The sequence below is a fragment of the Ambystoma mexicanum genome, chromosome 2q (genome assembly GCF_040938575.1).
Source record: "Ambystoma mexicanum isolate Mex_15411 chromosome 2q, UKY_AmexF1_1, whole genome shotgun sequence".
Classification (NCBI taxonomy): Eukaryota; Metazoa; Chordata; class Amphibia; order Caudata; family Ambystomatidae; genus Ambystoma; species Ambystoma mexicanum.
Genome location: NC_090924.1, coordinates 377,986,304 through 378,058,392, shown reverse-complemented (window position 1 = coordinate 378,058,392; position 72,089 = coordinate 377,986,304).

The window sequence follows — 72,089 nt, the reverse complement described above, 5'->3', positions numbered from 1 at the left end:
CTGATTAGGGGATAGCGCGTAGAACTTGCAATTTTCTGCAAGCTGTGGTTTGATGAAGGCACAGTTGTTGAGATACAGGGTGTAAATTGAATATTCCTGAAAGCTGTTGTTTGATGAAGGAACAGTTGCTAAGATGCAGGGTGGAATTTGAGATTTCATGGAAGCTGTGGTTTAATAAGGCACAATTGCTGGGATGCAGGGTGAGAGATGAAATGTCCTGAAAGCAGTTGTTTGATGAAGGCACAATTGCTGAGATACACGGTAGAACCTGCAATTTCCTGCAAGCTGTGGTTTGATGAAGGCACATTTGCTGAGATGCAGGGCAGAACCTTCAATTTTGTGTATGCTGCAGTTTGATGAAGGCACAGTAGCTGAGGCACAGGGGGAAATCTAAGATTCTCATAAGATTACGAAAAGTATAATTTGATCCAGGAACCAATGCTAGTATTTCACGTAGCATGAACTCAATAACTCAGAGTAATTTCATAAGCCTACACAAAATTACTCAGGCAATCCATTCCTTCATAACTATCCCATTTTAGTTGTGTCAGGTTTGATTACTTTATGAACATTTAGCAAGAGTGTCTTTGATAGATCTGTAAATTATGTATGCCTGTGGTTGCCTTGCATAGCACTTCCATTTAGCACTGATGGTAGGATGTTTCCTAATGATGAAGGGGAGCATGTGAAAGAGAAGCGTAGGTGAAAGGAAGGGGGCAAATAAGAGAGAGGGATGGAGGAGATGTGGTTGATTCAGAGATAAACAGGTGACAAAGCAAATAAAGAAGTCTGACGGTGAAGTCGAACATATCCATGGAGCACATTCAGAATGGGATTAAGATAAAGCTGTCCCAGGTAAGCATTGCTTCTGGTTTCCCCAAATACAGGTGCTCTTTTTATTATCCTTGGCTCTCCCACAGATGGTTACAATGATGGGACCCGAGAGCCATCATCAGAGAGAGGGAGATAGAGCCGGGGGCGCTGCAAGATACACACCATTGCATGTTCTATGGCAGCTGTTCTTCTCAGAGTACATAGACATCTGGACTCAACTGAGGCCATACTCACTTCACGGAAGTGTTAAAGGACAAGTTGTGACACCCTCCCAGTGCACAGTGTTTACATCTTAAGCTCAAAATGTGTAGGATTGACCCGAGGTAGCTTGCATGATATACTCAAGGAACTCCACTTGGCAGGGCTGTGGTCATGTATGTGATACATAGAGATGTGTGGAGGGTGAATGGTGCAGTATTTTGCTGGTTTAATTTCAGTATTGTGCCAAGGTCATGCAAGGTGGGTGCAAGGAAAGAGAGCTACAGTGAGCCTGGCACTTGGGAATGGAGGGTGCCAATCACACAGTATGTGGTTGGAAATGAGGGGGGGTTCTGGCTTTGAAATACATACAAGGATTCTCACTACATGCATGTACATAAAGTGAAAATACAGTGAAGGGTCTGACTAACCTTTTACTGTGCATTTATGTATGTATGGGATTTATAAAGTACAAAGTTAGCAGGGAAACAAAGGGGCACTGCACATGGGGGCACACCCAGGGGTTGAAGGTAGGGTGTAGGGTAACTAAAGGTAGCATAGGTAACTAAAATAGCCTGGGACAAAAGGGGAGGACTGAGATCAGAAGTAGAGAAGCAAGGTTGAATGAAGCAATCGGTGATTGGTGGGGTGTTCTTTGAAGAATAGAGTGTTTGGGTCCTTCCTGAACTGTAAGCTGGAGGACACCCATCTTATCTGCAAGTGTAACCTGTTCCAGAGATAAGTTGCATTGCAGAAAAAGGCCTACTTCCTGTTTTTCCCTGTTACCAGTCTGGCAATGTCATGCCTTCACTTGGAGTGTTACCAACTGGAGATTGTGTGTTTCTCATCCAGAAAGAGTGGCATTTTAGTTGTGACTGCTTTGTGAGTGATGTAGGTTGCCTTGAACATGATGCTTGCTTGACGGGGTAGACAGTCCAGCCCCTGTTGGATGGATGACGCGGTCACATTTTCTAAGTCCTAATGTGAGGGGAGTTGCAATGTGCTTTTAGAGGGTCCAATAAGGGATGTGGGACTTATTAATAATTTTTGTTTCCGGATTTCGGTGAACTCCAAAAATATCTGATATCTGACCGCTGTGACTTTTTTAATATTTTCCGGGGGACTCCGATAAACACTGGCATTTTATATAATTATGGCGGGAGCAGGATTCGAAAAACACACTGCCGATAGATAAACTATTCTCCCAGTCCTGGCTGTACTACGCTATTGGAACTGACATTACATTAACCGCTATTGCCACCTTGTGGCAGAAGGTTGAATTACCCATATTAATCCCACACGCCTATCTGAACAGCTGTTTAACTGTTAATTTACTAAGTAATTTCCCCTCTGCTGGCATACACTGTTGGAATTATGCTAACGAATATCAATGCAAAGTCACATTTACACTAAACTTCTAAGCAATTGTCACCACTCCTTAAACTTTACCTTTACTCCAAGGGGTGTTCTTGTACCAAAACAAAATTCCTAAACTGTCCCCACTCCCTAGACCTGGCCTTTAAACAGAGGGGTGCTGAATATAACTGATTCCTGGGTTTTGGTGAAGTGTGCTGCAAAAGTGAAACCCAGTGTAATTCTCCATTGAAAAATATACACTCTTCCCTGACAGTGAGTAACGAACCCTGGTAGCAGAATGATTTTGAGGTGAATTAAGAAAAGTTCTAGCCATCAAAAGGTATCCTCACAGGTCTGAGTGACTGCAAACTGCTAGCATGTTCAAGTGTGCAGGGAAACTCCATGTATCAAACACTGCATGTGTAATTATTATTTTTATTTTTGTGAACAACAAAACTGTGCTTGGTTTTCAATCTACATTTTATCAAGTAATATGTATCTGGTTAGTACAAAAAGGAAGAAGTGCATTTTGTATTGAAGCTTTGTTTTGTGCCACAGAGAAGGTGGTGTGTGTAACACTTAAAGGTGATTATTAATTGAACATATAATTTGAATAAATATATATTCTCTCTATATCCCGGCCTGGTTCTTGGCTCATTGTTGTCACAGGGGGTGTGATCTCCATGTTCTATATGAGTCATTTATAGGGCTTGCTGAATTCAACAATCAATTCTGTCTTGTGGGCTCTCTAAATTGCGGGGACTGCCAATACATTGTTACACTCCCTACCCCAATGCAATCTACAGTCTAAAGCCTTGTAATTGGGGAATAAAAATGGACCAGATTCTCTTTAAATGCCAGTGGACACCCATTACTAACTTGAAAAGTTAATGACTATAAGTACATCTGATAAACACATCATACCTGCCCTTTCGCCTGTACATTCGAAGGACATCACATAGCACTAATTTCCCTTCTATAAAAGAAAAGTTTACAACAGTGAATCCTATACAATATTCCTCCAAACTGATGCCCGTCAATGGAGGGATATATCATGCTGCAGCTGTGGCACCTGCACACTTTAGAGACACATATGCTAAGTATCATTGAATCTCTAAAAGTCTAAGAGTGACTGTGCTCTAACATACCAACATAACAGATACCCTAACACTGTAAACAATATTTGGTGCATGAATTTAAATAATGTCGTATTCCCTAAATTTTGCAATACTAGTTATTTACATACATGAGCTCATCATGTAACACGCATCATTTGCTCCATTGTCATTTAGGGTTTTTAAATAGACACAAAGAATTCAATAAAAGTATGGTGAAAAACAGTACGGTACATATGTGTCCATGAGGCTCAGGCATTTGCCCCTTATGTCATCATTTGGAGGAAACCACGGCCCACGTTATGTTTTTGTGTCCCACCCTTAGGGCCCTAGGAGCAGCAGGGGTACACACTATAGCAGAAGCATTGGTCTTTTGTAAAAACTCTAACAATGTCCCCACTGTGCTAGTTGTGGAGAAGTATATACATCAGGTATGGCTCGCAAGATTGAATTTGCTAACAGGCCATGTGAGCTGCTATGGGTTGTCGATGACATGCAATTTTGTTATACTCACCCTCTTTTATAGTATGCGTTTTAGCTGTGTCTAAGATGGAACTTATAAAACTGCCACAGTTAATGATTTTAAATAGGGGATGCGAGACATCTCTCCCCTTGCGTGTTCAGAACTATTTATATTGTCATCCTCCAAGCCATTTTATATCTGCTTTTTAAACATGCATTTTATCTGGTAAGTCATATTCTTCTTCTGGTTTGATGAACCAGTAATGAATGTGTACGTATTTTATGCTTATTTTTGACTTTATGGCTAATGCTGAGTAAAGTATGATGATAATGATAAATAATGCTAATCTTTACTGTCCATATTCTCTATGAGCACTGAGGTATTTGCATCATATGTGTTAACATACTATATAAAGCAAATGCAGTAGTACTAGGAGTTTGAATAATACTAGAAATCACATGCGTTACCCCATAAGTGTACCTCCATGCAAAAGCTAGCGGTACATTCCACCCCACTATCAGAGCTACGTTTTGTCTGGCACGACAAAGAATTGCTTTGCATCCCTAAAACAGGGATGGAAATCCAAATATTAACGATTTTCTATACCCAGAAATTGAGTATTTCAGGAACCTTGTTTATGGTGATATGTTTACAACATGAATGACATTTGTGTTGTCATCTTTGATGTCCTGGGTGTTAATCTTAGCAGTGCACGGTGGTGGCGCGAGTTATGGTTGCTTAGCTTACCATAACTGGCAAATTTCAGGGGGTTTTCGGTTTTACTTGGAACCATAACGTCCCTTTAACAACGTTTTTTTCACTGAATTTCTAACCATAGCGTCCCTTTAACAAAAGTTTTTTTTACTGAATTTCAAAGGTTTTTGGTAGCTAAACCTAACCATAATACCCCTTTAACAAAGTTTTCTCACTGAATATAGATATAGGTAATATAAATTTGATAAATGTTTACTAGGATTCCCTTAGCTTACATACATATAACATAGAAAATACTGAACCCCCTACCTGTGCTAGTGGTTCTGATGTTCGCGGACTATGCGCATGTCTGCGGACGAACGCGGTCACCATCAAAACTATCCAAAAACTCAGGGGGTATCTTACATCATTGTATCATACAATAAAAACACAAACCATGTTTAAAAAGCACCACATAAATACATTAAATTTAATAATAAATAAGAAGTGGAAACTGTATATGTAAGACACCAACCGCCACTGAAATAGCATTTGCAATATAATGGAATATACCAAAACAAAATAAATATGCCTCCAACAGAATTACCTCACAGAAACTACACAGCAAAAAGCAAGAACATACCTACACAGCAGTAACACCACAAGGTTGTAAGAAACTAGTAGGTACACTACATTTATTTCATATATTTGTAAACTTTCTGTATTAGGTACACTAAAACTTACATATTTTTCACACAGAAATGTCCAGTACTTTAGAATGGCTGGAAGAAAATTTTCCATGAGATGAAATGAGTGAAGACAGTGATACTAATGGTAGACACAACATTTCTCTATATAAGCCAATTAATAACCACTACATTATGTGTATTCAATACATTTCTTTTTAACAGACCATACAGAAACTACAAATAATATACCAAGAGAGACATTAGAAAATCCTCTACAGCGAACGAAACTAAAAATGGATATGTTAATGAAAAATGTCATTATTTTAAGACACTTTGTAGAGGACCACATAAAAGAAAAAAATAAATATCACTGTCCCACATGTGCCTGTTCCCCCTCTCCATGTCCCAGCCAACTATCCCCAAACCCTCCACAGCAAGACAAACGTTACAATGAGACTTCAATTCCTTCCTCCCCTCCCATACATCATGTCCAAACCCCTAATTCCCCTGTATTTGTTTCAGTTTCTGCTTCCCCCTCTCTTTTGTAATTTTTATACTGTTATACACTAATACAATTGTAAGTGTGTTCTTACTCTATGCCTGTGTCTTATTTTTTTTAAAAAGGCGCGGATGTCTGGGATGTCTGCAATTAACCAAAATGGGGGTGTCCTAAAGACACTATAGCTGTTTGTACTGTTTGTAATTAAAATGGTGATGTTCTTAGAACACACAAGATGTTCGCCTGTCCTCAATGAACCAAAATGGGGGTGTCCTAAGGACACTATAGCTGTTCATACTGTTCGTAATTAAAATGGTGTCCTTAGAACACACAAGATGTCTGCCTGTCGGTAATTAACCAAAATGGGGGTGTCCCAAAGACACTATACCTGCTCGCACTGTTGTCCGCAGTTAAAATGAGGGTGTCCGCAGGACACCAAATCCGTCTGCATGTCTGCATGTCCATAACTATTCAACACTCCCCTGTTTGTAATGTCCACAACCAGAATTGATATATCCATAGACAACATATCCCGTCCGCCTGTCCGCAACATTTTGACGCACCACACCCTTGGGTCCTACGAACATTGCGCCTGTCTTTAACTGTCCACCACATGTGTGTTGCGCTTTTAATTAGTTTGGGGACCCGAACACTGTCTGTAGAACATACACGCGCATGTGCACAACCGACCCTGTGCATTTGGTGCCCTGCGGACAGCCGTCCCATTTGCAAATGCTTCCTTATTTGTGGACACTGTCTGGGCACCCACACATTTGATAAGTGATCTTTTTTAGCAATCCAAGGTATTTTCCAGTAAATGTTCACTATTGCACATGTCCCAGACAAAGTCCCTGGCAATCTACATACTTTTTGGAACTTTTTGAGCCCTTTCTTGGTGTTCGCTCTGTCCGCGGCAGTGCGGGTGTCCATGAAGCACGCACCTGCACCCCTATAAAAGGGCACACCCAGAGCTGCTCCTCATCCTGTTTTTGGACTTCCAGGAGAGACACTACTGCTGGATTGCTCTTTTGTGTTCCTCAAGTCCTGAGTTCTTGCTGGTTCCTAAGAACTTTGAAGATGGAATCAATGGCTGTTCCTGCTGCAGTTGCTTCTGCCTCAGCACCACCCCCACCCCCTCCACCACCACCACCTCCCCAAGGGCCTGCAGAGGGGAACAGGCGTGAGAATGCAGAGGAGGATGAAGAGGATGAAGGGGATGAGGTAGTGGAAGTCCCTACTACTATCACTCATCGTGATTCTTGGGTGTGGTGGTTATTTACCACTCTTGATGGAAAGCCAAAAGCTTGTGCGAACAAGGTGGTGCTGAGTCGTGGCAAGCCTGGTTCATAAAGCTATGTTACTACATCAGTGAAGCAACACCTAAAGTTGTTCCACCGTGGGGCTATTCGTAAGGTTGTATCTTACTGTAAACGTAGTAGGTTTAGTTCCTCTGCAGCATCCTCCGTTTCCGCTCCTGTCACCGCAAGAGACACTCCTGTAGGACAGTGCATCCCTCCAGCTGCCTCGCAGGCCAATCATGATGATGTTGACCCTTACCTTTTGAGGGTCACAATATTGTGCATGTACTGCAACTCAGTACTCTCCAGGGGGGAGAACCTTCAGAGTGCTTTTGAGACTGCGGTCAAGGAGCACTAGAAGGACTGGCCACTACCTAATTGAGGTCCACCCTACATCTTCCTCTCTCCACCTGCCCTTTCTTATCCCCGTGGTTGGTGTCCCTTCCTTACCCTCCTTTTACCTCCTTTCCTTTAGTGTCATGTTTAAAAACCAAAAAAAACATAAAACAACAAAAACCAAAAAAAAGGCTCTTTTCAGGGCCGCATTTCACAGTTCAAAAATAGAAGTGACAAATAAATAGTGCAGGGACTGTGCATTTTTAAAAGTCTGTGAACAGTCTGCGGACATTTAAATTTTTTGGTGGTACTGCCCTATCAGAACCATTGCACTTTTCAATGGGAGGAAATGGTGGCTCTGAAAAGAACCTTTTTGTGGTGTTTTTTTGTGTTTCAAAAACTTCAAATGCTCAACACCTACTGCAAAATGGATTGCTGTAATTCCAAAAAAGGTTGCAATGCATTTTGCATATTTAGCGGAAATCTAATTGCTGGCATAAGTAAGATGTACTCCATCTCTGTGAAAAATGTGTTTATTGCAAAACATAATGTTTTCATTCTGAAAAGAGGATATACCAACATCTCTCAAAAAGGCACAAACAGCCTTGTTAACATTGCGCCATGCTTTCTCCATTTGTGGACCAAATGAAAAAGAACGCAGCCACATTTGTCTCTCCGCAGTACCGGAATAAATTACTCTGGAGTTTGGATACATGTCCATGACTTTCCAAAGTCCTTCTTTCATTGCAAATTGCAAAGAGATTCCAGACACATGTTCTTAACTGTTCCTTCCACAATGAAAAATAATAAAGTCTGGATGACGCTGTGTCACCAAAGTAGCACCGAGAGGTACCAAATACAGCCATTTCATTCCACGCACTCAATGCCAGTGCACTTCCACATGAGGGAATCCAAGATGTGCAACCACTCCACAGCGATCTGCATGCACCTTCAACCACTTTATCCACAAATCTCCCAAAATCCAAACAATCTGCTTTCTGAAACACCCAGCCATATCTATCTGCTCTCCTCTCAGGAAAAAGACTTTCTGACAAACTCTCTCCTTACACAACACACCAAGTAAACGTTATTGACCAATCCCTTGCTCTGCTCAGTCTCATTTGCATGCCTCTCAGACTCAAATTCCCCATATGTAATATGCGCTGTCCGCGGACAACCAGGATGTCCGCAGACAAATCGTAAAATCTGAGAGTGGGGAATTAAAATTTAAATAGTGTGCCCCATTTACCCTTTGAGGTTGGCTCTGAAAAGAACATTTTTTGGTTTTTTTTGAAGATGCTTCAGAAACACCTATTTTGTACTTTTTTTCTTATTTTCCTCCAAAAATCCTCACATTAGCTTCTCCAAAGCAATCCTTATGTTTCAAAAGAGCATTTCATTTCCCATAAAAGATAAAGGCATGCCAGAATCAATGTTTTCATTATTACAAAAGAACATGCCGGCTCTAAGCATGAAAGCAAACATGCCTCGGTTGATTGCACACCTAGCAATATTGCCGAGGACAAAAAACAGAACTATTATCCCATACTGCCCTAGGTACTAAACCAGAAAAAATAACCTTGATATTTGGAAGTATTTTCATTTCTGCCAGATCCAAGTGTTCCAGATCTTCCAACAAAGTAGGGGCACTGACATAGCCCAAATGCAAAGCATCACAGTGCAAAACAACTACATGTGGACTGTTCACCCTGCGCATATCTCCACAAACTTGTACAATTCCCTGCACATTGAAACCAGGCACAGTGCTCCACACCACCTTCACTCCTTTAACAATAAAATTGTTTGCCACATTCCTGCATTTAGCATACTGCTCCAAACCATGCACAAACATATTTCCAACCACCAACACCCTGACTTTCTCCACCTTTGCCATCTTCACTACACACAGCCTCTTTCAACACAAACCACAACCTCAACATCTGATTGGCTGATCCCTACAGTCCTATTTTCATGCCAGATATGTTGAGAAGTCCTGTATGTGGCACACCCTGTCCGCGGACAGCCGCGGTGTCCAGGGAGCGTATCACACTGGGGCAGCGCTTATACTCTTTGCACTTCACTCTTTGCACCATGTCCTCATTGGCTACTGTTAAGCAGTCACACAATCATCCACCAATCACATACAAGAACTCTACATCTAACTCCACCATCACAGATCAGCACTTTAGATGTACTATTGATCACTCTCAGTACAATTGGGCTGTGACTGCAAAGGACCTGCAGCAACAACTACTATAAAACTCGCAAGATTTCTACTTGCAGATTCATGCACATCCACATGCACGAACACAGACTACAGGTATGAATATTTTCTACACAGTATATGTACAGCTCTTCTAGGAATACATATAAAGAGAGTAACTGCCGCTTACCCTGTATAAACTGTAAAATGAACTTACTGTAATTTCTCCCATCTGCTATGATGAAGTGTCACTTGCAAACCTGTCTGCTCTCCTAATTTTTGTTTACACACACACACAGCTTTCATATTTTTTTTATTACGAATATATAATCACCGAAGTGATTTTTACAAGAGGATGAAAAGAAGAACTTCAATTTTCAATTTCTTAAAAGTCTTTTCAGAGTGTTTATAAGAAATCCAAAGTCAAGAGAAGCTGTAGCTGAAGGAAGAATGAGCAAATTCAAAGTAAAGTCAAAAAGTCACAAGGCAAAGACACAACCAGCCCTCCTGGTGACTGGTCCATCCAACGCCCAACCACGCATTTCACCCCTTGTGCTTGTACTTAAGTGGGTCCGCACTGTCGAGACTCCGAATCTGCATCTGAAAAGATTTGATCCAAGATTTTGGTGGCTGCAATTGTCCAAGAGGGTCTCAAGCCTCCTATTAGGCGACCCCACCAGAGTGCTTCGTTGACCAAGTAAGCTTGCTTTAAATGATGAAGCAGGTACGGCGATCTATATTTGTCTGTTCCTGGACACAATAGAAGAAGATGCCGTAATGTTTCGATTTGTTGGGTGTCTTACAAAAGCGGCAGACATTGGTCGAAGAGAGACCTCTTATGTGCAAGATTTTGTTCGTAGGGAGCAAATCCAGCCTAGCACAGAGGAGAGTATTCCGAGTTTTTCTGCTTGGATGTTTTATCAGAAATGGTTGGATTGTATTTAATTTTCTACATGTTGGAGGTAGGTTACTAGTCAGCTTGTACTCAGAGGCTTTGTCCAATGTGTCTATCCAATCTATTTCTTCTATGCGGGTTTTGGTTTTTGTTGGATTACCCAAAAGTTCTTCCATAGAGCTGCCGCAGATTTATTTCATATTAAAAGATGGGAGACATAATAGTATAATTATGAAAAAGGCTCTCTAGTGTGTTACACACAGCCAGGATGAGTACATGCATCTTCATTCATGCACACAGACAGACAATATCATTAGAAAGGCTCCCAGCTGAAACAACAACACTACCTCTATATCAAATCCTTCTGCTTTATTTCCCACACCTTCACAAATGCATACATTGCATGCTTTTCTGTACAATCTCTGCCATTTACCCTGTAAAAATGGCAAAAAATGCATATAATTATTTCTTCTATCTCTTAAGATGCAATAACATAGCCTTAAAAAAACAAGTTTGCTCTATATGTTTACTATTATACTCATTCGTAAAACATATTCAACTAAAAGATTCTAAGTAAAATACACAGGTTGCACATAGGCAAAGGAAAGTGCATGTGCAGACTATGCTCAATTATAAGGAAAAACTATTATTACAAAAACAAAAAAATCAATGTCTACATTAAGAAATTGCTATAAACACACATATTCACTAACTTCTTTCTTTTACAATTGATATGATATGATATGATATGATATTTTATTTGTATCGCGCTCGTACACAGGTGTTTCAGAGCGCGACTAGGCAAGGGAGGGGAACATGGGAGAACAACAAAAACGATTTTACCTGGCCCAGTGACATTGAGAACGCGCAGGTGCATGGTAAAGGGAAAAGGGGGTAGGGGGAGAGTGGAAAGTGCAGAGCAGAGGAGAGCAGATAAATAATAAATATACATTAAAAGGAAAATGGAGGCAATAAACAGTGGTAGTGCAGCCAAGCAAGAGGCAAGTGCTGTGTTTAAGACAGCAGACTGAGTAAGTCTGATAAGTGCAGAAAAAGGAGAAAATGGGGCTGGGGGCTGTATGGGTACAGATACAGCCCCCAGTGCAAGGGTTGGCCAGGAGGCAGTAAAGGAGGGTGGCAGGGTGAGCAGATACCTGGACCCCGGGGACAGAGGGTGGTCAGGTGCACAGTGCCAAGAGAGAGCAGATCAGCAGGGGAGAGGGGAGTGAAGGCAGAAGACAAGAGGAAGGTCTTGAGGTGCTTCTGGAACCGGAGATGGGTCTCCTCAAGTTTTAGAGTGGCACGGAGGCTGTTCCAGAGGGAGGGCCCAGCCGAAGATAGAGATCTACCCCCAGATTGTTTCTTTTAAAAACGATTGACCCGGAGGGAGTTAGAGGTAGAGGAGCAAAGAGCTCGAGAGGGGAGGTATTTGCGGAGGGATAGCTGAAGGTATTTTGGATCCAGGCCCCAGAAATCCTTGTGAATAATACATAGGGTTTTGAATTTAATCCTTGCATCCACAGGGAGCCAATGGAGAGATTTCAGAGCCGGAGAGATACGATCCCAAGGCTTGAGGCCAAGGACAAGTCTCACAGTCCTGTTCTAGATAAGTTGCAGAGGTCGGAGAGTAGAGGCAGGTAGATTTAGAAAGAGGTCCAACTTAGAGAGAACCAGAGCTTGGGAGACAGTGAGCTTCTGAGGGAAGGAGAGGAAAGGAAGAGTACCTCTGAGGAGGTGCAGTAGGAAGTTTGACTTTTTAGAGACTTCAGAGATATGGGCGGAGAAGGAAAGTGTGGAATCAAAGATGACCCCAAGGTTTTTAGCCTCGCAGGTAGGGGTGGGAGGAGGGCCAAGGGAGGCTGGCCAGAGAGTAAGGGGAAAGGATGGAGATGGTGTACCGATTAGGAGGAGCTCGGTCTTGCTGGCAAACAGACAAAGATCATTGGCGGCACACCAATCTTGAATGGCAGTTAGGTAGTCAGAGATGAGAGAGGGAGAGGAGGTGGTCGAGGGCAGCTGGAAAATGAGTTGAGTGTCATCCGTGTAGCACTGGAAATTTGAGCAGAAAATGGCAATTCAGTGGGCGAGAGTTGCCAGGTATTGGTTGAAGGCCCAGGGTGAGAGGTTAGACCCCTGGGGAACCCCACAGGTGGAGAGGAAGATAGATGATAGGAAGGACCCCAGTTGGACCTGGGAGGGTCGATCATAGAGGAAAGAGGTCAGCCAGGCCAGAGCCTGATCAGTGATACCCAGGTTATCACGGAGACGGTTGAGCAGGATGGTGAGGTTGACCGTGTCGAAGGCGGAAGAGAGATCAAGAAGGATGAGGACAGAGGGAATGTTAGAGTTCAGGTTGGAGAGCAGATCTTCACAGATGTTCAGGAGAGCAGTTTCCGTGCTTCAAGCGCTCTGAAGCCAGACTGGTGGTCATGGAGACAGCCAACGGAATCTGAATGAAGGGTAAGCTGAGAGATCGCCAGCTTTTCAAAGAGATTGCCCAGAAAGGGGGTAATGGAAATTGGGCGATAGTTAGACGGACAGGAAGGGTCAGCTGTGGGTTTCTTGAGAAGAGGATGCACAAGGGAGTGCTTCAGAGGGCAGGGGAAGGATCCAGAGGCAAATGAGTGGTTGTAAAAATCGGCCAGGCCGGAGTGAGGGTGTCAATGTGGTCCTTGATGGTTTTAGAGGAGCAGGGATGAACCTGTTTTGACAAGGCTTTCATAGATCAGACTTGTCTAGTAACCTTGTCAGAGGAGAAAATAGGAAAGGAAGAGAAGGACGGTGGGGGTGGTTAAATGGGGGTCTACAAGCACAGACTGAGAGGGAATAGTGGGGGCAGGGGAAGAGAGGGTGGACAGGATGTCCTGGGTTTTTGAGATACAGTGCAAGGCAAGGGCATTGCAGAGAGCCTGGGAGTCAAGAGGAGGGTTGGAGACTGCTGCAGGGTTGGCAGGCTCCTTGCAGATCTTAAAGAGTTCAGCAGAGTTGTTAGATGCCGCAGAGACGCGGGCTTGAATGTGGGCTCTCTTTTTAGTGCAGACAGAGAGTCGGTTTTGCCTTTGGAGCAGACGACAGGCCAGTTTGTCAGAGGATGAGCAGCAAGCTCTCCATTTCCTCTCAGCCACCCTACACTTACGTTTAAGTGTAGCTAGGTCAGAGTCATACCAGGAATTGCACTTGGCTTTGAACGTCAAGCGGATCCTCATGACAGGGGCAAGAGCATCAAGAGTGTCAGAGATAGAAGAGTAGAAATGGGACAGGGTTGTGTCGGGATGTGAGTCAGCCAGAGGAGGAGGAGGAGAGAAGGTGGCAGTAAAAGCCTCAGCAGACACACACTTCATAGGTCGGATATCCGAGAAAGTAAGTGGCAGTGTTGAGGTGGGGTTGGCTTGGAGGGAAGAGAGTGAGAGATGGCATGAGAGAAGGCAGTGGTCACTCCAGGAGAGAGGAGTGGTCAGAGAGATAGAGAGCGGGAGGTCAGGGGAGATCAAGACATCAAGTGTGTGACCTGCAGAGTGCGTTGGGCCAGAGGGGAGGATAGAGAGGGAGAGGGGATCACAGAGGTTGCGAAAGAGCAGGGATGGGGGACACGGAGAATCGAGGTGGATGTTGAGGTCACCAAGGAGGAGGAGTTGAGTGGTTGAGGCCAGGAGGGAGGCAGAGAGGTCAGCCCACTCAGAGAGAAAAGAGGTGATATTACCAGGGGGCCGGTAGAGAGTAGCAACAGTAAGAGAGTGGCAAGAAGAGATTAAGAGCCTGCAGACAAGGCTTTCAAAGGAGGAGTAAAGCTGAGTGGGAATGATAGTGGCAGGAATCCATTCAGGAAAGATCAGGGCTACATCCCCTCCAGGTCAAGAGGATCTGGGTGCAGAGAGGATGTTGTAGCCATCAGGGAGTATAGTGTCAGAGCTTGTGACAGAGCTGGCCGTGAACCATGTCTCTGTAAGACCGAGGACATCAAGGTCTAGTTCTTCAAGGAGATGGCAGATGTCAGAGAAGTGTTTAACAGCAGACCGAGAGTTGAGAGTGGCAAGATGAAGAAGGTTGCCAGCCTTAAAGATCTTCCGGGGAGGGGTACAAATCAGAGGTACGCCCTGTGGAGTGGCAGAGGTAGCCTGAAGAGTGACAGAGGAGGAGGAAGAAGTGGTCAAGGTAGCCAAGGATTGAGGGGAGGGGACAGCTGGAGATGTGAGGAAGTTGATGAGGTGAGGGAAACGCCTATCAAAGAGGCGGAGATTGGCCTGAGGACCTTGGACCATGACAGTGCCATTTAGGTAGACATTAAGGATGACTCTGGAGGAGTCGAAAGAAGCCATGAGGACATCCCAGCGAGTGGCACCATTAATGGGAGAGGAGGATACAGGATAAAGCACAGAGATCATATGTGGAGTCCATAGATCCGGCGAAGGAACAACGAAGAGGATGTCAGTGAGGGTCTGTCTGGAAGAGGCGCTGGTAAAGGTATTAGCGATAGGGAGACCAGGGTTGGAGGCCAAGATATCCTTTTTAAATTTCTTTTTTCCAGACTTAGTGAGAAGGGAAGGATAGTTGATAGAGAAGCAGTTGCAATAGATGGGAGAAACAGAAAGCCGCCATAAGTGGTAAAGGGAGGAGGCAGAGGGAGGAGTATGCAAGTAAAGCAGTAATGAGCAGTCACTGGGCTAGCAGGTTACAATCAATGGCTAAAGTTAGAATGCACAAATACACTTAGGTTTGATTTTCAGCCAAAAGCACAAATACAGCTAAATTTGATTTATACCTAAATGCACAAATACAGCTAACTTTGACTTTCACCCAAGTGCACAAATACAGCTCAGTTTGACTTTCACACAAATGCACAAATACAGCTAAGTTTGACTTTCCCCCAAATGCACAAATACAGCTAAGTTTGACTTTCACCCAAGTGCACAAATACAGCTCAGTTTGACTTTCACACAAATGCACAAATACAGCTAAGTTTGACTTTCCCCCAAATGCACAAATACAGCTAAGTTTGACTTTCACCCAAATGCACAAATACAGCTAAATTTGACTTTCACCCAAATGCACAAATACAGCTCAGTTTGACTTTCACACAAATGCACAAATACAGCTAAGTTTGACTTTCACCCAAATGCACAAATACAGCTCAGTTTGACTTTCACCTAAATGCACAAATACAGCTCAGTTTGATTTACATGTTAGATGGGAGACCAGTAATGGAGGAATTTAGGGTAGTGGTCAGATCGGAGCTTTGAGCATATATATAGTTTCAAATGAGTACATAACAGGGAGAGTTTAGAGTACCCTCCGAGAAGGAACTACAGGTAAATCCAGGAGAGAACTAACTCAAAAAGAATATGGTGAGAGAGTCATGGCAGTCCAATAATCCAGGGGTAGCAGCTTCAATGAGGGTGAGGCTATTGCAGAGATCTCTTGCAGCCTGAGAAAGCAGACAGGGAAGCTGACAGGAGCCTTAGAGGTAGGCATTTGAGAAGGGTGCCAGCTGAAGCCTGCCGGTCACGTGATGGTGGTTTTCTGTGACCAGCTGGCCAATGGGAAGCACAATGAAGGCCCTGCAAATGGCCATACGTCTCACACAATGCTGTCGGCCATCTTCAAAGGCACCAAAGGATTGCAGCAGAATGCACACAAACAATATCAGAATGCAGCTAAAACCATGCCACTGCATCATATTAAAGCTAATCAGTGGATTCCGTGCTGATTATCCTGATGGCAGAAACATTTTGCATCATTTGGAAAAAAATGACTGACTTTTTTTGTTGTTTGGATTTTCGTTTTGAAATGAAGACCACTCTCCTGAAAAGCAGCAGTGTCTGAAGTACGAACAAGAACTTAGAAGAAACCTACTCTTTCAATACAAACAAGTAAGTACAATACTAACATAATATTCTTACTGTTAATCAAACACACTAACATTTTAGTATTGTAGAACCAACAAGTGTATTAACTCTATACCATTAGATTTAGTATTAGAGTTTCCCCTTACCAGCTGCATACTTTATATTGTCATCAGAAGCCCAGTATAATAACACACAAATACAAGAATAGCCTTCCAAACTTGATGTAGCTGCCCATTGCACAATCATACACCTCCACAAACATCCTTACCATCATACTCAGACACTCATGCACAGAGCACACATACACTGCACAACAGCCCAACCCACACTTTCTTTTTTCTCCAACAGACCCCAAAGAATGCCTACCAAAAAGTAACTCCGTAGAATGCAACGCAGAAGTATAGCAAATCAAAATAAAAGTGTCCAAAATAAGCATCCATCTCTAGCAGACGTTGTACAATAAGTTCAAACAAAACAGCTAATACAGTCATTAAGTGAAACAAAACAAGCTTCCAGTACAGAAACTTTGCCTCCTCTATCAAAATGTAAAATGAAACAGAAAGTGATTAACAAGACTTCAGCTACCACTAGTGCTAATGCTGCACCTATAAATCTTGATGTAGTGGCAAGTAACCATACCAAAAAAATATTTTACAAAAAATGTTCTGCCAGAGAGTCCTTCAGAACCTTATAAAAACAGGAGAGAAATCATGTACAACCCTTAAAACCTACCGTAGAAAATGAATCCTAGAATTTCTCATAGAAAGTGCAATCCTTCTCAAAATAAAGTTATTTATTTTAGTTTTAAACAGAATGAAACCACTAACAAAACTAACTACTAAACTACAAATAAAAACTTCTCAATAAACGGAATATCAACAAAAATAGCTTCTTAAACATCTGTGGAGGTGAATGCAGTCACACAACGAGCACAGAACCATATTTTAATGAAGAAGCATATAAACAAAAGCAAAAGCAAACAAACCCAATTTCCGTACATAGCAGTGGACGAGGGTATGAAAAACGTAATAACACCATTATGGAACAAGAAACTCTGCTCACAAAAATATCCCTAGAAAACTCATTATCACCTCTCCATTCTACTGAACCAGACTACAAATGGCTGTGCACATCAATGTGTAACATTGCCAAAAAATCTTTCAAGTCTTTACGCCAGTTCCTCAATCAGTATGTAAAAAGCAAAGACAAATTCAAAATGAACCTACTACAAAATATGGATACCTGTCCAGTGCGCAAATACACAGGACTACAAGGACATTCATTAGCCTGCAAATCAGGACCTATTTGCAAAAGCACCTTCTATCATAGCAACACATCTACTATGCTAAAAGTCCTGCTTTAGCTCTAGCCAATTTAAATAACAATCTTCTACATGTTACATTCAAACAACTACTTGAAGAAATAGAGCATATCCAGAGAAAATATTTTGGAAGTGAAAGCCACAAAATGCAATAGCTTTACAACAAACTAACTACTACTGTACAATTAGCAACCTTCTATTACACACATACAAAAAAGAAATACTAAAGTTTAAAAGTACATCTGCTGAAGTACCAAACCATGGGCCCGATTCATGGAATAATTGTGTGCCAAAATCGGTGGCGCAAGCAAGAAAAATCCAGCGCACGCGTGCGAATCGCACGCAAGCGATTCATGGAAGTCTGTGCGCGTGTTTTACCATGGAGCTGTGCCGAAACTGCACATGGTGCACACAGGTGCACACGTCACTGTGACATCCCGAACACTATGCACGACGTGCACAGGGAAAGAACACAACATGTAGCGCACACACCAAAAAGGGGGCAGAACACACAGAATGGGGAACAACGTGTGAAAATGAGGGCGTAACTGGGGAAGTACAGCTGGGAAATACATGGAACAACCACACGCGCGCGAGCAACACATATTCATGGAATTGAATAGGGAAAAGCTGTGCACACCAAAAGACACGCACAGCCATAAACATGTCCGCCACACAAAGGCAGGTGGGAGCGGCCCTGCGCAGTATAAAAGTGTGCGCAAACAACAAACATGTACATACAGCTACGATTAATGTCCCATTTCTTGCAGCAGTGATTGTGGGATACCACAGGAGGAGGAGAATCGCCAGGCCTGCATTTTATTGCCCAGGACCAGCCTTTTTGGGATGCCTGATGACGAGGTCTATGGGAGGTATAGGTTTCCACCTCATATCCTAGACCTGGTCACTGAGTGGGAGCATGACCTCACATCACCCACGTTGTGCTCCCAAGCACTGAGCCCCTTGGAAAAAGTGTTCAATGTCCTGCATTATTTGGTCACTGGGTCACTTAAGCAGACAAATGCCATAGTTGGGGGTGTCTCACAGCCCACGCAGTTACGCTGCCTACACCAGGTGCTGGCAATCATGACTGCGCGCCCCTCAGTCCGCAGGCACATATACATGCCCAGAACAGCCGCAGAAAAGCAGGCAGTGGTCAAGGACTTTTACAGGGTGGCACACTTCCCCAAAGTGCTCAGTGCCATAGATTGCACCCATGTGGCCCTACGTCTACCTAGGGCCACTGAGAACATCTACCATAACCGCAAGCGCTGGTATTCCATGAACATACAGGTTGTATACGATGCCCATGGAATCATCACCTCTGTCTATGCAAACTATCCTGGGTTTACCCATGACAGTTTCATATACAGAATGTCTGCCCTGTGCCGTGACCTGGAAGCTGGGAAGCATGGCGACACATGGCTCATTGGTGAGTAGAAATGTCTGTGCACATGTATGCATGTCACACACAGACAAATACACAAACCCAACTAATGACAACCATCATCACCTCCCCAGGGGACAGTGCCTACCCTCTGAGCTCCCACATGATGACGCCAATACAGAATCCCACCACACCACCCCAGGTAAGCTGCAATGCAGACCATATTGCAAGCAGGGGCATAGTGGAGCACACATTCAGAGTGCTCAAGTCACGCTTCCGCTCCCTTGACTGCTCTGGCGGCCAGCTACTATATGCACCCCCAGTGGTGTGCAGGATCATTCTGGCAGCATGTGTCCTGCACAATGTTGCAACACTGCGGGGCGTACAGGTGGACATGGTGGTGCCCCCACATCCCCAACCACATGTACAGGTGCTGCTCATGGGAGGGGAAAGGGCATGTGGTGAGGGTGCGCGGACCCAGCTTGTGGCCACATTTTTCACCTAAACTCCCACCCCTGCGGAGTGCACACATGCCTGGCACAAACCAGGTGACAATCGATGATGACAAAGAGACAGTCAACTGTCACAACCTTACCACCCTCAGAATGTTTACATGGAAGTGCTACATTGTGTGCATCCCTAGCTACTTAAACATAACCAATCCGGTATGAGCAAAAGGAACACATGCAAGGTGCATATCCCACCATCCCCCTGCAAAACAGGCCATGAAAATCAGTGTTATGTCACCGAAACCCTCCCAAGCCCCATTACCCTCGTTGGCCACACCTTGACATGGCATGCAACAGCAAAAGAGCAAACCAAATGCACAACACATGACAAATTAGTTACGAAGTGCCACCTCATAAATGGAACCAGGCATGAGACAATCATACCTGACATGGAATCAGATGAAATGACTTACCAACAACCTCCCACACATACAAAGCAATACACAAATTCATGCCATCAGCGGTACTGTCAACAAAAGACAGAATTCCTGTTGGCATGCACATTGGGCAATCAAAATCCGCAAATCTCAAAACCGTCTGCTGTGTGTGTTCCCTGCAACACACCGTTCAGCACACAGCACAGTAACCCGTCATTGTGTTGGGGATACATCTTGAGCATCATATAAAAAAGGACAAGCAACTAAAATTACCCAGTGACACATGAACACAATCCTAAAATTGCAAGTAATCATGTGCTGCAGAGACACAGCATGGCAGAGAAGGCAATCTGAGGGCAGGTGTGGGCATGGATGGGTGGTTGTATGTGTGGTGGTGCATTGTGTAAGTGTGTGTGTGTCCGTAGGGACATGCACTCAATACATGAATGTGAAATTAAGTGACCCTCAGTGTCCTGTACTCATCACATGTGAACATTGGCCATGTGGACACCCCAGTGTGTCAAATCACACCAATCCCCTGACACCTGAAATGTAAACCCAACACAGGAACATCCCTTGACCAGCAGAACAAGGCAGAGTGAATACGAGATTGCCGGAAACAGCTAACAACAAGTTAAGAGCCAGAACAGTTGAATAGCTTTGGTAAAAGGCCAAAGTCAACATAAAAGTATGGATGGAACAGATGAAATATAGGAGGAGCGGGAGAGAGAGCAAGAGATGCTGTGGTACAGAATTGTACCGAGGCAAACCGAGGCAGCCCACTATTATGTGGAAATAACTGCCAGAGAGACGGGCGGACAGATCTGCAACAAGGACAGTAGCAGGAAGAAAAACAGGGACCAAAGGCAACAGAGTGTGAAAAACGAGTAACAGAGCTGTAGTCCAGTAGGAAAACTGCACTGTCATGGAAAGTGGAAGCAGGAGTGGCATATGTGTCTGGAGCCCAAGTCACAAACACATACACAAGACAAGCTTGAATGGGCCTAGCTGGAACACAAAGTGGATGCTTTCAAAAGCCACAAAGCACCACACCGTCACATGAATGCACAATAGACAAACAATATTATTTTTTTAAAAAATGGCTACATATGACCCGGGGGGGGCACCCAGGAGAGGGGAGGTACAGGGTGCACCTCAACACCCACATGCGATGATGTTGAAATCAAAATAAAAACCTCCATGGGCTCAAAGCCTGCACAGCCCGACCTATATGGGAGATAGGCTGTTGTCATACTCACCCTCTCGATGGAAATCAGAAGGTGGATGTTGCACAGTTGCCTGACCACACCTATCTGCAGCTTGCCCCTCGACGGCAGCAAGTATGCAGTCTGGTAAGCCCGGTTCTGTGTGGCAATGGCATGTAGGTCAGCATGCAGCACCTCACATGATACGCATGCTTCCTCTTGCAAGGTAGCATGTGTCTGACAGAGTTCTGCCTACATGGCCTCACATGACATCTGAAGCACCTCCCGGCATGCTCGTAGCTGAGCCGAGATGGTGTTCTCAAGCTACTCTCACCTCTCTTCTGACCACTGCCTCTGGGACATGTTGAGCACATCCAAAGTAGATCTGACGGATTGGTGATCATCCCTCAGGGCCTCCCTGTGTGCCTCTGCCTGAGCAGCAAGTGCCTCGTGCGCAGACACCATTTCAGCCCGGTGTGCCCTGTCTGAGGCCGCCGTGCCCACCGTGAGTGAGCGGCCTGTGGACTGTGCTGCCTGCTGCTGGAGCTCCACCTGCCTATTAGGGGAGAGCACGGATTGGGCCACAAGTTCCATGTCTTGAGCGATCTTAACAATAGCTGCCCCCTGTTGCTGTGAACTGGCAAGCATGGATTGCTCCCACTCAGTATACCCCAGTGGCGCACGGCCACCGCGTTGCTGGACATTACAACTGCGGGACCCAAGGAGCCATGGTACTTGCTGGATTGGCACCGCCCGCAGCTGCGCTCTGTTGACATGATGCCCCAGACACATCAGCAACTGGTGTGAAGTGTGACCATGTGTCAGGACCACCACAGGCGGAGTTCCAACACTGTCTGGCCCCTCAGTGCAGGTGTCATGGACAGAAGATCATCCACATCAGGATCACTCACCGGCGACGAATGGACATGATGTGCATCCAACTCAACATTGTGCTCAGAGTGATCATCAGAGCTTGACTGATTGCCAGTCCTGGACATGATGGTCTGGAGCACAAGTGGGTTCTCGTGGTCTACCACCCCACGACCCCCACTTGTGCCAGGTTGCTGACGTAAAAGCAACCCCGTGTCTGGAATGACATCACCATCCTCTGGCTCCATTGCGACATCACCTGTAACGTGAACAAAAGAAACATGAGTACACATGTCAGCAGCACATAACTGACACACACATAGACATCACATTGACAGCCAACACATGAAGCAGACATGTCACACAAAACTCATATTCCGGCATGCATCCAGTGGCATTGATATGCAATGGCATCCCGAAAGCAGAAATGGATGTGTGTAAATTGTGAAGCCTACACATGTACTGAATGTAGTATATCACCTCCATCACACACCACCTCTGGCAGGCACATATCACAGGCAGAAAAGACAGATGGCAACAAAGAGATGGCACATAGCATAAGCATGTTGAACAACCAAATGGCCACAGCTGCAAGTGAATCAAAACACACCATGACACACATAATATGCATGTACACATGCATCACTAAATCATCATCACCAATGTAGCTAAATCCATCTGCAGCTTGGCCCGTACCGGGCGTCATGGGCCCTGAAGACATAGTGAATGTCCCGAGCAAAGCGAGGGCCTACAACGAGGTATGAGGGACCATAACACCCAGTACGGTCCGAGCTGCCGGTCCATGAAGCCTCCAGAACACCCTTCAGGGCCTGATTCAGCACTTTGTGCACTGAATGTGCCAAAAAACATTATTCAGTGTGTCTAATCACCACGCCCAGGCTTGTTAAGTGGGCCTGAGCGTACATGTACTGCACAACAGTGCACCTTCAGGATTGTGCCTGTTGAACATAATGGGTGCAATGTGGAATCTCAGCAGCATTTACGTAAAATAACGACATATTAGTTATTCAACAAAAATGCTGCAGCAAACACATTTGTAAATCAACACTTCCACACACCCCTAAGTAAGTAGCTGAAATGTTGTACTACACCAAGTTGAAGCTGCTTGCATATGTATATGTGAAATTATTCAAACACCCGTATGGTGTATATGAACAGCATCCTATACAACAAAGCAAGCAGCTTCAGTGCTGCTTGCTTTGATGTATGTGGAAGTGTACACATACACATGTGCAGGCAGCTCCACAGTAATTACAACCCGATTGACAGGCTATAATCAATCTGCGGCCTGTACCAGTTAGTATATCCCGCATATTGACCTATCAACTTTGTTATACACCCGCTAGGGTGTTCATATACAGAGCACATGTGTCACAGGATGCACTTGTGCTAGTGCTTTCAGTGAAGGGATGTAAATCTGAACATACATGCTAGGTCACTTTGACATTTCTGCAGTGAGTAGGCATGTAGAATGGTGCAAAATGGCTCAGAAGTGGGTGGGTGCAGTGCAGAACATGTGTACGTTACCAACAATCTACATCAACAAGTACATTTTGATGTCAATCACTAAACATGATGGCAGTGTAAGGACAAGTTCAGTCATCACGTGCAATGTGCATGCACTGGGTTGCACGGCTACAGGTAACCACCCCCCCCCCCTTAGTGAAAATGCAGGGAAGCATTGCATGGCAATGAAAGGTTGACTATTGGCAGACAGCGTTGGCTAGCTTCAATTGCATCATCTCAGTCAACTGACACCACAGCAGATCAGAATGGGACAGTAAGAAGGACACATGATTAACCCTCAGTAGTACACCCATTCATGCAGAAGGCGCTACACCAGTTGAACAGAGTCAGGGGGCAACAGGGGGAGGTCTGTGCCCCACACAGACAATGACACCCTAAACATGTGCATGATGCAGGACTGAGCCAGAGTGAGCATGGAATGGATGACCAAATGCCATGATACTTATGTAATCCTGGACACCTACTACAATGATCATTCTGCCAATGACACATAGAGACATGCATGGAATGCGCATGGAGAATGAATGTGCACTCATGTCCCCAGGGAGCATCTGCACAGTCCGAGTGAGACACCCTGCATCAAGGACAAAGGATGTACCCCACAGTATGTGTATGGCAGGTTGGCAGGGGAAAGTGTGCATGTACACAGGAGCGTGGAACAGGCCATTACAGTAGTCCAACATGTCACCCACCAGTGCCACGGTGAAATTTAGGTGAGGGGGTTGGAGGGGCAAGGAAGGATGCCCGCGTGGAATACCCGCATACAGGCTGAACACACATGCATGTCAGTCATGCAATGACATAGTCCGAGTGCTGAGTGGAAAGACACCACAAGCTACATGCAGACAGGTCAGTGAGCTGGAACATCGACCGGAGGGGCAGCCGGGTGACTAGCATGTGAGTAGGGTGCATGTGAGGTGATGAGGACAGTCCACGTCTGCTTCACATGTCCAGCATGCATCACAACAGGCACGCATTAGTGAAGCATTGCAGGAATCGCACATGAGAACCATGTACACATAGCATGTAGGGGCAGTGAAGCACAACACATCACACAAGCAAACCACACATGGGCTGGACAAACATGTAACAACACTCACCGGATGGGGCATCATAATCCTGCATCTCTCCCTCTCCTTCGACCAATTCTGGCAGGATGAACTCCACAGCAATCACCTCGTGAGGATTGAGTTCTTCCTCCTCAGGTGCTGGCCCACTGCCAGTCACCCAAGTCATGGCATAATTGGAGGCACGCTTTTGCTTAGCACAGCACCGGAGGTCATCCCAATGCTTTTTGCAGTCCTGAGCTGTGTGCACCTCATATCCGAATGCACTAACACCATCCTCAACATGCTTCCAGTGTTCCCAATGTTGGGCAGGCATAGTATGGCAATTTGGGCCTACAAGCATATTGCGTTCATTTTCTGACATGTAGCCCACAAGGAAGTCCTGTTTGCCGAAAGGCTTCTTCCTCGACATGCCGGAGTCCGGAGCCGTGTCTGGGGTCCAAGCCCCTTAAGCAGGAGCAAACTTCCTCCTCTTGGGCAGTGGTCTGCACCCTGACTGGCAAATGGCAACCTGATCAGTAGGGGCAGTGGCGCTGGTGGACTGGACCAAGGGAGTGGCAAGTGGAACTAGGACAGAAGCCCTGACTTGCGTCAGTGGCTGCTGGGTGGTCTTAACAGGACCCATTGCAGCAACAGCCGCTGTGCCAAGGTCTGTGACTGAGACTGTCCTGGCTGGCAGACTCACAGCCGGAGTGATGTTGGCTGCATCTGCCCATGCAGTTGCCAACACCCGGCTGATCGGGGCAGCAGATGACAACACTGCCACAGGGACATGTGCCTCGGTCAGAGCATCGCTGCGCGCACTTTGCTTGTGCCTCCTGACCACCAGGAATTCAGCCTGGGAATCCTCAGGTGCCAACACATCATGCGCTGGGCGACACTGAGCCTGGGTGGTGGTCGCCACAGCTGCACCTGCAGCTACCACTACCATTGGGCCTGTGGCAGTATATGAAACTGACTGCCAAGTCACACAGGCGCCAGTGTCAGATGCAAGAACTGCATCTCCCAGAGCCGCAGGGTGTGGTGGCATGACTGCACCAACACGTGGCAGAACATCCTGCGAAGTGGCGCGCCTCTGCCTGTTCCCCCTCTGCAGCCACCCTGGCCACCCTGGACTCCCCCTACTCCCTGGTCACCCCAGCCACATCCCTGACCATGATCACCACGTGGAGGACACCTAACTGAGGTGCCCCTCACCTTTTGTGGCCTCCCAACCATGGCACAGATGTACTAGTGCCAATGAGAGATGTACACAATTGTCCTGGGCAATTGGGGTGAAGGGTGTGGGGTATGTGATGTAAATAGCATCCCTGTGCTCCTGCAAGGCGGTATGTGACCCCTGTGAGAAAATGACGGGTCAAGCAATGCTCAGGCACCCCAAACCCATGCATGCAACCCCTGGTAGCCCACGTGTGTGGAATTAACCTCCTGCAGCATGCGGTGGCACCCAGGGACACAAAAAACACATACGCGTGGGACACACAGGCTACTATGACCTTGAAAATGGGTAAGCAATACACAGGGGGACCCGCAGTGGGAAAATAGCATGTGCAACTCACTGTCTGACTAGCGTGGGAAAGACAAACACGTGTAGGGAAGACCCCTGCCAAAAGAAGAGGTACATCCTCAATCTGCTGTAAAGTGATGGCACGTGAAACAACAAGAAGTAGCAACACACGCGTCGGTCTCCACAAAAAGCACGTACAGCGAACTGCTGGCCTGCGCTCACCTTTAACCAGTGCTGAGGGAAACGCCTGCGCGCGTCACGTCACTTACACGCTTAGGCCCCTTCCTCAAATTACACGCATTCACACACGGACGTGCTGTTTTTGCACATGTGGATTCACTCTGCACCCGTGCCGCTGCCTGCCTGCTGGCCACGTACCTTGCTATTAGGTGCCTACACATCAGCCATCTGCTGGTATCTAGTTGCTGTGACCACCCCTGCTGGAACAGAAGACTCCCAACTGGTGTTTCATCGCTCCACAGCCCAGCACCAGGACCCAGTTGCCCTCCCACACCTGCCTGGGGGTTGACATGTCGGGCCAAACTCCATCTGGGACCAGTGACGACCCCCCAGCACAGAGGCAGAGGGCTGCCAGCTTCACTGCAGGAGAAGTTGGCATCCTGGTGGAGCAAGTCCTGGTGCATTATGATGCCCTCTTCGGACGACCACGTGCTGACAAGGATGGATGGGAGAGGATCTGGTTGGACATCATGGGTGCCATAAACCGGAGGGGGTGGCAACCCACGACCTGAAACACGTCCATAAGCGCTAGGAGGATTTAAGTTCCAGGACCCTCAGGAAGGCCCAGTGCCTCATGGACGCAGTAGATGCAGTGGGCGGAAGTTCCTGCTTAATACCGACGAGATGAGGGTCCTGGAACTCATTCGCCCAGTGCTTCACCTCCAGGTCGAGCGGTAAGTGCCCATGCGTACTCATTGGACGCAGTGCATGTTGAGGTGTGGCAGGAGTGTGCAGCTTGGACATATGTCTGACATGGCCCATGTATGGATGTGTGTGTGCAGGGACATGCCCATGCTGCATCTGAGTCCAGTCATTTGTGATGCACATCAATGGTGTATGTGTTATGTGTTCCAATGCATGATGCCCAACTGCATGTGGAGATGCACACATGTTTTAATTTCTGGGTATGTACTATGCAATGGTTGAGGTGTGACACATGGATGCTGGTCCCACCTTCATGTACGTGCACGGTATACATGTGCGTGTGTGTGTTTCACATGTGTGTGACTGTGAGACGCCATGGATGCATGTGATCCGGACATGTGGGTACCTGATTGGCAGATGTGACTTAGTTGCCGATGATTGCACTGTGACAGGTGGTGGAGATATACAGATGCATGTCTGTCTGGTGGCATGTGTGCAGGTGATCGGCACTCCCCAGGTTGCTTGTGATGTCATGCCAACCTTTGGTTGTTCATGCAGTTACGTGTGTATGGATGCTGATGCCTGTTGCACAATACCAGTTCATTTGTGCATGTGTGTGGGTTCAAATGATATGGGTGTTGGGGAGTGTGATACCATTTGTGAAGTTTGACACTGCCACTCATGTGCAACTGTCATGTGTGTATCAGAACTTTGTACAGTGCCCTGATGCCTGTGTTCTATCTCTCCCTGTCTGCAGCATCGACTGATGAAGAGGGCGGAGACTTGCTGTGAAGCACAGCGGAAGGGATGCCACAGCCAGCCGGAGATGCAAGGCCCAGATCCCCTATCATATCTTCCGGGAGTGAAGAGACTGGTGCCGCGTCCATGCCCGCAGCTGCCGAGGGAAGGTCCAAGAGGCGGAGATTGGAGGTGGACTCCTTGGCAGCAGAAGCGGCAGGGGCCTATAGAAGAAGAAGGCATGGAGTCATCCAGGTTGGTGGGATGCCACAGCCAGCCGGAGACGCAAGGCCCAGCTCCCCTATTATATCTTCCGGGAGTGAAGAGTCTGGTGCCGCGTCCATGGCCGCAGCTGCAGAGGGAAGGTCCAAGAGGCGGAGGTTGGATGTGGACTCCTCAGCAGCAGAAGCGGCAGGGGCCTATGGAGGAAGAAGTCATGGAGTCATCCAGGTTGGTGGGGGGTTTGGTTGAGGAGGAGGCTGTGACAGCCCCACGCCCGGGGCCTGGCAGGGGGGGTTCCACTGGTGCTAGTGGTGCAGTCCAGGGGCAGGGACAGGAGGGAGCACAGGCTGCCGTGGAGGTGCCTGTGTGTAATCCTGTCCCTGATCCTGTGACTGCATTATCTGGCACCAGCAGGGATGCCTTCGTCCAGACCTGTTTTCAGGGAGGGGATGCGCGAACAACAACTGGCCATCCTCTCCCTGCGGATGCGGCAATCGTGACTGGATTGAGCCTGTTCTAGCTGGTTTGTCATTGCACGCACATGGTATTCGGGATGACATGCAGGGTTCTCATCAGGACAATGCACGTCATTTCGAATACCTGTTGAATGTCGAACTACTAGGACAGGTCGTCGGCACTGGGTTCCTCCGTGTGCTGGAGGTTCTTGCAAAGCATCCTCAACTGAACCCACTATGCACCAGTCATCCTCAGTGCTGTATTCCCGCCCAAGTATCATCTGGGCCCCCTGTGGAGCTGCACCTGACCCAGCGGCCAGGCTGGAAGAGGACACATCCCTGCCACAGTCAGGAGTCAGAGGTCCAGCAGGGATGACCACCTCACCAACTGGACCCCAGCCAATGGAGGACATGCAGGCATCAACAAGCAGGGCACGTGCACAACGGCACCGGGGGATTCCATCAGCCTGGATGCCGTCGTGGTGCCAGAGACAGTTGCATTGGAGGCATCATGGTTCGGGCCATCGGCATCCCGGGGGCAGACATCGACCGCCGGGCAGGAGCACCCAGGATTTGAAGTGTCTTCCGTGTGGCAGCGGTTGGGCCAGCAAATAGATGCAGAGCAGTGGCGGGCAGAGAGGGCACGGCTCACAATGGTCAGGGCAGAGAACTCTATGCACCGGACTTTGAGGCAGGCTGAGTGCCTTGAGGCAACTCGCAGGAAATTGGAGGATACCATGGCTGGATCCCTGCAAGACCTCAAGGCCAGGCCCGGGACATCAATAAGTGAGCCGTCGGACATGGGGAGGGTGGATGGGCTGCCTGCAGGGCATGGTCAGGTGTCATGGGCTGCCGGTATGTGGTGTAGGGTGGTCACCTGTGCTGTGGGCTGTCTGGGGGTCATGGGGACCACCTTACACCACTGTCCATGACTCACAGGCAGCCCATCACCCCTGGACATGCCCCGCAGGCAGCCCATCCACCCTCCCCATGCCCTGCAGGCAGACCATCCACCCTCCCCATGCCCTGCAGGCAGCCCATCCACCTTGACCATGCCCCGCAGCCAGCCTATCACCCCTGGACATGCCCGGCAGGCAGCCCATCCACACTCCCCATGCACCACAGGCACACCATCCACCCTCCCCATGCCCCTCAGGCAGCCCATCCACCCTGACCATGCCCCGCAGCCAGCCCATCACCCCTGGACATGCCCAGCAGGCAGCCCATCCACCCTCCCCATGCCCTGTAGGCAGACCATCCACCCTCCACATGTCCCGCAGGCAGCCCATCCACCCTGACCATGCCCTGCAGCCAGTCCGTCCACCCTCCCCATGCCCCGCAGGCAGCCCATCCACCCTGATAATGCCCCGCAGCCAGCCCATCTCCCCTGGACATGCACAGCAGGCAGCCCATCCACCCTGACCATGCCCCGCAGCCAGCCCATCACCGCTGGACATGCACAGCAGGCAGCCCATCCACCCTCCCCATGCCCCGCAGGCAGCCCATCCACCTTGACGATGCCCTGTAGGCAGCCCATCTACCCTGGTCATGCCCCTAAGCCAGCCCACACCACAGGGGGGACTTTTCCCACAATATTTGCCTGGCACAAGCGGGATACACGTATTCGGAGGGGTGTGCAGGGAGTTTTACACATCATTGGACTGCCACGAGCGGGGTACACGTATTCCGAGGGGTGCGCAGGGAGTTTTACACATGATTTGGCTGGCGAGGGCGGGGTACAGGAGTTTACACGCGATTGGGCTGGCATGAGCGGGGTATGCATATTCTGAGGGGTGTACAAGGAGTTATACACGCGATTGGGCTGGTACGATCCAGATACATGTATTCCGAGGGGTGTGTGGGGAGCTTTACACGCGATTGGGCTGGTGCGAGCAGGGTACACATATTCGTAGGTGTGCGCAAGGAGTTTTACACGCGATTGGGTTGTCGCATGAGGGCTGAGTGGCGTTTGTAGCGCGATTTCATTGTTGGTGGCTATATGCTGGTTCACTGGCCTTTGCGCCATGTAGGGGATTTGTGCGGATGTTTTTGGTGCACGGGGCGGGGTTGGAGGTGTAACTGCCACTGCTGCAGGGTCGCTGCGCCATGCTGCACCATGGCTAGTTATGGATGTTTAAATCCATGAATACGCTGTGCATCAAAATGGGTTTTGGCACACACAGCTTGCGCTTGATTCCATGAATTAGCCCCATGTGTGTGTGTTGCTGCAGGACTTTTTATAAATAACATACAAAATAGAAGATAAAGAAGATTCCAAATGGTTCCAATTAGCTCTCTACCTTATAGTAGAAATCAAATACAAAATGACTGACCCCTTAATACTTTGCAATTACGGCACTGCAAAACTTGACAACAACCAAACACCTTCAAGTGCAATCACAAATAACTTGGAATTATTCCCACTATCAAAGCCCCTACAACAACTAAATGTATATGAGAGCATCATAATTCAAACAGTGCACCCATTTCAAACAATAATACCCCTTCAACCAAAAAAAGCAAAATTACCTCCCTCTGAATTAGTGAATGGCATTTGTGGCAAAGTAGTTTATTTACCATAAGATCTTAAAGAAAATGTACACAATCTAGGAGTGCAATGGCCAATAGATCAATTTTAATTGTCTTAGTAAATGGCGTACCTACAAAAGACAAAAAAAAAAAATTGGCAACAACTCATGGACTTACATTAAGTTAGACAAGCCTGCTATATCTAAAAAACAACAATGAATACTATAAAGAAATCAATATTGAAGAAAACCTGAGAGAAACCATTGAAATAATTCAAGAGCTACCAGAAACTGGTCAATTTCAACTTCTAAATCCTGCTACAGAATCCAATATTTTAGACCATTATACAATTCATTCTTTACACTCTAAAGACACTATAAATGATGCACTGGAAACATACCAAATGCACCAAGCCAAATGATCTCAAATCAGCATATGGGAAAAAAGTATAGAAGCAAGGGCCTTTCCTCTACTCTTTCCTACTGGAAAAGGAGGAAGGTACGATGATAGACCCACACAGATAACAGCATCAGAATATCGCTCTTTACGAATGTATTCTGACGACCCCAGATTCAGACAAAATGTGGAATATATATTCCACCTTCTCTTTGAAAGTGAACTAGCAACTATATTCTATATGCTACGGAGTTGCACACACATTAAAATCAGGGCCCCATTTTCAAAATATGTCAGATATGCAATTATTACAAAAAGTGCAAGAAAAAGATGAGATTTTACAGTCAAGTATTACAAATCTTTTAGCAAACATGCCTGGTACAAAAGAATACTGGTTCCGACGTCACAGAGATGTACACTGAATGATAACAAACATTGGCCCACCTACTTGGTTTTTTACATTAAGTTGTGCAGAATATGCATGGGGAGATTTAAACGATTTCCTACGCTTAGCAAACAAAAACAAAACCAACACAGATATAAAAACACCAGGAGAACTCTGCTCTCTAGATCCTGTACATGTATCAAGATATTTTCATCATTGCTTTGCTACACTTTATTTGTAATAAGACTGTTCCTCTCCTCAGAGAAGTTCAACACTTATTTTAGAGAAAAGAATGCCAAACCAGAGGAGCACGACACATCCACATGCTATTATGGAGTAAAGATGCTCCTAAATTTGGTCAGGACAGTGATTTCACTGCTTTGCAGTTCATCCAAAAATATGTCACTTGTGAAATCCCTTCACAAACAACACATAGTGACCTTCATGCACAAATTTTACAATTTCAAAGACACAAATGTGGGAAATATTGTCGCAAATATAAAAACAAAGGGAAATACTACACCAAATGCCGCTTTGGTTTCCTTAGACCAGTTTCAACAACAGGTCAAGTAAACAACTTTATGTCTTCAGTCAGACATAGGAGGTCATTACGACCTTTGAGGTAGGGGTTTAATGGGGCCAATAGAGCTCCTGCCCCCCTTAAATCCCTACCGCCTCATTACGAGCTCAGCTCGCGGGACCCACTAAGGACGCCTGGTATTAACAGGCCTGTTGTTAGCATGCTCCCCATTCCCATTGAGCCCTATGGGAATGGGGATGGGTTCCTTGAATGGGGAAATACCTGGCCCTCCAAGGTCCGAATGGCCTGGTATTTCCCCATTCCAGGAACCCGTACCATGTACCTGGAATGGGGGTAGCCATGCCGCAAATAGTGGCATGGCTACCTCCAGGGTCGTAATGACCCCCATAGTGTCAAAGGTAAATCACCTAAGAACACATATTACAAAAAAAGAACAGAAGAATCAAAATACATCAATAATTACAATGAAATCATTGCCCTCCTATGGAATGCAAACATAGATGTGCAGTACATTGCAGACAATTCCACTGCAGTTGCACGATATGTCACAGCCTACTTAACCAAAGCAGAAAAACAGAGCTTCAGGACCTCTTGGATGACATATCATCTGACAAAACACTATCAAAGAAATTGCACAGCTTAGGCATAAAAATGCTCTCTCATAGAGAATGTGGCTTCTATGATGCTGCAGACCGTTTAACCAATACTGTCTTGTATGGAATATCTGACAATATAGTATGGCTAAGTCTTGGTCGTGCTAAATCTAGAAAACGAGTTCTCAAATAATATGAGGACATAGAAACAATAGCCAAAAATGATCCCAACAGCCAAGACATTTTGAAAAACAATTTACCAGGCACATACTACCCAAACAGGGGTACCGCTTTGGAAACCATTTGTCTCTACCACATAGCCCAAAACTTCACATACAAAAATATTATTAAACCAGATGAAAAGAAATATAGATACAGAGTAGCAAATTGTGAAGGCAGCTTAGTGAAACTTACCAAACACAGCTTACTTAATCATATCAAATTGTCATTAAAAACTCCTCAACATAAAGAACAGTATTACCCTGTACCTGCTACTTTTTAAACCATGGAGAAAAGAAGAAGAGTTACTGGATACATATGACTCCCATGAAGACACTTTCAAAACAAATGAAAGCACTATAACAGACATAAACTTTATACAGTATCAAAAACTGTTGCACAATGAACAGCAACATGAAGAAGAACTCCAGCCCAACTAGAAGTGGACACTCCCGACAATCGTCAACCTTCTGTAACCGGAAGCCATGAACCATTTGGACAGCCAATAATAGCAAATGAGGCAGAATTAGCCATGACAGAATTAGAAAACACCATGTGTCAGTATGAACAAGCTACAGAAGACTTTGCTATACTGAAATCACAACTGAACAATGAACAGCGTACCATTTTCCAAGAAGTAACAAAACAAATTAAACATGGTGTGCAACAGGAAAATAAAAACTGTACCTGCCAAGACTACAAACCTATACTGCTATACGTGAGTGGTCAAGCTGGTTCAGGCAAAGCATTCTTAATCAAAATCATCAGCAAGTTCCTCCAACAACTCACAAACAACAAGCTGTCAGCTGTTCTAACTTCCCCCACAGGTTTAGCTGCCTACAACATAGGTGGTGTCACTTTACACCGATTACTGCTTCTTCCAGTAGAACAACAAAACAAATTAGACTATTACAAACTTTCTACATAAGCTGCAATGGAACTACGCAGAGTTTTGAAACAAATGAAAATGCTATGAATAGATGAGGTGAGCATGGTCTCCAACATAATGTTGGCTTTGATTCACCTCAGATTACATCTTATTTTATTTATTTATTTATGATTAAGTTGTTTTCAGTTTATAAATCTTTACAACTTTACATAATTCATACCAATCATATATTAACTCATTATACAATAGTAGAAAAAATAAAACAGAATAAATATTAAATACTCACTCATTCACACTACAGTGTAGGAGAACAGTGCATAAATATAAATTCATTATTATTACTATATATCGTCACCAATTTCTCATAAACATTTTCATTATTTTTATTATTTCTAGGCGGAAATGTTCTCCATACTCTATATAATGCTATATAGACTGCCTCAGATTGCACATTCAGAAGCCATCTCCAGAATTCCTCCGACTGTATATAACTCATATTATGGACAAAACGGCCATAATTCAGCATATAATGATTGCGTCTTTCAGGACATAAAGTTAGTACATGCCTAACAGTCCCAAATTCATCTATGTCCAGACACATTCAACAGTATCTCTCTTTTTCAGGAATCTTCCACTGAGATCCGAAGGTAGACTTCACCGGAAGTTGATTGGTGATCATTAATAATCTAAAATTGCGTACCAGTGGTTCAGGGCAACGTATTAAATATCAATGAGGTATATAATACTCATGAGCAATCCATTCAATATGTTTAAAAATGTTCAATTCATACTTACAATTAAAATTAATTTCGCAATCAACTCTCTTTGCTTTGGCTTTGAACGCTTTTTTAATAGCAGGAAAAAAAAACACATTGGTTCTTTTTAGCCACCCACTGTAGTTCCTGAAAATGTTTGCAGCAGCTGGATAAATATTTGTTCCTAGAGGTAGGAACATCTATTTTATTGGTTCCGATAATTTGTAGGAGTTCACTCTCAGGCTGACAGATTGCTTTCAGATTGAGAAGGCCACGTTGTTGTCTCACAGTGGATTTTAAGGATTGTAGGCCAAGTTCTACCCTAATATATTGGATGGGGCACGCACGGGGGACCCCCAAGGTGGTACGCCAAAATAGGCCTTCAATCCTGTCAAGGAAGTAAAGGTCAGAAATAGTAATGGCTTCTAACCCGTAAATCAAAACCGGGGTGAACCATTGACGATATAATGTAAGTATACCTTTTAATGAATAGCCAGCATATTCCTTGACAAACTTGTGCACCATCATAGTGATTTGCTTAGCCCTCCTAATTTTATTCTCAATAAGATACCTATATCCATTTTCGCAATTAAAGAAGACACCCAGATATTTATATACCTCGGTATATTCTACGTTACCCCATGAGACTTCTACTTTTACTCTGTTAACTTTTTTTTATGGGAGAACAACATGGCCTTGGTTTTTTGCAGATTAATTGTTAGGCCATGTTATTTTACAAAACAGCCAAGTTCTTCCAACATTGCCTTCATACCAGCTATAGAGTGATCAATTACCACCAAATCATCTGCATAAAACATAGCAGATACCAACGCTTTCTCAAATTTAGCAAGGCATTTGGCTTTAGCAACAAGGCGTCTGATAAGGTCAGCTAAATAGAGGTTAAATAAGAGGGCAGCTAGAAAACAGCCTTGTTTGACCCCTCTATTCACATTGATCGGCTGTGTCATGGTGCCCTCATTGTTTAAACAAATTTGCACAGTGTTGTTTTCATGTAGATTAATAAGTATATCAACAAGCCAACTGAGACAAGCTAGTTTCAACAAAATTTCCCACATGTTGGCTCGGTCAACACTGTCAAACGCTGACCTAAAATCAACAAAAACTACATAAACAGACGTCCCAGTGCTTGATTTGGTATTGGAAGTTATGGCATCTAGGACATGAGTATTGTGGGTAGTACTAGTCCCACGCCGAAACCCAGTTTGGAAAGGGTGGAGTAGTTGGTTTGTATGAACCCAAGCATTCAGGTGTTCTAGAACAATGGCTGCAAAGACTTTCCCAGTGGAGTTTAAAATCGACAGCAACCAGTAATTTTCAGGTAGAGATCTATTGCTCGCTTTAAACACCGGAATAAGAATGGTGTTCTTCCACGAATCTGGGATACAATGATCTCGACAGAGACTGGAATACAGCTTGAACAATACATTGCTCCATATAGCAGTGTCATATTTCAATACTACAGTGGCAAGTCCATTAGGTCCAGGGGCTCGAGATTTATTCATTTTAATAATAATGGACTCAATCATTTTGATGGAAAAGGAGAAAGGCCATACTCTGCAGTGGGGTCTTGGCAAGTTTGTATCTTTTCTCTTATACATGGTGTTATTAATGTGGGTAATCCACATTTTCTCTCATATCGGGTTCAGAATACAAGCTTTGTTCACATTTCTTACATTATTCAAGATTTTCCAAACTTCACTGGATTCATTCCGTTGAAGGGTATTAAACATTATCTGCCATTTGGTGTTTAATTTGGACCATTTTCTACGTTTACACCAATTGGTAAAACCATTTTTTAACCGCTTTTTCTCATTACTGAACTCGATAGACCCCATATTGGATTTTATCATGAGCCGAAGAGAGCGTCGGTATTTACGTTTAACCACCAACAGCTCCCCATCAAAAGATAGATTGATCCTGTTTCCAAAATTAATTTTAGGACTTCCCTTCACAGAGCCAGTGTCATCCATAATGGTTTTGATCATGCGTTCAATCTCATTGCCGCTAAGGGAATTGGCATGTTTATATACCGACTCAAAAAGATCATGTAAATTGTGAGACATTATCTTACTTTTTTTTATGTTCCACTTAATTTTTGTACCCTTATGGTTAGTATAAATGTTACCAGTGGCACTCGTTGGTATCATGGTATCCATGCCTAATTCCAGTTTAGCGCACAACATTGCATGGTCACTGTATTTGTTCTCCACTATTTCAAAGTCACTCACAGAGTTAAGCATTTCAGTATTTTCCCATATGTAATCAATCGTGGAAGACTTTTTAACACACGACCATGTGAGTTTCCCTGGGGTATCTCCAACTGTTCTACCATTAAGAATACTAAGTCCCCATTCATGCATATATCTTTTCCATACTATCCCTTGTGTATTGGACTTGGGACACAATAACGTGTTGTTAGCAGCCAAATTGTGAAATTTGGCTTTCATGACCATTGTTCCACATTGTGCGTTCATATCTCCTCCTATCAAAATCATAGAGTTGTTAGCATCAGATAGCCAGCTAGTAACAAGTTCATCGATAGTATCAAAGATGGCCATGGTTTTACTCCCACCTGCGGGGGTCATATACATTAATGATCAATATATTAACAGCATATCATTTTTGTTTCAAACCAATGACAACTGCAAGGACATTATCATGTGTTTCAGCGGGTATAAGGAGTTCAGAGTCAAATTCATGGCTGACTCCGATAATTAGACCACCAAATGGCCTTCCCTTAATTCCCTTTTTCGCGTGGTTATGGAAGAGGACATGAGTATGTACCAAAAACTCTTTCAACAGCCAGGTTTACTGTAATAAAAATATTTGATGGTTAAGATTGCCATTCAAAGAGTGTCCTGGTCTTATAAAATGGGCATGGCCCCTAGTATTCCATGGCACAATCTTACATAATCATGGACAAGATTTTTTCATCATGTCTACAAGTTGTTGCAAGCAACGTATTCCAATTTGATTATCAGATTCCTCTTTGGGAGCAATGTTTTTTTTCTGTTCTTCTGACTTCCCAGGATTACACTCCTGACATACATACCGCTGGTCTTCATCAGTGATCTCTAAATCGTAACCAAGGAAGTTGAGAGATTCTCTCTGAGCTCTTATTACCTTAGCTGTTGCAGGCAGAACACAGTGCATTCTAGATATTGCCCCAAATTGCCTCCTGATTGGTTCAACAAATTCAAAATCACATGATTTAAACATTCTCAATTCAGGGATTTTAGCAAATAGGGTTAGTAAAGTGGATCTGTTAATGGGATTGTTTGTTCTTTTATCTATTTTTCACTTGTTATGACAATCTGTGGGACAAAATCTTTATCCTCTTTGTCACCAAGGGGGGCATACTTGTTCTCCACACAAACCTTCACCCTTTTGCCAGCACTTTTCTTTTTTATATCAGAGTGCGTAGTCACAGAACTGATTGATGATCCTTCCAGTTCACTTTCTGAATCAGAACTATCGTCTTTCAATGGTAGTTCTTTTTTCCCATTTGCCTTATTATTTTGAAGTAACCAGCTTGTTAACACACCAGTTTTCATTTCCAGTCTTCTTCTCTTCCGATTTGCCCGCTTTCGGGCACACCTCTTATTAATTTTTTGATCTTTACAAGAGGTTGTGGTTGAAATAAGAGGATGACAGGGTACTATCTCATCTTCTTTGATATTTTCGGACTTTTTGGTTCCACTCAGTTGTTTTTTCCTAAGTTGTTCAATTATCTTAGGCTTTTTTTGAGGTCCATTAGAAACAGGTTTTTCATCAAGGAAATTCAAGCTTTTTACAGGATCAATAGACACTACAGAGTTTCTGATTTCATCAATTTCGATTACATCCTGAGCTTCATTGTCAATGACTGTGGCCTGATGCGTTGTCTTTACATTTTTCATAAGGATGTTTAAATATTGACTGTGCACCTGAGTCTGGGAGTAGATGTTATCACACAATTTAATCAGGATTTTAAGGGCAAAATGCAACAGATTAAGTGATGGAGTGGAAATACTAATCATAGGGACATTTATGTTGTCAGCTTCACTAATTTCTCTTGTGGAGGACCCCTCATGATTCAACATATTATTTGCTACGTCTTCTTCACTTCCTGTATTAGGTAGTGTTTCAGGTATGTTAGTAGGAGGAAACATAGAGGGGGTACTGGATAATCTATTAGTTTCTTGTTGTATACTCTGTTCTTTCCCAGTACCACCATTATTGAACTCACATGCCACTTGACTCAAGTTATTATTGCTTTGCTCAATAGCACGTTGACTGGATCCACATAGACGATAACACAAATCCAACAAAGAGTTATCGTCTATTGGCCCAAATGATGGAACAGATGCTACACTCAGGTTACCAGAACCAGCCTTAGTATGTACCTGGGCAGTCGTTTTTTGACCATTTTCAGCATTCGTGGCATTGTCAGGTTTTAAAAAATCTGTGATTTGAATGGGAGATCTTCCAGATAATATGGTTGATTTCTTAGGTCCATTATTTCTCTCACCTTTGTCTCCACTAGTAGGCGAGTCCCTGCACTGTGATGCAGTGTTGGATTTAGATATTTTCCCATAAGGCTTGTTTTTACGTAAGTTATAATGTTTACTTCTCCCCTGCGCTTTCCAGGCATAATAAAAAAAGCAGTATGGTTGGGTAAAATGAATTATTGTATAAAGCAATTCTGTATGAAAAGAATTGAATCTAGCAGGGGGGGGACACTCAGATCTCACAAACCTTAATGAGCCCCGTCTAACACTGTACAACTCACTTCGCAACACGCTCCCCGTGTGCGGCTGAGGTGATATACAGGTAATGAATCCGGTAAGAATGGTGCTGTAGTAAACAGCAAGAACAATCTCCACAATCTTCCGAACACCGTCTAACAGTCTTAAGTATAAGAGTATAAATATGTGTTGTGTATGCTGATTGTTTTAAAAATTCCAACACAGCAGTTGTACAAATTTGCAGAGTTTACCTCCGTTAACTCCTTCTCCTCGTTACCAGCGCGGCTCACGCCAGCCGCGTAATCCTCCTTTTTCTGCTGCACCAGCTACACGCCAGCCGCGCAATCCTCAATTTTTCCGCTGCACCGGCTACACACAAAACCTCCGGGTGGCCGTGGAGGGACTCGGGTCACAGGCACCAAACGGACACCAAGCCAGGCAACGGAGGGCCAAGTTGCTACAAAGCCACAAGAATGTCAATTGTATGTCCTCGATGCCAACTCTTGCAAGCTGTTCAAAATTCAATGAAACAATGTTGAAAAAAGAAATGCAACTAATAATTGAAATTTGCTCCACAAATAAACTGGACGTACATGGTACGACACTACCCATGTGTCAACAAGACACAACAAGACTAAATACCTTAGAAAACTCTATCTCCAACACAGCTGGTTTGTAGAAAATATTAAAATGATCTTTAAACTGTAGAGTAATGCTTAAACGTAACTTTGACGTGGGGCAAGGACTAGTTAATGGAGTACTTGGTACAGTTGTTGGCTTTCAAACATACCCACGTGACAACAGCATTCAGTTTGTCAATATACTCTTTGACAACCTATCAGAAGTTAAAAGGATAGGACGCTCAACAGCCCACTTCCTTTTTTTATAAAGACATTCATGTACGCAGAGAACAATTTTCACTAACTCTAGCATACGCAGTCACCATTCACAAATCACAAGGTCTTACCCTAGATAAAGCATTGATAGATATTGGTAGCACAGTCTTTAAAGAAGGCATGAGCTATGTAGCACTATCAAGCTTACATACAGTTGACGGGCTATTTCTAATCAACTTTGATGCAAGTAAAGTAAATGCTGATATTCCTTGCATTCTAGAATACAATAGACTGTGTTCACTCTACACCCCCATCTAAAAACCTATCCAGTCCGCAAAAAGCAAAAAGTTGTAAAAGAAAACTACTTCAAACTGAAATGATACAGGATCTCACTGCAATTCCTCCAAAGAAAGTAAAAGAAGCTAATACTTCATCCAGTACCACCACCAAAGAAGAATCTACTGCTCAAGGTAACTCAACTACTTCTTCAAAGAAGCAACACACACTCCGAACAAATGACTTCAACACAGAACTGTCAGGCCAATTAAAATGTTCAAATGCAACTGGTGTAAATTGCTACGCAAATGTAGCAATAAATATTCTATTCCAATTGCCACCAATTATTGACAGCATTAACTTACACAGTATGGACCAATTGTGTTTGCAAATGTTAGTCCTTCATAGAAATGCAACCAACAATCCTGACAACAATTACAGTGTTCATGGAATAAGACAATAATTGGACTACTGTCCTGGAATTGTCAAATTCACTATAAACTCACAAGAAGATCCATAAGAATTTCTAATGTACTTACTACAAGTACTGGAAAACAAATACATGCCTATAAATGAAATCATCAAGATTTCATACATGTGGAAACATACATGCTCTCTCTGCAGCCATGTAGCACAGGAACAAGTCCCTAATGAACACTTTGTGTATGTATCCATACCTTACTGTAAATCCATTCCATTTCAGCAACTTGTACAAAATGCAACCCATGGCAGATTATGTACTAACTGCAAGTCAAATAATCGCTCCACCTTACAAATACAGACACATTCAGGGTAATTCACGGAATTAATGTGCGCTGAAAAGGGGAGCACAAGCGTGAAAATTGAAGCGCACGTGTGCGAAAGCAGCGCATGCAACCGTTAGTCGATTCATGGAATGCATTGCACATGGCTTACCTGAGATGTGCGCTGAATGCACATGTCATTGCGACATCCCGAACGCTCTGCGCGAGCCAGCCAGTGAAGGCGCACACAGGTCAGTGCATACACCTAAAAAGGGGGCAGAACATGCGGAATGGGTAACAACACGTGAAAATGTGGGCGTTATGGGGGAAGTACCGCTGCCAAATACTCGCAACGCCTGCACGCGCGCTATCAACACATATTCATGGAATCGAACAGGGGAAATCTGCACACCACAAAAGACGCGCTAATCCGGAAACACATACGCCAGGCGGAAGCAGGCGGAAGAGGCCCCACACAGCATAAAAGTGCACGCAAAAAACAAACAAGCTCAAACGCTACAATGATTATACTGTTTCTCACAGCAGTGGTCGTGGGACACCACAGGAGGAGGAGGATAGCCAGGTCCCGTATATTTTTACCCAGGACCAGCCTTTTTGGGATGCCTGATTACCAGGTCTATGGCAGGTACACGTTTCCACTGATTCAAAAAGTAAGGGAAATCAGGTTTAAGAGAGAAGGGAGTAACCCTGATACAAATTGTTTACCAATATAGAAAACAGACTCCCCGTCTCGTTAGGTTGGTTGAGGAGTTCACTAGACGGTGGGGTATATATGTCACATATAATCACATCAACATTGTAGGAATTATATGGGCGTGCATGGAGAATTTAACCAAAATGCACTTTAATATTAGCAAAATCTAACGTCTTTAATGTACAATTATAAAAAACAATGTAATAAAATGTCATAAGAACACATTATAAAACATCCAAAAGTGACAAGTGCAATATTTCTGTGCAAAAATGCAAAAATAATAGGTACACACCTAATAATGATATCAATTTAAAAACAATTTTATACAGTACTCTTTTCTGAAAGAGCAGAGTTTCAGTCAATCAATTTGAAAACCACACAAATAAAAAAGAAAAAGGCAAAGAAAGTAAGGATAGGATACAGAGTACCACAATTCAAACAGTAACTCTGTCATTGGTGCATTAGTACTCTATTGTCTTGTTGACATCAGGTGTGGTTTCAGATTTCACTCACAACACTTTGTTTTAGTGTAGAAAACAACCCTATCATTTTTCGTTCCTACACAAATTAATATGATTACAGGATCTTCTTCAGGGGTATAATATTTGCAAAGTATAGATTGACATTCGGTGGTTGCAAGGGTACCCAGCACTGGGTTAGAAAGTGTCCCGTGAGTCTGTTGATATGTGACAACACTGGTATGTGTCCCGCATGGAAAGGTTGCAATGAAACTCATTTCACCTGCTCTTCTCTGGTTAGTAGAGAAGTGAGCGTCTAGGCCAAACCTAAGTATGCAAAACAGAAGAAAGGGACCGAATTACTGATGGTCACCATTCTAAAAACCCATAATATCAATTATAAAGGGTATATTAACAGCGCTTACCGTATCTTAGTCACGCTAAAATGTCCTCAGTGGCTGGGATTAGTCACTACGTTAAAGTCACCACTACTCCCTGTGGACATACATAAAACACAAAACACGTCCCGTAATCTGTCTATTTTATCAGTTATACGAAAACACATAGACCTTAAAGCACACCAATAATTAGGGTATGCTTAAAGGATCTTATGCACTTACTGTTAGTTCAGTGTGTCTTCAATCCCAACAGAAGATGAAAGGTGTAGAGAATGGGATGAAGTATGGTTCGCCTATAGCAAGAAAGAAGAGAGAGGGAGACAAATGCATATGTTCTAGTTAGCGACATGACGAGTCTATGTCAGGATGTTGTATAAGGGTATAAATGTTAATTATATACATCGGATAATCAAACGTCATCCGTTAGCATCGATAATCCCATTTCGAGCGTAGGATAAGTGTGGTTCTAGATGTTTAACATGAACTTTGAACATTCCCAACGGTTGGAACAGTCAGAGGCCTGTGTGGTCTGAGGTTAATAAGCACTCTGTGATTGGTCATTAAGGTTCACGTATCAGACGGAAATGTAGTATACTCATGCCATTAGAGATTGGAGTTCTCGTACGTTCTCGTGCTCACGATGGACAAGAAAAAGAAAGAGAAAAGGAAACGTGTGCGGTCCTATACATAGAATAACCCACCAAGTAATCGGTATATGTGATATTTATATACAAAGTCGTACTAACAATAGCACGTCATTAAGATAATTTGTACCTCATGGTTACATATTACTGCAGTGTGAGTTGATTTAATAGCAATTCGGTCGTCAGTGAATATGGCCTCAGTCAATTTACCGTAATTCTAAAGTCGTATGGGGGACGGGCTGCAGGCGCGGTTCTGCTGTTGTGCAACCGCAAAGGTCTGAGTACCATAGTTACTGGGCTAGACTATAGGGTGACGTCTTTGACTCGCGCTTGCTCAGTCGGCTCGATAGGATCATAGAGATAAAAAATTGACTAGTCAAGCCCTATCTTAGAGGTTGCCATATTGGTTGGAGTATCACTATCGTTAAATGAATGAATCAGAGAGGAATGTGGTAAGTGCAGTAAAACCGACATGTCGGTAATTCGTAATGACGGTGGAAAGGAAAGTACAATTTACGTACACAAGTAGGTGATAAAGGTATTTAAGAATATTTATTTAGAATTAGTGTCTCAATACTAACAGGGTAATTCATAGAATTTCGCACAAAAGTGGCGCACAGTGTCCCCATGCGATACACTGCGCCAGCCGCGTGCGATAAAATCCATTTCATCGCACAGCATATTCATGGATTTTAGCCTCCAAAACCAGCCGTGGCGTAGAGTGGCGCAGCGACCCTGCAGCAGCGCCAGTTACGCCCCCAAGAACGCCCTTGCGCAAGGAAAATCCATCAAAATCCCCAAATCATCGCAAATGTCTGTGCTAACCCTGGACCAGTTTACAGGGCTGCCAAACAGCAAACGCCAAGCGGGGTCCATGTATTACTGGGGAGCGCGGGAAGTTTCACACGCGATTGGCCCTGTGCAAGCGGGGTATGTGTATAACTGGGGAGCGCGGGAAGTTTCACATGCGATTTCAGCAGGGTACGTGTATTACTGGGGTGCGCGGGAAGTTTCACACGCGATTTCAGCAGGGTACGTGTATTACTGTGGTGCGCGAAGTTTTACACGCGATTGGCCCTGTGCAAGCGGGGTACTTGTATTACCGGGGTGTGCGGGAAGTTTCACACGCGATTGGCCCTGTGCGAGCGGGGTACGTGTATTACTGGGGTGCGCAGGAAGTTTCACACGTGATTGGCCCTGTGCGAGCGGGGTATGTGTATTACTGGGGTGCGCGGGAAGTTTCACACGCGATTGGCCCTGTGCGAGCGGGGCACGTGTATTACTGGGGTGCGCGGGAAGTTTCACACGCGATTTCAGCTGGGTACGTGTACTATTGGGGTGCGCGGGAAGTTTCACACGCGAATTCAGCAGGGTACGTGTATTTCTGGGGTGCACGGTAAGTTCCACACATGATTGTCCTGGGTACGTGTATTCCAGGGGTGTGTGGGAAGTATCACACGCAAATTCAGCAGGGTACATGTATTTCAGGGGTGTGCGGGAAGTTTCACACGCGATTTCATCAGGGCACGTGTATTCCAGGGGTGCGCGTGAAGTTTCACACGCGAATTGCGAATTCAGCAGGGTACGTGTCTTTCAGGGGTGCGTGGGAAGTTCCACACGCGATTGTCCTGGGTACGTGTGTTCCAGGGGTGCGCGGGAAGTCTCACATGCAAATTCAGCAGGGTACGTGTATTTCAGGGGTGCGCTGGGAGTACTACATGGGTTTTGGCCGTGTGGGTCCTCCCAGGTGTTCCCTCTACACCCTCCACGGCCCCTGCAGGCAGCCCACACCACAGGGGACTACCCTGCACCCCTGCTCATGTCCCGCAGGCAGACCATCCACCATGGGCATGCCCCCCAGACAAGCCACATGTCACCTGCCCTACTGATCAACAACGCATGTCTCCCAGCACCCCCACACCCCAGCACTGTGGGACACCTGCCAGCAGGCCCCCACTCATGTCCTCCTGCACCACCAACCCCCAGCATCCAGGGGCACCCTCTACCAGGCCCCCACTCATGTCCCCCTGCACCCCACCCCCAGCACTGTGGGGCACCCTCCACCAGGCCCCCACTCATGTCTCCCAGCACCACCACCCCCAGCACTGTGGGGCACCCTCCACCAGGCCCCCACTCATGTCTCCCAGCACCCCACCCCCCAGCAGTGCAGGGCACCTTCCAGCAGGCCCCCACTCATGTCCCCCTGCACCACCACCCCCAGCACTGTGGGACACCTGCCAGCAGGCCCCCATTCATGTTCCCCTGCACCCCTACCCCCCAGCACTGTGGGGCACCCTCCACTAGGCCCCCACTCATGTCCCCCTGCACCCCCACCCCCCAGCACTGTGGGGCACCCTCCACCAGGCCCCCACTCATGTCTCCCAGCACCCCCACCCCCCAGCACTGTGGGACCCTCCACCAGGCCCCCACTCATGTTTCCCAGCACACCCACCCCCCAGCAGTGCAGGGCACCTGCCAGCAGGCCCCCACTCATGTCCCCCTGCACCACCACCCCCCAGCACTGTGGGACACCTGCCAGCAGGCCCCCACTCATGTCCCCCTGCAGCCCCACCCCAGCACTGTGGGGCACCCTCCACCAGGCCCCCACTCATGTCCCCCTGCACCCCCACCCCCCAGCACTGTGGGGCACCCTCCACCAGGCCCCCACTCATGTCTCCCAGCACCCCACCCCCCAGCACTGTGGGGCACCCTCCACCAGGCCCCCACTCATGTCACCCAGCACCCCCACCCCCAGCAGTGCAGGGCACCTGCCAGCAGGCCCCCACTCATGTCCCCCTGCACCACCACCCCCCAGCACTGTGGGACACCTGCCAGCAGGCCCCCACTCATGTCCCCCTGCACCTCCAGCACTGTGGGGCACCCTCCACCAGGCCACCACTCATGTCTCCCAGCACCCCCACCCCCCAGCAGTGCAGGGCACCTGTCAGCAGGCCCCCACTCATGTCCCCCTGCACCACCACCCCCCAGCACTGTGGGACACCTGCCAGCAGGCCCCCACTCATGTCCCCCTGCACCCCCACCCCCCAGCACTGTGGGCACCCTCCACCAGGCCCCACTCATGTCCCCCTGCACCCTCACCCCCCAGCACTGTGGGGCACCCTCCACCAGGCCCCCACTCATGTCTCCCAGCACCCCCAACCCCCTGCACTGTGGTGCACCCTCCACCAGGCCCCCACTCATGTCTCCCAGCACCCACACCCCCCTGCAGTGCAGGGAACCTGCCAGCAGGCCCCCATACATGTCCCCCAACACCTCATGACAATTGATAATCATGGCGCCCATGCCCACTCAATACACTGCCTATGCCACCCCAGTCCGAACACACCACCAGGTATGACATCCACCCGACAAAGAAATCACCAGCACATGATGCATCCCAAATGGCTAGTCTGCACATCAACACATATCCGTCAAACCCACACTATGACAGTATGTGAATGATAGAACACACATTGTGACATGCATGAAACCAAAGAGAGAATACCACACATTGAAGTACCAAATTATAATGTATTAAACAGAAAAGCAAGGCAATGAAATGGAACAGAAGAAAATGGAAATAATAAATGAAATCCAGCATGTCCAATAAATGAAAAAGATGCATGAAATCCAAATGAAAGGCAATCCAAAAGCACGTCTCCAAAGTGTCAGTCTGGGAAAATAAATCCAAGGTTGCAAAACAAGAAAAAAACATTGATCCATGTGAGAAAAAAGAACAAAATTCCAAATCCATTGTCAAACTATGTACAAGGTGAACATCCAGGGTCCATGTGCCCAATCCTTTAAATGAAACCTATAAAAGAAAATACTACCTAATGAAGAACTATATACAAGAAGTTGGGGCATTGTCCAAGCGCCCCAAAAAAAACTAAACCGAAAGGAAACTTAACACTAAAGAACTATTTACAAGGGCAGCGGGCTAGTCCGACGGCTCACTTCTGGATGTTCCGGGCCAGGGCATCATCGAACTCCTGCTCAATGTCCCGGAGGCGGTCCTCCTCCATGGCCCTTAGGGTCCGCAGGGCTGATGAAATGTTCTCCTCCAACTCCCTGCGGATCGCCTTGAGGTTCTCTACCCTGACCATCATAAGCCATGCCTCTTCCGCCCGCTGCCACTCCGCATGTATGGCGTGGCCCAACCGCTGCCACACGGAAGACACTTCCCGTCCTGGGTACTCCTGCCCTCCGGCCGATGCCTGCCCCTCCGATGTCGAAGGCCCCGAGCCATCATGGCTCCCACCTCGTTGTTGCTGCTGCTGTGCCTGTGCCCTGGCTCCTGCTGCCGGGGTGCAGTCGTTGATGTGGCCACCCCTGCTGGACGTCCGACTCCTGACTGTGGCATGGATGTGTCCTCCACCAGCCTGGCCGCACCGTCAGAGACAGCTCCACAGGGCACCCAGGTGACAAATGGGTGGAAAGATGGCACGGAGGACGACTGGCGCATAGGGTGTTCTGTTGCGGAGGGGGTCGGAACAAGCTCCAGCAAACGGAGGAATCCAGCCTGGGTGACCTGTCCCAGTAGGCCAACGCAGTCAACGAGCCATTCGAGATGACGTGCAGTCTCCTTTTGAAAAGATTGCAGGTCACCTCGCATGGCCCGTTGATGCAACGCCACACCAGTCAGGACAGGCTCAACCAGTACCTGGATAGCCACGTCCGCAGGCAGAGGAAGGCCAGTTGTTGTAAGCTCATCCCCTGCCTGAAAACAGGCCTGGATGTAGGCATCCCTGCTGGTGCAAGATGATTCAGTGACAGGATCAGGGACATGATTGCACACAGGCACCTCCGCGGCGGCCTGTGCTGCCTCCTGTCCCTGGTCCTGCACTGCACCACTAGCACCAGTGGAATCCCCACCTCCAGACCCCGTCTCTGTCGCTTGCACGGCCTCCTCCTCCACCAAACCCCCCACCAACCTGGATGACTCCGTGCGATCTTCCCCCGTTGGGCCCTGTGGGGTCCCAGCTGCCCCTTCTGCTGCCGAGGCGTCCAACTCCGACCTCCGCCTCTTGGACCTCCCCCCGGCAGCTGCGGCCTGGGACGCGGCACCGGACTCCTCACTCCCCGACGAGATGACAACCTGGGAGGGGAGCCGGGACTTGCGTCTCCGGCTGGCGGTGCAATCCCTGCCGCTGTGCTCCACAGCACCTTCTCCGCCCTCTTCATCAGTTGACACTGCAGACAGGGAGAAAGAAAACACAGGCATCAGGGCACTGTACAATGGACACATACACACATGACAGTTGTACATGAGTGGTATTTGGAAACCTCAGACATGGAATCACAATCGCCAACACACATGTCATTTCAACTCGCACACATGAGCCATACACAGCCATATTGCAACAGCCAGGACCATCCATACACATACAACAGCATGTGCAGGCAAAGGTGAGCCAGACATCACATGCAACACAGGGAGTGCACTACACATGCACACACACCACCACACTTGCATGCATGTGTACACCTCTGCCAACTGTCGCAGTGTTCAGATTGGCATCCATGTCACATCTGCCAATCAGGCTTCCACATCCCGCTGTCACATGCATCCATGTTTCATCACTGTTGCACCCTTGTCAAATACACACACATGCACATGTACACAGTGCTGATACACGCAGCTGAAACCGACATCACGAACATGCCTACTTACATACACATTCATCCAAACATGTGTGGCCACACATCTGCATTTGGCATGCAAGCCTACACACACAAGCACCATCCATGTCTCACACATGAGAGCCCTCGCATGTGTTGGCCTCACGGGCCTGTACACCCCCCCATACTTAGCCCCATAAAAACACATGTGCAACCTGCACACTACTAGCACACCACCACACGCACAGCTTACAATCATGATGCATGTACACTTACCGCTCGACTCCAGACGGGTCTGCCTCTCAAGGACCTGGACGTGGAGCGCTGGGGATATGCGTTCCAGGACCCTCATCTGATCGTCCGACAATTGGCCCCGCTGCCCCTTAGCATCCGCTGCCTTCAAGAGGCGCTGGGCCTTGTTGAGGGTCCTGGACCTGAAGTCCTACCAGCGCTTCTTGACATGATGGAATAGTCGGACTGCCACCCCCTCCGCGTTGATGGCAGTCACGATGCCCATCCAGATCCGAGTCCGTCCTTCCTTGTTGGCGCACAAACTTCCGAAGAGGGCATCATACTGCCCCAGGACTTGCTCCACCAGGACACCAACTTTGGTGGCAGTGAAGCTGGTGCCCCTCTGCCTCTCTGGCCGGGGGTTGCCAATGGTGCCAGATGTTGCAGTGCCCGACATGACAACCCCAGAGGCAGGAGTGGGTGGGCAACTGGGTCCTGGGGCTCGTCTGTGGAGCGATGGAATCCCAGTCGGGAGTCTTCGGTTCCAGCAGGGGTGGTCACAGCAACAGCACCCCTGGCTGATGTGCAGGCAGCAAATGGCACGGCATGTGGGCAGTAGGCAATTAGGCAGCAGCAGATGGCAGGTGGGAGCGTGCTCGGGGCTCAGGGGGGCAGTAATTCAGCCTTCTGGGCAGGAGCGTGGTCTTCCGTGTGCTTACGTGTGGCCAGCTTGATATGGAGTGATTTGGCACGTGAAAATCCAGCACGTCTGCGTGTAATTCGAGGAAAGTGCCTTAGCGCTTAAGCGCGTCAGCACACGTACGCAAATTCATTGGCCCAAATGCCCGCAGCGTGTAGGCGCGTCTATGACGTTACGCGCACGTGCGTTTTCCATGGCACGTAGAAAAAATAAGCACGTCAGAGTGTCATAGTGTGCAATTGGTGGAAAGGGCCTCAGCGCGTATGCACGTATGTGACGTGCGTGCGCGGGCGTTTCACTGTACACGGGTGCATGTTACATGTCCAATGACTGCACGTCAGAGTGTCAGCTCGTGTAATTGGAGGATAGGGCCTTAGCGCGTACACGCGGAATTGACGCTGGACGTGTGGGCATGTTTAAAAGGTACGTTTAGAACGCCATTTCCTTGTACCTGCTTTTTGTGGAGAGCGAGTGAGTGAAATCTGTACTTCTTGTCGGTTCACACGCGATTTACTTCACGGCGTTCCAAGTTCGTACTCCCTGTTACCTCTGACAGCTTTTTCTATTTTTGTCTTTTTCCTGGGCCTGTTTCCTCAAACAGCGTTCACTTCTTCTGTTGTCCTGTCTCCTTAGACAGCGTACAATTCTTCTTTTGGCGGGGTGTTGCCAACGCGCACACGCGTGTATTTTTCACACGATTTTTCCTGGCAGACGGTGAGTCGTGCACATATTTAACATCTGTGCTTGCCCCGTGTGTCGCGTACCCCTTCAGAGGTCAGTCTAGACTGCGTGTGACACGCATACATTCATTTTTGTGTTTCTGGGTGCCACAGCGTAGTGCAGGTTTATTTTTCCACGCACTTGATCTAGTAGGGGTTGCGAGCACATTATCTCCCTTTTTTGGGGTGCCTGTGCGTTGCGTGACCCGTCATCTTCCCCCAGGGGTCACATACAGCCTTGCTAGAGGACTAGGGTACGAATTCCATCTAGTACCCTACCCCTTTAACCCCCAATTGCCCAGGACAATAGTTTACTGCAACTCCCATACGCACAACAACATCAGTGCCATGGTTGGGAGGCGAGCACGCGGTAAGGGTGGCAAAGGTGGCCGAGCCTCAAGAGGTGGCAGTGGTGGATACGGTAGGGGACGTGGCCGGGACTTGCAGGGGGCCCATAGCCCCCCAGGTGTGGGTGACCAGTCAAGGGCACCCATGCCCCCCCCTGGTTGAGGGTAACTTGGCTGAGGCCATCCCTGCTCAGCCCTTGTTGGACCAGCCCATTGTGGCACCAGACCTGGCACAGGGTGACTCCATGGCTGACTTCCAGGTCAGCAGGTCTAGGCCACGTGTGGCGGTGCACGTTGGTGTCACCAGGCCACGTGGATCAGGGGCAGCTATGTCATCTGCTGCCCCGAGTAGGCAGGATGGGGAGGCTGTAGGGGCAGCTGCGGCTCCATCCACCCGAGCTCTGAGTCTCCCAGCCAGGACAGTGTCGGTCCCATTCCATCCTGCTGACGTTCCCCCTGACTACATCACACTTCAGCTAATGCCCGCACCAAGTCCCATGGTTAGTGTTCATTCCCACACTCCTAGTCCACAGTCCACCGGGGCTCCTGTCCCTAGTGTCCAGAGTGGCATAGGACACTCAGGATCCCCACCACCTTCCAAGCGGAAGAGCAAGAGTGCTCGTCCAGTACAGACTGATGCCCCAGACACGGCTACACAGTCCGGCCCACCAAGGAAGCCCAGCTTCAATCAGGCCGAACTTGATGCATTTGTGGAGTATGTGTCCGCACATGACAGCGAAATGGTGATTACTGCAGGATGCAAGACCACACCTGCACAATGTTAGGCACACTGGCAGACCATCGCGGACATCATAAGTGCCCTTGGATTCATGAGGCGCACAGCTAATGATTGCTACAAGCGCTGGAATGACCTGAAGCGCAGGGCAAAGAAAAAGCTGGCCTCAAGTCATGCCGCTACTCTAGTGACTGGAGGTGGGTCTCCAGCAGAGGACATTGAACTCACTCCACATGAGTATGTTGCTGAGACCTACGTCACGGAGGAACAGATCCAAGGCGTGGGAGACCTGCCAGATTACGAGGCATTGTCTGGTGAGTGCACATGCATGTGTGTGTCATCCATGTGCATGGTGTGTGTGTGAGGGCTTCTGATTGAGTGCCAGGTGAGGGTGTGTGTGCCTGAGTGATTTGGGTCACCCATGTGCTTCATGCAATACATTCTGCGCACCAGGATTTGGGTATTGCAGTATCCCTACTGGCAACAGTAGACATTCAGCCCAACCTCATGCCAGTTGCCCTTGAAGTGTCATCTTGCCACAACATAGTTGCGTATTATTCTGTGTTCATTCAGGCTGATTGTTTGCATTCCACCATTTTCACTAGGCATTTCTCAGTCCTATTGTCACATGTGTGACATGGCTATGGTACATGCCATCTGTATGATGGCATGTGTCATGTATGTGTATTGGACATGCCAATCACAGGCCAATGTGTGATGGCACTGCTAGCCAGCATGCAGCAAATGTTTTGGTCTTCCATCAATGTGTGCCATTTGCCTCCCCTTCATACGCAGTGACCGTGCATGCATGGGAGGGTTATAGTCATGTGGGACATGTGTCAATGAAGTACTGTTTCTGTTGCTTCTCAGCCCTAATTGTGTGCCATGGTGCTAATGCCTGTTCCCATTTCTTTTCTATCATGTCTTTGCAGGGGATGACGCACTTGATACTGCTGGGGTTGTGGAGATGGTGCAGACCCAGGAGGGGTCTCAGGCCTGACCGGGCACCAGTGAGGGACGTGGTGTGGTGGTGGGTGAGAATCCACACTTGCTGCAGACCATTATCTCAAGGGGTGTTTCTGGGTGCACCTCCCCCGAGCTCTATTCATGTGTCGATTCGGATGATGAGACCTATGTGCGGTCGCAGGTAAGTGTTTCTGGGAGGGATTCTTTACTGTCCAACCCACCTGCACCAGGGGTAGAACCCTCAATGGGGATGTCAGTGTTGGTAGGTCCGCCTTTGGTGATTACGGATGCAGGGTCACACTCCGCAACATCTGATCCTGTTCCTGGGCCAGCAGATCAGAGGGGGAATGCAGTCTTGCAGCCTCAGGCAGTGCCGGCACAGCAAGGCGCAGTTCGTCTTGCCCCAGAAAGGTGTGGTGCCCGCCAACGCGGTGGCCGTACGCCACCTGGCAATACCGCATGGGAGCAATCCATATACGGTATGGCAAACCAACAGGCAGCATCATCTGAGATGATGGCTTAGGCCATGGATAGGGTGGCCACTTCCATTGTCCCCCAAGAAAGGCTGATGGAACAACTACAGCAGGCAACAGACTCCATTTGCCAGTCACACAGGGAGGACATGTTGGCGTCCAACAGGGACAAACGGGCGGAACTGGAGACTCTGCGGGAAGCCATTTCTATTGAATCCCAGGGCCACAGGGAAGCCCTGAGGGTGGAACTCCGTCAGCTCAGGGTGACTCTTGTTGAGCTTGAGGCTTCAACTGACACATGGACAGAACAGCAGCTGGAGCGGCTCACACGTACGCTCTCAGCTGAGATTCAGGCAACTAGGGAGGAGGTCCGGGCATCCCGTGAGTTGTTGCATGGGGACCTCCGCACGATTATCCTCCAGAACCAGACCTTCCACACCCGCATGCTTGCTGCCATGAGGACCAGACTAGGGCTTTGCGTGGGCTGCCTCCCATAGTGCCACCACCTCCTGATGCAGCTGCAGAGGGTGAGGAGAGCGACATCAGCGAATCTCTCACAATAGGGTAGCCATGCAGTCCATGAGCCCATGGAGGTGTTTTTCTTTCGCAAGATCCACACAGCTGGGTTTTTGTGTGCACCCTGTCCTCTGACCTCCTGGGTGGCCTCCCCCACCCCCCTGGCCCATTCATGGCCATTTTCGAATTTTGATTTTTGATTTTTGATTTTTTGACAGTGTGTTGCCTTGTGTGGCTCCCGTGGGCATACGCTGTATTGTGGCTTGGCACATGCAGGCTTGTCCTGAATTTGGGTTAGATGCTTGGGTTTGTGTGACACACACCCCTCCTGCTTCCCGTTTCCATGGGCTTGCAAAGGGTGTGCCCAAGTGACATTGACTTACACAGTGACGTTGGACTCCCATTTGATGTGTGGGCAGTCTGTAGTCAATACTGTGTATACATTCCTAGTGCATATTGTTGTTGTATTGTACACTGCATGGTGTATTGATATGTGCCTCTGCATCCATCTCATCCTCCTAATTTGCAGGTCCATTTCTCATGTCTTCACAAGGCAGTCTACTTTGGAAATGGAGTCCATGTTGTAAGCATTGCACCTACACTTTTGCGTGGCGCTAACACTGTACAGTTGAAAGTGTTCGAAGTGCTTGCATTATCAGGTAGTGAGACTACCAATTTTAAAAATCCGTACTGTCATGTCTATGGTAGGTTGGAGGTTGTGTAGGTGATTAGTATTATTGCTAAATATTTGGTAATGTGTGTTGTTGGTCCTGCATTACTGTGAGCATTTCATGTGTGGCCAGTTTCCATTAGGGACACTGTAGTTTGTGACACTTGTGTCATGTTGTGGGGATTAATTTGTTTGCTCTCACATAGCATGACATGCCATGGTGTGTTGTGTGGCGGTGCCGGGGAGGGGTTGGGTGACATGGCACTGTTCTCATGTTGTATTTTGCAAGTGGGTATTCATTTTTGCAGCATAGAAGTGTGTCTTTTGATGACACTGCATTGGTGGTGTTTGTGTAGGTAGGGATGCACACATTGTGACACTTCCAGGTGAACAATCTCAGGCTGCTATGGTTCTGACAGTTGACTGTCCCTTAAGTCATCAGAATTGTCAGATTGAGTCATCATTGATTGTCAGATGGTATGTGCCAGGGCTGTGTGCACTCCACAGGGGTGTGATTTCTATGTGAAGTAATTAGCCACCAGCTGCGTACGGGCTGCCTCACCCCGTGCCCTTTCCCCTCCCACGCGCAGCGGGCGTGCATGTAGTTGGGGATGTGGGGGCACCACCATGTCCACAGCCAGGCCCGGCGTGTTGCAACATTGTGCAGGACACATGCTGCCACTATGATCCTGCACACTACTGGGGGAGCGTATAACAGCTGCCCGCCAGAACGGTCAAGTGAGCGAAAGCGTGACTTGAGCACTCCGAATGTGCGCTCCACTATGCCCCGGGTTGCAATATGGGCTGTGTTGTATCTTACCTCGGGAGGCGTGATGGGGTACCGAATTGGCGTCATCATGTGTGTGCTCAGAGGGTAGGCACTGTCCCCTGGGGAGGTGGTGATGGGGATCATTAGTGGGATAGTGACATTACTCTGTATCTGTCATGCATGCGTGAGCTGTGGCATTTATACTCACCAAGCAGCCATGCATCGCCATGCCGCCCAGCTTCCATGTCCCGGTTTAGGGTTGACATCCTGTAAATGAAGCTGTCGAGGGTGGACCCTGGATAGTTGGCATATACTGAGGTGATGATTCCCTTGGCATCACATACTACCTGGACGTTGATGGAATGCCAGTGCTTGCGATTTCTATAGATGTGCTCAGATGCCCTGGGGGGACGTAGAGCCACATGGGTGCAATCAATGGCACCTAGCACTTTGGGGAATTGTGCCACCCTGCAGAAATCTTGGCTGACAGCCTGCCTTTCTGCAGGTGTTCTGGGCAGGTATATGTGCCTGCGGACTGATGGCCGTGCAGTGATGATGGCCAACACCTGGTGTAGGCACCGTGACTGCGTGGCCTCTGACACCCCCCCCACTATGGCACTTGTCCGCTGAAATGATCCGGTAGCCAAGAAGTGCAGTACATTGAGGACCTTCTCCAGGTGGCTCAGTGCTCGGGAACACAGGGTGGGTGATGTGAGGTCATCCTCCCACTCACTGACCAGGTCGAGTATTATGTGAGGTGGAAACCTGTACCTCCCATACACCTGGTCATCAGGCATACCAAAAAGGCTGGTTCTGGGTGTGAAGATTCTGGCCCTGACTATCCTCCTCCTCCTCCTGCGGTATCCCATGGCCACTGCTGCTAGGAACGGTATATTCATCCTGGCGTCTGAGCTTGTTTGTTGTTTGCGCACACTTTTATGCTGCGCGGGACTTGCGCCTGCTTCATGCTGGCGTACGTGTTTCCGGATTGGACCTTTTTTTTTGGCACGATGTAGGTGACCGTGTAAATCTTCCCGCCCACCCCAGGAATACACGTAACACGCTCTCGCAGGCCCAGTCGCAAGTGAATATTCCCGCCCACCCCAGGAATACACGTAACACGCTCTCCCAGGCCCAGTCGCGTGTGGAAGTTCATGCAAACCCGTATTACACGTACCCTGCTGATATCGCGTGTGGAAGTTCACGCGAACCCCGTAATACACGTACCCTGCTGATATCACAAGTGGAAGTTCACGCAAACCCCGTAATACATGTAACCTGCTGATATCGCGTGTGGAAGTTCACGCGGACCCATAATACACGTACCCTCATGAAATCGCATGTAAGACTACCCGCGCACCCCTGAAATACACATACCCAGGCAAATTGCACTGCTGGGGGGTGGGGGTGCAGGGAGACATGAGTGTGGGCCTGGTGGTGGGTGCCCCTGACTGCTGGGGGGTGTGGGGGTGGTAGACATGAGTGGGGGCCTGGTGGAGGGTGCCCCTGACTGCTGGTGGGTGGGGGTGCAGGGGGACATGAGTTGGACATGAGTGGGGCCTGGTGGATTGTGCCCCGGATGCTGGGGGTTGGGGGTGCAGGGAGACATGAGTGGGGGCCTGGTGGAGGGTGCCCCTGACTGCTGGGGGGTGGGGATGCAGGGGACATGAGTTGGACATGAGTGGGGCCTGGTGGAGGGTGCCCCTGGATGCTGGGGGTGGGGGTACAGGGAGACATGATTGGGGGCCTGGTGGAGGGTGCCCCTGGATGCTGGGGGTGGGGGTGCTGGGAGACATGATTGGGGGCCTGGTGGAGGGTGCCCCTGACTGCTGGGGGGTGGGGGTGCAGGGGGACACGAGTTGGACATGAGCGGGGCCTGGTGGAGGGAGCCCCTGATGCTGGGGGGTTGGGTGCAGGGAGACATGAGTGGGGGCCTGGTGGAGGGTGCCCCTGGATGCTGGGGGGTGGGGGTGCTGGGAGACATGAGCGGGGTCCTGGTGGAGGGTGCCCCTGACTGCTGGGGGGTGGGGGTGCCGGGGGACATGAGTTGAACATGAGTGGGGGCCTGGTGGAGGGTGCCCCTGGATGCTGGGGGGGTGGGGGTGTAGGGAAACATGAGTGGGGGCCTGGTGGAGGGTGCCCCTGGATGCTGGGGGGTGGGGGTGCTGGGAGACATGAGTGGGGGCCTGGTAGAGGGTGCCCCTGGATGCTGGGCGGTGGGGGTGCTGGGAGACATGATTGGGGGCCTGGTGGAGGGTGCCATCAATGTGTGCCATTTGCCTCCCCTTCATACGCAGTGACTGTGCATGCATGGGAGGGTTATAGTCATGTGGGACATGTGTCAATGAAGTACTGTTTCTGTTGCTTCTCAGCCCTAATTGTGTGCCATGGTGCTAATGCCTGTTCCCATTTCTTTTCTATCATGTCTTTGCAGGGGATGACGCACTTGATACTGCTGGGGTTGTGGAGATGGTGCAGACCCAGGAGGGGTCTCAGGCCTGACCGGGCACCAGTGAGGGACGTGGTGTGGTGGTGGGTGAGAATCCACACTTGCTGCAGACCATTATCTCAAGGGGTGTTTCTGGGTGCACCTCCCCCGAGCTCTATTCATGTGTCGATTCGGATGATGAGACCTATGTGCGGTCGCAGGTAAGTGTTTCTGGGAGGGATTCTGTACTGTCCAACCCACCTGCACCAGGGGTAGAACCCTCAATGGGGATGTCAGTGTTGGTAGGTCCGCCTTTGGTGGTTACGGATGCAGGGTCACACTCCGCAACATCTGATCCTGTTCCTGGGCCAGCAGATCAGAGGGGGAATGCAGTCCTGCAGCCTCAGGCAGTGCCGGCACAGCAAGGCGCAGTTCGTCTTGCCCCAGAAAGGTGTGGTGCCCGCCAACGCGGTGGCCGTACGCCACCTGGCAATACCGCATGGGAGCAATCCATATACGGTATGGCAAACCAACAGGCAGCATCATCTGAGATGATGGCTTAGGCCATGGATAGGGTGGCCACTTCCATTGTCCCCCAAGAAAGGCTGATGGAACAACTACAGCAGGCAACAGACTCCATTTGCCAGTCACACAGGGAGGACATGTTGGCGTCCAACAGGGACAAACGGGCGGAACTGGAGACTCTGCGGGAAGCCATTTCTATTGAATCCCAGGGCCACAGGGAAGCCCTGAGGGTGGAACTCCGTCAGCTCAGGGTGACTCTTGTTGAGCTTGAGGCTTCAACTGACACATGGACAGAACAGCAGCTGGAGCGGCTCACACGTACGCTCTCAGCTGAGATTCAGGCAACTAGGGAGGAGGTCCGGGCATCCCGTGAGTTGTTGCATGGGGACCTCCGCACGATTATCCTCCAGAACCAGACCTTCCACACCCGCATGCTTGCTGCCATGAGGACCAGACTAGGGCTTTGCGTGGGCTGCCTCCCATAGTGCCACCACCTCCTGATGCAGCTGCAGAGGGTGAGGAGAGCGACATTAGCGAATCTCTCACAATAGGGTAGCCATGCAGGCCATGAGCCCATGGAGGTGTTTTTCTTTCGCAAGATCCACACAGCTGGGTTTTTGTGTGCACCCTGTCCTCTGACCTCCTGGGTGGCCTCCCCCACCCCCCTGGCCCATTCATGGCCATTTTCGAATTTTGATTTTTGATTTTTGATTTTTTGACAGTGTGTTGCCTTGTGTGGCTCCCGTGGGCATACGCTGTATTGTGGCTTGGCACATGCAGGCTTGTCCTGAATTTGGGTTAGATGCTTGGGTTTGTGTGACACACACCCCTCCTGCTTCCCGTTTCCATGGGCTTGCAAAGGGTGTGCCCAAGTGACATTGACTTACACAGTGACGTTGGACTCCCATTTGATGTGTGGGCAGTCTGTAGTCAATACTGTGTATACATTCCTAGTGCATATTGTTGTTGTATTGTACACTGCATGGTGTATTGATATGTGCCTCTGCATCCATCTCATCCTCCTAATTTGCAGGTCCATTTCTCATGTCTTCACAAGGCAGTCTACTTTGGAAATGGAGTCCATGTTGTAAGCATTGCACCTACACTTTTGCGTGGCGCTAACACTGTACAGTTGAAAGTGTTCGAAGTGCTTGCATTATCAGGTAGTGAGACTACCAATTTTAAAAATCCGTACTGTCATGTCTATGGTAGGTTGGAGGTTGTGTAGGTGATTAGTATTATTGCTAAATATTTGGTAATGTGTGTTGTTGGTCCTGCATTACTGTGAGCATTTCATGTGTGGCCAGTTTCCATTAGGGACACTGTAGTTTGTGACACTTGTGTCATGTTGTGGGGATTAATTTGTTTGCTCTCACATAGCATGACATGCCATGGTGTGTTGTGTGGCGGTGCCGGGGAGGGGTTGGGTGACATGGCACTGTTCTCATGTTGTATTTTGCAAGTGGGTATTCATTTTTGCAGCATAGAAGTGTGTCTTTTGATGACACTGCATTGGTGGTGTTTGTGTAGGTAGGGATGCACACATTGTGACACTTCCAGGTGAACAATCTCAGGCTGCTATGGTTCTGACAGTTGACTGTCCCTTAAGTCATCAGAATTGTCAGATTGAGTCATCATTGATTGTCAGATGGTATGTGCCAGGGCTGTGTGCACTCCACAGGGGTGTGATTTCTATGTGAAGTAATTAGCCACCAGCTGCGTACGGGCTGCCTCACCCCGTGCCCTTTCCCCTCCCACGCGCAGCGGGCGTGCATGTAGTTGGGGATGTGGGGGCACCACCATGTCCACAGCCAGGCCCCGGCGTGTTGCAACATTGTGCAGGACACATGCTGCCACTATGATCCTGCACACTACTGGGGGAGCGTATAACAGCTGCCCGCCAGAACGGTCAAGTGAGCGAAAGCGTGACTTGAGCACTCTGAATGTGCGCTCCACTATGCCCCGGGTTGCAATATGGGCTGTGTTGTATCTTACCTCGGGAGGCGTGATGGGGTACCGAATTGGCGTCATCATGTGTGTGCTCAGAGGGTAGGCACTGTCCCCTGGGGAGGTGGTGATGGGGATCATTAGTGGGATAGTGACATTACTCTGTATCTGTCATGCATGCGTGAGCTGTGGCATTTATACTCACCAAGCAGCCATGCATCGCCATGCCGCCCAGCTTCCATGTCCCGGTTTAGGGTTGACATCCTGTAAATGAAGCTGTCGAGGGTGGACCCTGGATAGTTGGCATATACTGAGGTGATGATTCCCTTGGCATCACATACTACCTGGACGTTGATGGAATGCCAGTGCTTGCGATTTCTATAGATGTGCTCAGATGCCCTGGGGGGACGTAGAGCCACATGGGTGCAATCAATGGCACCTAGCACTTTGGGGAATTGTGCCACCCTGCAGAAATCTTGGCTGACAGCCTGCCTTTCTGCAGGTGTTCTGGGCAGGTATATGTGCCTGCGGACTGATGGCCGTGCAGTGATGATGGCCAACACCTGGTGTAGGCACCGTGACTGCGTGGCCTGTGACACCCCCCCCACTATGGCACTTGTCCTCTGAAATGATCCGGTAGCCAAGAAGTGCAGTACATTGAGGACCTTCTCCAGGTGGCTCAGTGCTCGGGAACACAGGGTGGGTGATGTGAGGTCATCCTCCCACTCACTGACCAGGTCGAGTATTATGTGAGGTGGAAACCTGTACCTCCCATACACCTGGTCATCAGGCATACCAAAAAGGCTGGTTCTGGGTGTGAAGATTCTGGCCCTGACTATCCTCCTCCTCCTCCTGCGGTATCCCATGGCCACTGCTGCTAGGAACGGTATATTCATCCTGGCGTCTGAGCTTGTTTGTTGTTTGCGCACACTTTTATGCTGCGCGGGACTTGCGCCTGCTTCATGCTGGCGTACGTGTTTCCGGATTGGACCTTTTTTTTTGGCACGATGTAGGCGACCGTGTAAATCTTCCCGCCCACCCCAGGAATACACGTAACACGCTCTCGCAGGCCCAGTCGCAAGTGAATATTCCCGCCCACCCCAGGAATACACGTAACACGCTCTCCCAGGCCCAGTCGCGTGTGGAAGTTCATGCGAACCCGTATTACATGTACCCTGCTGATATCGCGTGTGGAAGTTCACGCGAACCCCGTAATACACGTACCCTGCTGATATCACAAGTGGAAGTTCACGCAAACCCCGTAATACATGTAACCTGCTGATATTGCGTGTGGAAGTTCACGCGGACCCATAATACACGTACCCTCATGAAATCGCATGTAAGACTACCTGCGCACCCCTGAAATACACATACCCAGGCAAATTGCACTGCTGGGGCGTGGGGGTGCAGGGAGACATGAGTGTGGGCCTGGTGGTGGGTGCCCCTGACTGCTGGGGGGTGTGGGGGTGGTAGACATGAGTGGGGGCCTGGTGGAGGGTGCCCCTGACTGCTGGTGGGTGGGGGTGCAGGGGGACATGAGTTGGACATGAGTGGGGCCTGGTGGATTGTGCCCCGGATGCTGGGGGTTGGGGGTGCAGGGAGACATGAGTGGGGGCCTGGTGGAGGGTGCCCCTGACTGCTGGGGGGTGGGGATGCAGGGGACATGAGTTGGACATGAGTGGGGCCTGGTGGAGGGTGCCCCTGGATGCTGGGGGTGGGGGTACAGGGAGACATGATTGGGGGCCTGGTGGAGGGTGCCCCTGGATGCTGGGGGTGGGGGTGCTGGGAGACATGATTGGGGGCCTGGTGGAGGGTGCCCCTGACTGCTGGGGGGTGGGGGTGCAGGGGGACACGAGTTGGACATGAGCGGGGCCTGGTGGAGGGAGCCCCTGATGCTGGGGGGTTGGGTGCAGGGAGACATGAGTGGGGGCCTGGTGGAGGGTGCCCCTGGATGCTGGGGGGTGGGGGTGCTGGGAGACATGAGCGGGGTCCTGGTGGAGGGTGCCCCTGACTGCTGGGGGGCGGGGGTGCAGGGGGACATGAGTTGGACATGAGAGTGGCCTGGTGGAGGGTGCCCCTGGATGCTGGGGGTGGGGATGCAGGGAGACATGAGTGGGGGCCTGGTGGAGGGTGCCCCTGGATGCTGGGGGTGGGGGTGCAGGGAGACATGAGTGGGGGCCTGGTGGAGGGTGTCCCTGGATGCTGGGGGGTGGGGGTGCAGGGAGACATGAGTGGGGGCCTGGTGGAGGGTTCCCCTGGATGCTGGGGGGTGGGGGTGCTGCGAGACATGAGCGGGGGCCTGGTGGAGGGTGCCCCTGAATGCTGGGGGGTGGGGGTGCAGGGGGACATGATTTGGACATGAGTGTGGCCTGGTGGAGGGTGCCCCTGGATGCTGAGGGGTGGGGGTGCAGGGAGACATGAGTGGGGGCCTGGTGGAGGGTGCCCCTGGATGCTGGGGGTGGGGGTGCAGGGAGACATGAGTGGGGGCCTGGTGGAGGGTGCCCCTGGATGCTGGGGGGTGGGGGTGCAGGGAGACATGAGTGGGGGCCTGGTGGAGGGTGCCCCTGACCGCTGGGGGGTGGGGGTGCAGGGGGACATGAGTTGGACATGAGTGGGGGCCTGGTGGAGGGTGCCCCTGGATGCTGGGGGGTGGGGGTGCTGGGAGTCATGAGTGGGGGCCTGGTGGAGGGTGCCCCTGGATGCTGGGGGGTGGAGGTGCTGGGAGACATGAGTGGGGGCCTGGTGGAGGGATCCACTGGATGCTGGGGGTGGGGTGCTGGGAGACATGATTGGGGGCCTGGTGGAGGGTGCCCCTGATGCTGAGGGGTTGGGTGCAGGGAGACATGAGTGGGGGCCTGGTGGAGGGTGCCCCTGGATGCATGGGGCTGGGGGTGCAGGGAGACATGAGCTGGGGCCTGGTGGAGGGTGCCCCTGACTGCTGGGGGGTGGGGGTGCAGGGGACATGAGTTGGACATGAGTGGGGCCCGGTGGAGGGTGCCCCTGGATGCTGGGGGGTGGGGGTGCAGGGAGACATGAGTGGGGGCCTGGTGGAGGGTGCCCCTGGATGCTGGGGGGTGGGGGTGCAGGGAGACATGATTGGGGGCCTGGTGGAGGGTGCCCCTGAATGCTGGGGGGTGGGGGTGCAGGGGGACATGAGTTGGACATGAGTGGGGCCTGGTGAAGGGTGCCCCTGGATGCTGGGGGGGTGGGGATGCAGGGAGACATGAGCGGGGGCCTGGTGGAGGGTGCCCCTGGATGCTGGGGGGTGAGGGTGCAGGGAGACATGAGTGGGGGCCTGGTGGAGGGAGCCCCTGGATGCTGGGGGGTGGGTGTTAGGCGGTAACCTGTGCAGTTCCCTCTGGGACCACTGCAAAAGATTTAGGACTACAGGCGTTTGGCGGTGAACCCACTTGGTAGCAGTCTGTACCACACAGATTCACTTGGTAGCTGTGGCTGAGCAGTCAGACTTCTCTCAAGAAGAGTTAAGCAGTATGTGGAGTATACAAGATAGGGCAATTCTTCACAGCAAGACAAGCAAACACGCAACAAGACTTAGTGTAAAGATATTAAGGTATTTATTTATAGCAGAACATCTATGAAAAACACTATGGCGAATCAAGGCAAACAAATCAAATACAATTACTCTACGGAGTAGAAAATGATCAATCCCCCTAGCAAAATATCGACAACTCTAGATTCTACCGGTACCACTTATTTTCAGACAGAGGTGTATACCTCAACCTAGATGACACTCGAATATTAGTTAGGACGGGAGAGAAAAAGATAGGCAGGTTATGCAGTCAACACAGTTTCATCCTACGCGGATAAAATGCAAGGCAGGAAGGCAAGAATCACAATAGATCATAAAGTTCAGAGGCCAGGCCCACTCGGAGAGAGGCAAGGCGCGATGTCCCAAAAAGTCTCTAGTGGAGATGCCTTCAAGTCTTTGTAGCAAATTGTTATCGGCAGGTTGATCCAGTTCAGAACAAAGAATGAGAAAAGCTTGGAGGCGACCCAACGGAACGGAGAGGATTTAGACACCTCACTCGAACCGATCGAAAGGGAAGCCAGACGGACACGGTACCTTGTTGTGGAGGGCAGCACCGGCGGGGGCAGTTGTTCCTGGTGGTGGATGCACGTTGGGTCTTTGCCAAGAGTAGAGATGGTCTCGTCGTCGAAGAAAGTGAAGTCCGGTGCACCACCAGGGAAGAGACCAGCCGCGGAGTGCTCCGTCACAAGGCACCACCTTTTGGTTGCGGTACAGGGATAGTGGCTATCCGGTTGCCGAGGTGCTCTGCACGGGCAATTCGACCACTGCGTACTGAGGCAGATAAAAAGCAACGGGGACTGGTTGTTCCCACCAGTCAGGGGAAGAGACCCTCCGGCAGGGAGATCTCCTCTGTCGTCGGGAAGTGGTGAGTCGGTTCCGCAGGGCTCCACCGGAGGTGTCGTCGTGCAAGTCGGCTCAGCGTTACCCTCGTCGGATTCTTAGGTCCTGTGGCGACTTCTGAAGATCCAGTCCCAAAAGCCCTGCTTTTATGCAGAAAACCCCCATTCATTCAGCCTAGCTGTCAATCAACACATGCTAAATTGTGAGTGGGAAGGCTCACCACCTGGGCCAATCACTCCAGTGTGCGACCGGAGTTGGCAAGGCAACTCGGTTCAGGGTGCCTAAACCCCCTCCCACACCCCTGTGGTAACCCAGACAGAATGGCACCACTTTGGAGGGTCTCTGTACACAGCCCGCCAAAAGTGGGACAAAGGGGTCGACCTTTGGTTTAGGAGTCACAGAGACGAACACAGACGCCATTTTACAAACCGAGTTCTGGCAGAAAATACCATCGAATAAACTTATTTAAGATAAGTAGATCGGTGGTACGTTAGAGATTAACAAGAAAAAGTACCAATCTCCAACAATGGGACGAATCCCATAGGGTTATGTCCGGGGTCGAACATAACAAGTAGTTTCCACTGCCACCAGCCAAAACTCGACGAGGGGGGACGGGACAGTGCCCCCTCGAGTAACAGGTCCAGGAGTAATCGAATTACCCCTACTAGTACGTCCACAATAAGATGGTTGGTACTAGTCCTGTTAGTAAATTTAGGTCTAGTAAAGCCAATGGTGACTTTACATGCCCGGGGAGACAGTAGTCAGTCCCCGGGTATGGAGTCTATGGTGGGGGATCCGCTAGGACGCCCCCGTGTTACGGCACGTAGGGTGCAGTGTAACACACATAGAAAAACATATGAGACCCTATGGAGTAAAAGACCCCATAGCCCATAGAACACATTGACATCCAAAGGAATTACACACATTCATGTCCAAGAGTGGGAGAAAAAAAGAGTCTCACTCTTGGCAGGATGGAAAAACAAACTCCCGAAATCCAGCAAAGCTGCTGGGGGACTCACTAGGTTAGGAAATTCAGCCTAAACAGAGAATTCTCCCTAACACTCGCGCCCCCCAGACTAAGGGACAGGAGGATTTAATCCACTCCTGGATGAATCTCATACCTCTAGTCGATGACATACATCCTAGAGAGACCATCAGCATTTTGGTGGTGACATCCTGACCTGTGCTGAATGGTGAAATCAAACCCTTGCAGGCAGATCGTCGACCATCTCAATAGTTTTGGGTTTTCCACTTTCATTTGCATTAACCATCTCAAGGGTTGGTGGTCGGTCTGAATGACAAGAACCATACAAGTACGGCCTAAACTTCTTCAGCGCCCACACGATAGCAAAGCACTCTCTTTCGATTGTTGCCCACCTTGTTTCAGGATCCTTCAGCTTGCGGCTGATGAAGCAAACGGGGTGCTCCCTACCTTTCCCATCCAGTTGACTGAGTACGGCACCTATTCCTACATTTGAAGCTTCTGTCTGCACAATGAAGTGTTGGCGGTAATCAGGAGCTCTGAGTACTGGGGCTTGGCAAAGGGCCTTTTTCAGGTTTCCAAAAGCCTGATTGCACTCCTCGCTCCATTTAACCTTTTTAGGAAATTTGGGCGAGGAGATGACATTCAGTGGAGAAGCTATGGTCCCATAGTTCTCTATGAAATTCCTGTAATACCCAGTGAGGCCTTGGAAGGCTCTCACCTGGGTTTGAGTAGTCGATGTTGTCCAATTTTGCACAGCTTCAACCTTACTGAGCAAAGGCCTTATTTCTCCACCGCCTACCTTATGCCCAAGATAGACTACCTTACTCTGTCCAATTTGGCATTTGCTTGCCTTTATGGTCAGATTGGCTCGTCCAAGAGCCTGCAAAACATCTCTCAGGTGGGTTACATGTTCTTCCCAGGAATTGCTGAACACTGCGATGTCATCCAAGTATGCCATGCAGAAGTCCTCCATCCCATTCAGAACCTGATTTACCATCAGTTGAAACGTAGCAGGTGCATTCTTCAATCCGAAAGGCATAACCTTAAACTGGTATAAGCCAACGGGGGTAGAAAATGCAGTTTTCTCCTTGGCATGGTCTGTCAGGGCTATTTGCCAATAGCCTGACGTCAAGTCAAATGTGCTGAGGAACTTGGCGGCGCCAAGTTTATCCACCAACTCATCTGTTCTTGGCAAAGGGTGGGCATCAGTCTTGGTGACTGCATTAAGAGCTCTATAATCCATGCAGAATCTAAGTTCTTTAGATCCAGCCTTTGGTACTAACACTACTGGGCTAGACCATGGACTAGTAGAGGGCTCTATTACCCCGAGATCAAGCATCTTGCTGACCTCACCTTTGATGTGGGTTCGTACGTTTTCTGACATGCGGTATCTTCTGCTTTTGACTGGCAGACAGTCACCAGTGAGTATGTCGTGCTGGCCCCAAGGGGTCAAGCCTGGTGAAAGCGAGAACAGAGAGGCAAACTGATTCAACATAGATTTGCACTCTTCTTGTTGCTCGGGTGTCAGATTGGAGGAGACATTTACTCCTTCAATTTTTTCATCTAAAGGTAAGCCTCTGAGGAGATCCGGAAGAGCTTCACTCTCTTCTTCTTCCTCGGATGAAGCTAGAAGCAATGCTCCTACGTCAGGTCGCGAGACATACGCTTTAAGTCGGTTGGTGTGAAAGACTGTTGGAGCCTCTTTGGGATTGCCCAAGTCCACCAGATAGTCAACCTCTCCGAGTTTACCCACTACTCGGAAGGGTCCCATCCACTTATCTTGCAAGGCCCTCTGCCTTGTTGGGATCATAACGAGAACGAGCTGGTCTTGAGCGAACTCAACCATGTTAGCCTTCTGATCGTGCAAGTGCTTGACCAGTGCTTGTCCAGCTTTCAAGTTATCACTTGCTTCCGTCATCATGTGCGACATTCTCCTCCGGAGACCTATCACGTAGTCAGTCACTCTGACTGGCTTGGAGGAAGGAGCACTCTCCAACCCCTCCTTAATCAGGGCCAATGGACCTCTGACGGGATGACCATAGAGTAGTTCGAAGGGAGAGTAACCTACTCCCTCCTGAGGGACTTCTCTATAAGCAAAGAGAAGGCATGGCAGTAGAAGGTCCCACTTGCGCTTAAGGGGTACTTCTAAAGCACCTATCATGCTCTTCATGGTTCGGTTGAACCGTTCTACCAACCCACTGGTTTGTGGGTGGTAAGCTGTTGAGAACTTGTAAGTAACTCCACAGGTTTTCCACATGGCTTTCATGTAGTGGGACATAAAGTTTGACCCCCTGTCAGAGATTACTTCCTTAGGAAACCCGACCCTAGTAAAAATACCAAGGAGGGCCTTAGCCACAGCCGGAGCTGTAACAGTCCTCATAGGAATTGCCTCAGGATACCTAGTAGCATGGTCTACTACAACAAGGATAAACCTGTTGCCTGAGGTAGTTGGGGGATCAAGGGGACCAACAATGTCAATCCCTACTCTCTCAAATGGGACTCCGACAACTGGGAGAGGCACTAAAGGTGCCACATTCCTGGAGCCAACCTTACCAGAGATCTGGCAGATGTGGCAGCTCCTGCAGTGTTTTTCTACCTCGACCCCCATCTTCGGCCAATAGAAGTAGAGAGATAGCCTTTCCTTAGTCTTCTTGAAACTCAAGTGACTAGCCAAAGGAATCTTGTGGGCTAACTGCAAGAACTGTGGTCTGTTCTCTTGGGGTACTACAAGTCGTTTGTAGTCTCCAGGTGCAGACTAGGTCGGTTCACTGTAGAAGAGGCCATCTTTCCAGTGCAACCTGTACTTCCCAGGCTCTTGCCCTTCAGCCTGAGCTTCTGCCTGGTGGCGAAGACCTTCCAGAGTTGGACATTCTCTCTGTCCCTTACTGAAGTCTGCCCTGCTGGGTCCACCTTCTGCCAGTAAAGACTCCAGCTCAGGATGGTCAACAGGATCCAGATCTCCAATGAGTTCCTGGCCTTCCATTAGCTCTTCCTCAGAGTCTAATTCTACCACACAGGGTCGTACCTCCCTCTCAGCCTCGGCTGGAGGTGGAGTTACGGGTGTAACTTTGGACAACCGCGGGGAAGTCCGTGTTGGCTGCACTGGAATGCGGGCTACTGGTTTCGGGATAGAATCCGTAGGTTTTCCTTTTGCTTCTGGTGTCTTGGAGACAGCGGCCGACAATTCCAGTGGAGCAGGAGTGATTTCTTTCTTCATCATCTCCCCGAGAGTATCGCGCAGGGTCTTCTCTCTTGCAGGTCTGGTTAGCTCCTGTAACCGTTTACTAGGAGGTCTGGGAGTATGCGATACAACTCCGAGAGTTTTTAAATCGTTACCCAACAGTACGCGTCCTGGTACCTCACTCTGTATGCTGACAGGTATCTTCACAGTCATGTCGTTACACTGGATGAGAACTGATAATTGGGGAAGCATCTGCACAGGCCCTCCAGCTAACTTGGTGAGGCGTTTGGGTGCCTTAGCAACATCCTCGGCCTGAAAAAAACGATTTATCCACCACAGTTATGCTGGCCCCAGTGTCCCTAATGGCAGGAGTCTCCTGACCATTCACCTGGACACTGTCCTTATAATACTCTTTAGTATTATCGGGGATAGAATTATAGACATCTAAATTCTGTTGTTCCCACAACCCCAGAGATACTAAAGAAACGCTGGCTGAGACTCCAATGGGTTCGTCAGCTAGCAGTAGAAAGTTTCCACTTGCCATTTGGACTTCCTCCTCTGGAGCGAAGGCTAAGGAGACAAGCTGGACCCCTGAAGGTTTACCCTTACATCTGGGATCTCCTTTCACGTGGTCAGTCGAGCCACAAACAAAGCATTTACCGAATGCTTTCTGGAATGGCGGCTTGTTCTGACCTCCTTCCGGTTTGGCACCAGAAGACACACTATTCTGCTGTGGTTTTCCCGGTGGCTTACCCTTCTGGTTTTGTTTGGGGCCCTCTTTAGAATGTGATTTATTCGAATTCTCTTTTGAGTCTTTTTTAGGCTGTTTTCCCTCATCCTTTTTCTGAGTTGCCCCAGAATCCTTATGAGTAGCCCTGTTGGCAACCCACAAGTCAGCAGCCTTAGCTAGTGCCCGGGAATCCAATTCCTTCGAATCAGCCAAGTGCTGTCTGAGCTCATGAGAACAGGCATCATAAATAGACTCCAACATAAAAAGATTCTTCATACCCTCATAAGTGTTCACTTTGTAACCCTTAATCCATCCCTCTAAGTTTTTCAACCCTTCACTCACCCAGGTAGCCCAAGGGGTACCATCATGCTTTTTGAGGGTTCTAAACCACTTAAGATACTGGGAAGGGGTCTTCCCGAATCTAGCTATTAAAGCTAGTTTCACACTTTCGTAATCCGTCTTATCCGCCTCCCCCAACTCCATTACCACATCAGTCGCAACAGGAGGGAGCCTAGAGAACAACCAGGGCGATGTCCTGGAGCCCATGATTGTATTCAAACAGCTTCAACCAATCCAACACATCCAATCTCGGTTCATACATACCCACTAATTCCTTTGGCATCCGGGGTCTTTTGGGACTGGAGCTCCTAGAGGAACCAGAGGAGAGAGAAGCATTTTCCATAGACAACTTTTTCATCTCTAACTCGTGATTAAGTTCTATTTCCCTGAGTCTCAACTCAGCTTGCTTCTGCTCAGCCTGGGCATTCATCCGTCTGAACTCGAGTTTTTGGTTTCGTTCAGATTGAGCCAAGAACCGTTTATATTCTAATTCGAGCTTCATTTTTTCTAGTTCAAAATAAGCAGGGTTACTTGTGGGACCTGGTATGGGCCCCGTAGGCACAGCTGGTAAGGCAGGTAGAGGAGCAGGGGAGACAGTTTCGTTAGCCTCTCCGTCCTCGTCAGCCTCTTCATCGCTATCATCAGAATTATGATTCAGATCAACACCATTACTGTTATCTACAGTCGCTGGAGAGACTGGTTCCCCTGAACCAGTACCCAGACTTTGGTTCGCCAGCAATCTCTCGATTAGTTCTAACTTCTTGCCTCTTACAGGAAGATTCTCTTGCCTACAGAGAGCTCGCAGACTCTCAGTATTTTCACCTGACAAAGACTCTTGATTGTAATTTTCCATCGTAGACATGCTTTTTGAAAGTTGCTTTTTGTGCAAAGTTTTGTGGTTAGTTATCCTACAGTGTCGAAAAGCACTCGAAACTGTATACTCGATACAGATCCCACCATTGCCACCAGTGTTAGGCGGAAACCTGTGCAGTTCCCTCTGGGACCACTGCAAAAGATTTAGGACTACAGGTGTTTGGCGGTGAACCCACTTGGTAGCAGTCTGTACCACACAGATTCACTTGGTAGCTGTGGCTGAGCAGTCAGACTTCTCTCAAGAAGAGTTAAGCAGTATGTGGAGTATACAAGATAGGGCAATTCTTCACAGCAAGACAAGCAAACACGCAACGAGACTTAGTGTAAAGATATTAAGGTATTTATTTATAGCAGAACATCTATGAAAAACACTATGGCGAATCAAGGCAAACAAATCAAACACAATTACTCTACGGAGTAGAAAATGATCAATCCCCCTAGCAAAATATCGACAACTCTAGGTTGTTCCGGTACCACTTATTTTCAGACAGAGGTGAATACCTCAACCTAGATGACACTCGAATATTAGTTAGGACGGGAGAGAAAAAGATAGGCAGGTTATGCAGTCAACACAGTTCAATCCTACACGGATAAAATGCAAGGCAGGAAGTCAAGAATCGCAATAGATCATAAAGTTCAGAGGCCAGGCCCACTCGGAGAGAGGCAAGGCGCGATGTCCCAAAAAGTCTCTAGTGGAGATGCATTCAAGTCTTTGTAGCAAATTGTTATTGGCAGGTTGAACCAGTTCAGAACAAAGAATGAGAAAAGCTTGGAGGCGACCCAACGGAACGCAGAGGATTAAGACACCTCACTCAAACTGATCGAAAGGGAAGCCAGGCGGACACGGTACCTTGTTGTGGAGGGCAGCTCCGGCAGGGGCAGTTGTTCCTGGTGGTGGATGCACATTGGGTCTTTGCCAAGAGTAGAGATGATCTCGTCGTCGAAGAAAGTGACGTCCGGTGCACCACCAGGGAAGAGACCAGCCGCGGAGTGCTCCGTCACAAGGCACCACCTTTTGGTCGCGGTACAGGGGTAGTGGCTATCCGGTTGCCGAGGTGCTCTGCACGGGCAATTCGACCACTGCGTCCTGAGGCAGATAAAAAGCAAAGGGGACTGGTTGTTCCCACCAGTCAGGGGAAGAGACTCTCCGGCAGGGAGATCTCCTCTGTCGTCGGGAAGTGGTGAGTCGGTTCCGCAGGGCTCCACCGGAGGTGTCGTCGTGCAAGTCGGCTCAGCGTTACCCTCGTCGGATTCTTAGGTCCTGTGGCGACTTCTGAAGATCCAGTCCCAAAAGCCCTGCTTTT